General features: G+C 44.7%; 4 protein-coding genes and 1 pseudogene across 4 annotated transcripts; all 5 read right to left on the reverse strand.

The window, feature by feature from the left end:
• Positions 1–24333: 24333 nt before the first annotated feature.
• LOC127337002 (uncharacterized) lies at positions 24334–25325 on the reverse strand. Its single transcript, XM_051363866.2, has 3 exons — positions 25061–25325; positions 24889–24976; positions 24334–24785 (listed from the first exon to the last, which is right to left on the reverse strand). The coding sequence occupies exons 1-3, from the start codon at positions 25159–25161 to the stop codon at positions 24366–24368; spliced, it is 609 nt and encodes a 202-aa protein (XP_051219826.1). The 5' UTR covers positions 25162–25325; the 3' UTR covers positions 24334–24365.
• Positions 25326–30004: 4679 nt separating this feature from the next.
• Positions 30005–32900, reverse strand: LOC127337000 (very-long-chain 3-oxoacyl-CoA reductase 1). Its single transcript, XM_051363865.2, is given in 3 exon segments — positions 30005–30519; positions 32194–32384; positions 32386–32900. Coding segments are annotated over 3 exon segments (957 nt in total). The 5' UTR covers positions 32824–32900; the 3' UTR covers positions 30005–30191.
• A 20987-nt stretch (positions 32901–53887) lies between these two features.
• LOC139835864 (very-long-chain 3-oxoacyl-CoA reductase 1-like) lies at positions 53888–54665 on the reverse strand (annotated as a pseudogene).
• Positions 54666–62456: 7791 nt separating this feature from the next.
• On the reverse strand, positions 62457–63152 carry LOC139829992 (very-long-chain 3-oxoacyl-CoA reductase 1-like). The gene has a single exon (XM_071825749.1). It carries the CDS (start codon positions 63150–63152, stop codon positions 62457–62459), a length of 696 nt encoding a protein of 231 aa, XP_071681850.1.
• A 2131-nt stretch (positions 63153–65283) lies between these two features.
• LOC139835865 (very-long-chain 3-oxoacyl-CoA reductase 1-like) lies at positions 65284–65934 on the reverse strand. Its single transcript, XM_071825750.1, has one exon. It carries the CDS (start codon positions 65932–65934, stop codon positions 65284–65286), a length of 651 nt encoding a protein of 216 aa, XP_071681851.1.
• Positions 65935–72089: the final 6155 nt, after the last annotated feature.

Raw genomic sequence — 72089 nt, forward strand, 5'->3', positions numbered from 1 at the left:
TCAAGACCACGTCCCTGGACATGATCTCGGGATACTGGTGTAAACTTCGACAGGTGCCGCTTAAGGTCTTACCATTCTGTCGAGTCCCAGTCAAATTTATCGAGTACCTAACGCGTCCGTTAGGATTTTTCTTCGTATCTGTTGATACGGATAAAAGTAGCAGAGCGCAGTCTTCGGCGATGCCACGCCCGACGAAACGGATCTGGGGTCTTACCTTCGCATATTTGCGGCATTCAGAAATTGATCGCAACTTTGGCGTTCTGAGAATATATTGTCGAGTGCTTTTCCGGCTGTTGGAATGGCACATTTTATCGAGTCAAATATGACTTATATTGCTCTCCCGATGGGAGTATATGTAGAGTTAATTAAAACTCGAAATATACTCTCTTGCTTTTCTATCTTTTTTCTTTTTTAATTTCATCGGGCACGCGAACAGCGTTCCCGATGGGAGTAGCCCCCGAGGCTACAACCAAGAACTTGTGCTTGGTTGGAGGCTCAACATTTTAGTCCACCTTGTCGTTATATTGTCATTATTTCCCAATATGATCTTCTTTTCATCTCTCGGGTGCGCGAACAGCGCTCCCGATGGGAGTAGCCCCCGAGGCTACAGCCAAGGACTTGTGCTTGGTTGTAGGCTCCCGCAATTTCTATACTGCCATACTCGAAATTTTACTTTTTGTCGAAGTAGCCCCCGAGCATTTGGGCAAAAACTTGTATTTGATCAAAGGCTCCCGAAGTATTTGATAACCTCTCCTGTCGCCAATCTTCTTTTATTTTTCTTATCGGGATGCTTTACTTCATCTCTGTGAATAGTCGTGATTTTTCTGTCTTGTGGGTCCATTGCTTCCACCACGTTGACACGTCGTGCAAGTGGGGGACACACATCCTCCGCTTTTCCTGGCGCACGTACGGTAACGCCTATCTCAGTAAAAATACCTTTTTACCCTTTATCTAGAAGATCTTTTTTCACCACACGATGTCTTCATCCAACGGTGCATTGCTTCGCCCGATTCTTATATAAACCTTTCTTCCACCTTCGTTCACTCCTTCGCTTGCGCCGCTGTCCTATTCCTCTTTGCAAAAACTTCCCCTGCGCCCAACTCTCTTTGATCTTCCGCACGTACGAACATTGCTTTTCCAGTGCCGTTGATGCCACCGCGCACGCGACTCACTCGCCATAGCACGCCAGAATCCAAGATGGCCGCTGAAGACCTTGAGTGGGAGAGATCTAAAATCTCCAACCAAGATGTCAACACGCTGAAGAAACTTGGCCTGATGAAGAAAGAGGACGCCATCCGCTTTCCCAGCGAAGAGAGCTACCCAAACCCTCCAATGGAGTATCGGGTTAGTTTCGTTGATCACCTCATCCGCGGCCTTTCTGCCCCAATTCACGATTTCCTCCGCGGCCTTCTTTTTGTTTATGGGATTCAGCTGCACCAGTTGACCCCCAATTCCATCCTCCATGTCTCTATTTTTATCACTCTTTGCGAGTGCTTCCTTGGAGTCCCTCCTAACTGGGCTCTGTGGAAACGCATTTTCTGCCTCCGCCGCAATGGCTCCCACAACGCCTCCTATAACATAGGCGGCGTTGTTATCTGTGTTCGATCTGACGTTGATTACTTCGACGTCAAATTTCCTGATTCTGTCCAAGGGTGGCGCAAAAGGTGGCTCTATATACACGAAGAAAGTGCCAATTCCGTTGAGCACAACATAGCCCCTTTCGACGGAAACGCTAAAATTCAGCGCCGCCGCTCCTGGGATGCTGAAGCTTCCGAAAAAGAGAAAACATCGACAGAAGTACTTATGTCTCGTATTCATCAGCTTCAAAATACTCGAGGCAAAGAACTGTCCGGTGTTCAAATCACCGCCTACTTCCTTAGGATTAGAGTGCAGCCTCTTCAGGCCCGCAAAAATCCCCTTTGGACGTATGTTGGTGCAAATGACGCCAATAGGCTCTCCAATGATCTTTCTGTAAAGGACTTGGAGAAGCTGATTCGAAGAATATCCTCGCTGAACAAGAAGGATCCTATTCCCTCCTCTTGCCGCGTGGAACCATACAGCTCCGCCAATCCTCTCCCCGAGGTATTTTGTCTTCTCGAATTTTTGTCTTGTTCCGAACTTTCCCTGCATCTCATTGTATTGATATTTTTTTAATTTTTCTTTTGTCGCTATTTTCCTGCAGAACCATCCTACTATGGCTTCCCTTCCTCCTCTTCCTGAGGATGGAGAAGTCGAAGAAAGGGCCACTGTCACGGATGACAATCAGGAAGCTCCATCTTTTGTGAACGAACCCGTGGATTCTCGAAAATCTGCGGGTAATTCCGAAGATACTTCATCGGCACAATCTCCTCCTCCCGCTGTCTCCCCGAAAGGCAAAAGGAAAAGGAATAATGTCGAAGACTCCGGCACTTCCAAAGCCGAAGAAGTTGATCCTTCACACCAGAAGGCAACTTACGATCCTTATCTTGAATCCTTCGTCAGCTCGTAAGTCTATTTTATTTCTCCTTATCTCTCTACCCGCAATGTTTTGTCTTGTCCTGCTTTTTATGCTGTCTTCTTTTAATCGCAGAGATGACGAGGGAGAAGTACAAGCTGTCGACGCGGCTCCCCGTACGAGTACGTCACATACTTTGCTTGCTTCGGACACACTAGTTGAAGGAGAAGAATCTTCGCCTCCTCAACAGAACGTCGTCACCACTACTCCGCCATCAAGCCCCCTTGCGCCTTCACCAAAAAGGGCAAGGATTGAAACGATTGTTGAGCCTGCTCCTCAGTTAGGTGGCTCTTCTTCTTTGTTCTTGGACGATGTAAGTTTGTCGATATCTATATTTCCTCTATTTTGTTTTTTCATGTCTTCACCCGTTTTTCATACCGATATTTCTCTCTCTTTTTTTTCTTCTTTAACAGCCCATGGTCAAAGAACTTATTCGCATCGGATCCCAATTCGTTGGGTACCGTGAACATGCCAACAGAACTGAGGGTAATAACTTTTTTTGCTGTCGATTTTTTTTAACTTCTTGCTCCTGTCCTTTGTCGCAACCTTGTTAACCTTTCTTTTTTCTTTTTTACTTCGACAGAGAAACTTGCAGAGGCCAACAAACGTGCCGACGCACTTGCTCAAAAACTGGAGCAAAGCGAGGCGGCTCGCAAGAAGGCCGAACTTGTTGCTAGCGAAGCCAAAGCCAAGGCTGATGAAGCTAAAGCAAAAGCTGCTAGTGTCGAGGAACTGCAGAAGAGACTTGAGGATGCTGAATCTGCTTTAAACGAGCATAAGGCTGCACAAGCTGCTCGTGAACAGGGGATCCTCAAGCGCCTAAAATCACAAAGTAGACGTACTCAAAGTAATACTATTGGCATCTTCTATTTTTGTTGCTACCCGCTGTTTTCTTGCTTTTGACCAACATTTTGCTTCATGTGGCAGACCAAACAAACCAAGAGTTTGACCTGGAGAATCCTGACAATGATCCTCTCCTTGACGCACTTTCTTATCTGGAGCTTCATGGAGCCGAAATTCGTGAAGGTGTGGCGAATGCTAGTGCGGGACTGTCAGCGCTGTTCCCCTTCTTCTTCCCGAAGAAAGAGGAGCCCCCGACTTTCCTTACCCTGGCCAAGAGCTTCAATTCATCAGAGGACCTTGGGCTGAAGATGCGTCAGGAAAACATGAAGATTGTTGTCGAAAGCACTGTTGCCCTGGTTGCTGACAGCCAACAGATTATTGATTGGATGAAAGTTGGCGACACCAATCAGATAGAGCAATCAAGATGGAGGTCGCTGATTAAAGCGGCCAAGCCCAACACGAAGAAAATCTTGGCCTATCTCGGGATCAAACCAGCTTCGACTCCTAGCTCATCAAGGCCGGAGGTCTAGTTGCATGCCTCTTTCTTTTTCTGTTTCTTTTGCTCTTGTCGCCAAAGTAGTTATTTGGCGACATGCACTTCATTAGCTCCACTGTAAGGCCTTTGTAATTATTCCGAAAGATTAATGGGAACTCTGTCTTTGCTTGTTGACTGATGTTGTCTTGTTGTATTAAATTTCAGTTGGTATTTGATAACTATACTCCATCCTCCGCTCCTTCCAATGTTTCGCTTTCTTCCTCTCGCTCAAGAAAAACTCTTGCTGATGTCACACCTGTCAAAGATTCCTTGCCGCGAGAATTGGATGAACTTCGGCAGCAACTTTAGTATGCAAAGAAGCAAACACTTGTGATGATGGAGAAATCTCGTAAGTCATCCGAAGCCGAAAAAATTGCACTTCAACAAGCTTGCGAGGCCATGGCTGCTAAGGAAATCGCTGCTTCCGAGGCTGAAAAGGCGACTACTCGAGAAAATTTCATGCTCGAGTTAATGAGTGAAGCCAGTACAGATATGTCGGGTACGCTTGTTTCATCCTCCAATATTTTCCGTCTTCATGCTATGTTTCTTGAAGTTTTCTGCTTCGTTACTTGAATAGGTTCCTTTGCTGATGCTGTTGCCGAAGAAGAGAGGGTAAATACTAGGACGAACTTCCTTGTTAACCTTTCCCTTGACCATGGTTCTCTGTTTTGGGCTACCCCAGAGAGGACTCGCCAGATTGTCAGATTTCAGGATCGCGTCTCTCAAACTCGCGATTTCCTTAACTTTTGTACCAAGACCCTGTTTATGGTTTACAACTCCATGTTTCCTCGGAACGTTCAACCAAAAACTCTTCTCGAGTTAATGGAGAAATTCAAGGATGCCCACAGGATCCATGATTTTGTCAGAGCTCAACTTGTAGCTGGCGCCAGATTTGCCCTTATCATGCTTCAGATTTGCCACTCGAGGCTTGACCTGACCGAAGTTGTTGCGAAAGTTCATGAGAAGGTAAGGCGCCGAAGAATTGGTGTCGACCGAATTAACACGAAGGTTTCGCCTATAGCCGAAGAAATGATTGAAGACCTTCTTCGGATGGATGCTGACTTTTTTGCAGATGGTCATTATGCTGATTTTCTTGGCGCTGCTCCTGAAGAAAATAGAATTACCCTTGATGATATATTGAATCATGACTGATTATTTTCCTCGGGTAGATAACTTCTTCTTTGTAACCCACTATTGTGATTTGTATTGTGAAACAATCATCATATTTCTATATTTGTCTAGCCCCCGAGTGTTGTGGTGGCTATTTTTGTGTTTGTGTATTGCGAGGTTTTGAACCAAAGCATTTATTCAATACGCAGTGTTAGCAAAAATCAGCCCCCGAGTTTTTTTGTTAAGTACTATTTTGTATCTTTATTGACTCGAGAGGTATTTTAATACCAAGGCGAGGCGTTTCTTTTTTCGAGGAACTATATTGGAATTCGTCGTGTCGGAGACTTTGAGCGTGTCGATGAAGAAAAGTTAGATTGATACTATCTTTATTATATTGCAGCACCGCGAGCCCGCCTCATTAAAAATCTTTCCCGGCCCCACTCGGTGCCCCGAAAAAGGAAAAGAGTGCGTCTGAAAACTCGCGGGCTTTTCAGTACATTGAAGTTTTACAAGGACTATATTTCAATTCTAGGCGTAGAACCGCCTGAGTTGCGCCACATTCCAGGGGTTTTGCTCCTCCACCCCTGTCTTCTTGTCCTTTATCCTGTATGCTCCTCCTCCGATTACTTCTGTGACAATGTAAGGGCCAAGCCATGGTGACTCGAGTTTTTCATGACTTTTTTGCGTGAGCCGAAGAACCAGGTCTCCCACTTGAAAAGATCTTGGTCGCAAACGTCGACTGTGGTAATTCTTCAAGTCCTGTTGGTATTTGGTTACCCTTGATAATACTTCGTCTCGAGCTTCGTCGAGTGCGTCGATGTCGTCTTCCAATGCTATCTTGGAAGTTTCTTCATTATACTCTGTGACTCTGGGGGAATCGTGCTCTATTTCTATTGGCAGTACTGCCTCTGCTCCATGGACCAGGAAAAACGGGGTCTCCTGTGTCGCCGTATTTGGTGTTGTTCGGATGCTCCACAACACACTTGGTAGTTCTTCTGGCCAGGTATGTCGAGCTTTTTCTAGTGGCCCTAGCAGGCGTTTCTTGATGCCATTGCAAATGATGCCATTGGCTTTCTCGACTTGCCCATTGGTTTGAGGATGTGCAACTGACGCAAAGTGCAATTTGATACCCACTTCTTTGCAATAATCTTTGAATTCGTGGGATGTGAAGTTACTGCCATTGTCTGTGACGATGCTGTGGGGCACTCCGAATCTGAAGACGAGGCCTTTTATGAATTTTACTGCAGATGCTCCGTCTGGTGAATTTATCGGCTTCGCTTCTATCCACTTTGTAAATTTGTCGACAGCTACTAGCATATACTCCTTTCCTCCTGGCCAGGATTTGTGTAACTTGCCCACCATATCAAGTCCCCATTGAGCAAAGGGCCATGACAATGGTATTGGTGTTAGTTCTGCTGCTGGAGAGTGCGGTTTTGCGGCAAACCTTTGAAACGCGTCGCACGTTCTTACTATTTCCTTGGCGTCCTCGATTGCTGTCAACCAGTAGAATCCTGCCCGAAAAACCTTGGCTGCAATAGCTCGACTGCTTGCGTGGTGGCCACATATTCCTTCGTGAACATCCTTCAGAATTATTCTTCCTTCTTCGGGTGTGACACACCTTTGCAGGACGCCTGAAATACTTCGTTTGTACAATTCTCCTTTGATCACCGTGAACGCTTTGGAGCGTCGAATTACTCGCCTTGCCTCAACTGGATCATCAGGTATTTCCTTCCTGAGGATGTATGATATGTACGTCTGCATCCATGGTATTTGTATCACCATGACCAGGTCCTGATCTTCTTCTTCTTCTTGCTCTTCCTTGGTAGCCCCCGAGGATTTCTTCTCCTTCTTTTTTGATTTTATCGACTTGGTGGATCTCTCTGTTATCTCTTCCTAGAATACACCTGGCGGAACTGCAAGGCATTGCGACCCGATGTTTGCAAGAACGTCGGCTTCGTCGTTGCTCAATCTGCTAATATGATTTACTTCGCATCCATCGAATAACTTCTCGAGTTCGTTGTACACTTCCTTGTATGCCATCATGCTATCATTGACTGCATCCCATTGGTTCATAACTTGTTGAGCCACCAATTGCGAGTCGCCAAAGATTTTTAGTCGAGTTGCACCACAAGCTTTCGCCATCTTCATCCCGTGTATAAGAGCTTCATATTCTGCTTCGTTATTGGATGCGTTAAGGAACGTCATCCGAAGGACATATTTTAACTTGTCGCCTTCAGGTGATATAAGTACTACTCCTGCGCCAGCTCCTTCAAGTCTCTTGGACCCATCAAAGTTCATGGTCCATGTTATCGACAAGTCTGGGGGTCCTGTGTTTTGCAACTCCATCCACTCTGCGATGAAGTCTGGTAGAACTTGTGACTTGATTGCCTTTCTTTTTTCATACGTGATGTCCCGAGGGGAAAGTTCTATTCCCCAAAGGGAGACACGACCCGTAGCTTCTGGATTGTTTAGTATATTTGATAAAGGAGCTTCATTGACCACTACGATCGGATGTGCCGAAAAATAGTGGCGCAATTTTCGTGCTGTTGTGAACACTCCATATGCTAGCTTTTGGTACTGAGGGTACCTTTGTTTTGAGGGTGACAGAACTTCGCTCACGAAGTATACTGGCCTTTGCACTCCATGGATTTTTCCTTCTTCCTCTCTTTCGACAACTAGCACCGTGCTAACCACTTGAGGTGTGGCTGCAATATACAGCAGGAGAGGTTCCTTTTCCTTTGGCGCCACCAAAATTGGTGGTGTCGAAATTTTGCGCTTCAAATCCTCGAAAGCTCTATCGGCCTCTTCGTTCCATTGGAATTTTTCTCCTTGCTTTATCAAAGCGTAAAATGGTAACGCTTTTTCTCCCAGCCTGGCGACGAATCTGCTCAAAGCTGTGACTCGCCCAGTTAGCTGCTGTATCTCTTTCAACTTTGTTGGCTTCCTCATTGTTACTATAGCTTGTATTTTATCGGGATTTGCTTCAATCCCTCTTGCTGAGACTAGAAACCCCAGAAGTTCTCCTGCTGGGACGCCAAAAGAACACTTCGTCGGGTTTAGCTTGAGGCAAAATTTGTCGAGGTTGTCAAAAGTTTCCTTGAGATCCTCGATCAGTGTTGCCCCCTTTTTGACGTTATGACGACATCATCGATGTATACTTGCACGTTTTTCCCAATCTGTGTCGCCAAACACTTCGCATCATCCTACGATATGTTGCTCCCGCATTTTTTAGACCAAAGGGCATTGTTCTGTAGCAAAATACGCCGTACGGTGTAATAAACGCGGTCTTTACTTCATCTTCTTCTTTCAATCTGATTTGGTTATAACCAGAATATGCGTCCAGGAAGGAAAGACGTTCACATACAGCCGTGGAATCGATAATTTGATCGATCCTCGGGAGGGGAAAGTGATCCTTTGGACAATGTTTATTGAGACACGTAAAGTCGACGCACATGCGAAGGACTGTCGTGTGTTTCTTCGGCACCATCACTGGGTTAGCTACCCATGTGGCTTCTGTAGATATCTCTTTGATAAAACCAGCATCCTTGAGTCGATTTATTTCTGATAGCATAGATTTGCGGTTTGGTTCCGAAAAACGCCGCAAGGGTTGTTTGATTGGTCTCGCGAGAGGATCTAAGTTGAGGTGATGCTCGGCAAGTTCCCTGGGTACTCCTGGCATGTCAGCTGGACACCATGCGAAGATTTTCCAGTTCTCACGGAGGAACTTGACGAGCGCGCTTTCCTATGCGATATCCATATTTGTTGCAATGGACGTCGTCTTTTTCGGGTCTGTCGGGTGAATCTGCACCTCCTTAGAATTTTTCTCGGTATTGAAGGTTGAGTCTTTATTTGGCCTTCCAACATCTGGCAGCACGTCGTAGTCAGTCATACTTTTTGACGCCAAATACTCAGCTTGCATCCCGAAAGTTTCTGACAGCCGATGAAAATCCTTATCGCATTTATCAGCTAAAGCGAAGCTTCCTTTGACTGTGATTGGTCCCCTTGGTCCAGGCAATCTCCATAACAGGTATGTATAGTGTGGCACCGCCATGAATCTAGCATATGCTGGTCGTCCCAACAAAGCGTGGTACTGCGACGGAAAATCTACGACTTCAAATTCCAGCCTCTCGATTCTATAATTCTCTCGGGTTCCAAACTGAACGTCGAGATTAATTTTCCCCAATGGATAATTTGGCTTCTCTGGTGTGATACCGTGGAACCTTGTGTCTGTTGGCTTCAGGTTTGCTAAGGATATGTTCATCTTCCTCAGTGTGTCTGCATACATGAGGTTTAAGCTGCTGCCGCCGTCTATGAACACCCGAGAGACATCAAACCCCGCAATAACTGCTGGCAGAATAAGTGCTGACTGCCCTGGTCGAGGAACTTGTTGCGGATGATCTGCTATTGTGAAGCCAATATCTTGCCCTGACCAATTAAGATACTCGACAGTTGGTGGAGGCATTTTTCTGCCATAAACACTTGTCGTGAGATTACTTTCTGAGCTCTATTTGACGGCCTTGCCTTCTGAATCATCGACACCGCTCCGTGAGAGTTGGGATCAACATAAGGTGGTGGTGGGGGTGCTGCCGCTATTCTGAGCTGGTGTCGATTGTCGTCTGTAATCGCGGGAGGTGGTGGCAGGTTAATCTCGCTCCTGGGTTCTCGAAGATTTCTCTGTGTTGCCCGCGCATTAGCGTGCTCTGCATATCTTAACATTGCCTGAAAATTTCGACAGTCTTTGCAGGTGCCACGACTGTCTTTTACCGTTGTTGTCGAGGAAAAAGTACATCTGACACGGCCCGTTCATCATCTCTTCAGGGGACACGAAAGGCCTTGGGAACCTAGGCCCGCTATTTTGCCTGTTGTTGCGAGAATCATCCCTATTATCACCTCGCTGTTCGCTGCTTCTCTGATAATCATCTCTGTTGTTTCCTCCTGTGTTTGCTCGAAAACCTGCTGAAATTTGTCCTGGAGCGTCATAATTCGGGTACTGTCGAGGAAATCGTCGCCTCGGTTGATAATTTCGACCACGGTCCTCCTACGGCGACTGTGCCGTTTGTTGTAGACAGCATCTTCTCCATCTGCCCATTTGTTTGCTATCTCCATTAACGCGAATCTTTGTCTTTGGATTGGTCCTTCCCAAATCCTCGACAAAATCTCCACGCCTGATTCCTGCGACAAACGCATCTATTGCTCTCTCGTCAGATATATTTTCTGCCGAGTTTTTGATGATATTCCACCTTTGGATATACTTTCTCATTGACTCATCTGGCTTTTGTCGACATGCTCTCAATTCCTCTAACGACGCAGGTTTTTTGCACGTGGATCTGAAGTTCTTGACGAATACGTCCTCGAAACTTTCCCAGCTGTCGATGGATCCTGGAGTGAGTTTCTTTATCCACGATCGTGCGGCTCCACTTAAATGCACCTGAATGCTTTGCATAGCTGTTGCTCTGGTTCCTCCTGTGAGCTTCACTGTCTCGAGATAATCAACTAGCCAATCCTCTGGATCTTGAAGGCCGTCGAACTTCTTGAAGTTATCGGGTAACTTGAATCCTGAGGGGACTCGAGTTTTTCGGACTCTCCTCGTGAAGCATGGCAAGCCGCACATATCTTCATCGTTAAGCTCCGGAGATTGCCGATGATCCCTTCTGCTTTGTCGCGCTCTGTCGACCCTTGTTTGTGCTGCTATGTCTCTTGCTCCACTTGGTCCTTCAGGTCTTTGCCGCCGTTGCTGCTGCAGGTCGTGGACTATTTTGTCTTGCCGCTCCTTCGGGAGGCGTTGATACAAACGCTGTTCCCATAGCTCCAACCCCTGCTATCGCCATATTGTATAGTGTTTCCCTTGGATCACCTGGAGGTGGTTTAGATGCAAGGATAAAGGCTTGTGTCGCCATATACCCAGCTTCTGGTGTCTTCGGGATAATGTTCCCTCTTGTGTCTATCGACATAAAGGACATGTCGAGATTTTGAACCAAGTGCTCTCTTTCAGCTTCGGGTATGTGTTGTAACCTTGATCTTCCTCTGTTCCGAGCCTCCCTGTGGCTATCACCCGAAGTTCTAGATTGTCGACTTAGATCTGCCCTTCTCCTGCTGGATGCAGAAGCTGCCTCCTTTCTTCTGTTTAACTCGACTGTCTGTTTTTCCAACTCTCTGGCAGCTCGTGCGAGCTTATATTGATATGCTTGTAATTCCTCTGGTGTGGCCGTGGTAGCCATTGGTTCTGTACCGTTCATAGCTCTCGCGGCTCTGTCCCATGCTGCTTGTGAAAGTTGAACTCTGTCTCGTGGCTCTGGTCCGACGTATTTGTTGCCCAGGCCTTGTCGCAGATTGGAAGGATCGACGTATGGATTTCCCAAATCGTCGAAAGCCTCAGATGTTTCCTCTTGATCTTCAATGGCATAAATCTGATGATGCTTTGTACTCAGATCTATGTTGGGTTTGGTGACATCATTGTTGAGATTGATGAAAACCTTGCCCACTGTGATAGATTTGTCGATGAAGTCGTAACTATCGACATCACTTGAGCCATCGCTTATATATGAGTCCGCAGATGACTCAAACGACATGTCGTTGAAGATCTTGGCGAGTTTCTCTCTTGTCCTGGTGCCGACGTAGCGTGTCGATGGAGTTTCTTCTTCTCCTGACTCGGTTGACGATGTATAGCTTGAAAAATCGGAATCGACCGCCGACGATCCCGACGAGATCGGAATTTCGACACGATACGATCCTTCTTTCTCGACGCGAAAACGAAACCTTCCGAACGTCATCTCCATAGGCTCCGCCAGGTACGCATATGCATCCAAACGGGAGGGTGGGTGAGGAATAAAATCGACAAGACCAGCAGCGATCTGTTTACCTCGATCCATTATGTTGCTTGCGGTTGATGATGTCGAAGATCTTGAACGTGCCATCGAGATCAGATCCTTACGCCTCTAGTCCCCACAGACGGCGCCAATTGACAAGGTATCAACTTGTCAATGCCTAAGGGTTATAGGCTAGGGTTTAGTTGGAAGTAGAGGGCAAGTAGATCTCGAAGGTTTCAGCCAAAAAGTACTCAACGATTATGTGAACTAGGGTTTGTAACAATGATTCGATTGCCTCTTCGTCCCTCGACTCCCCCTTTATATAGGAGGCGGAGCCGAGGGTTTCGTTTTGTACAAGTTACAGAGTCCGGGACGATTTCTAACTCATCCCACCAGATTACAAATAATACTTCCTACTACAACTCTAACTTTCCTTAATATATCTTGGGCTCTCGCATCTTCTTATTCTTCGGGTATTGGGCCTTCAGTAAACCCCAGGCACTATCTTCGGCAGGCCCATTTGGGATGCCTATGTCATTCATACCACCTGTATTTCACTATCTCTTCGCCGAACTAGTGCACCTATTAGGTGTGTTGGGGACACAAGAGACTTCTTGCTTTGTGGTTGCAGGGTTGCTTGAGAGGGATATCTTTGACCTCTTCATCCCTGAGTTCGATAAACCTTGGGTGATCCACTTAAGGGAAAACTTGCTGCTGTTCTACAAACCTCTGCTCTTGGAGGCCCAACACTGTCTACAGGAAAAGGAGTGTGCGTAGACATCAAGCTATTTTCTGGCGCCGTTGCCGGGGAACGAAGGAAAGCTACACCATTTCCTCCCTCGTCGACAGTGCGCCAGTCCTGGACAGTATCAAGTATTTTCTGGCGCCGTTGCCGGGGAGGAAAGGTAAAAGGTACTCACACTCCGGATCTCGGCTACTAAGCTATCTTCCGGCACCGTTGTAAGTACTCGAAGCTATTTCCTTTAGATCCTGCAATTGCATCTTTTTGTTTCTTGTTTTACACTAGTTTGGCATAATGGAAAGCAACATGGAGCTTTTTATTCTTTTTCCTGAGTTAAGACATGGATGGTTTGATGCGAAAATTAAAAAACCCATGGAACATATTAGTATGAATACTTTGAACACCATTGTTGCTAATGATATGGAAAATTCTAAGTTTGGGGAAGCTGGTTTTGATGAGCATGATATTTTTAGTCCCCCAAGCATTGAGGAGAAAATTTACTTCGATGATACTTTGCCTCCTATTTATGATGATTATAATGATAGTAGTCTTTTGGTGCCGCCTACTATGGAGGATAAATTTGATTATGATTACAATATGCCTCCTATATTTGATGATAGCTACCTTGTTGAATTTGATCCCACTACAACTAATAAAATTGATTATGCTTATGTGGGTAGTAATAATTTTATGCATGAGACTCATGATAAGAATGCTTTATGTGATAGTTATATTGTTGAGTTTGCTCATGATGCTACTGGATATTATTATGAGAGAGTAAAATATGGTTATATAAATTTTCATGTTACTAAAACACCTCTCTATATGCTTAAAATTTTGAAGTTGAGCTTGTCTAGTTTTCCTATGCTTATTGCATTATGCCTACATAACTTGTTTATTTACAAGATTCCTTTTCATAGGAAGCATGTTAGGCTTAAATTTGTTTTGAATTTGCTTTTTGATGCTCTCTTTTGCTTCAACTCTTATTTCTTGCGAGTGCATCATTAAAACTGCTGAGCCCATCTTAATGGCTATAAAGAAAGAACTTCTTGGGAGATAACCCATGTGTTTATTTTACTACAGTACTTTGTTTTATATTTGAGTCTTGGAAGTTGTTACTACTGTAGCAACCTCTCCTTATCTTTATTTTATTGCATTGTTGTGCCAAGTAAAGTCTTTGATAGCAAGGTTGATACTAGATTTGGATTCTTTGCAGAAACAGATTTCTGTCTGTCACGAATTTGGGCAGGGTTCTCTGTAGGTAACTCAGAAAAATCTGCCAATTTTTGTGAGTGATCCTCAGATATGTACGCAACTTTCATTCAATTTGAGCATTTTCATTTGAGCAAGTCTGGTGCCTCTTTAAAATTCTTCTTTAAGGAATGTTCTGTTTTGACAGATTCTGCCTTTTATTTCGCATTGCCTCTTTTGCTATGTGGGATGGATTTCTTTGTTCCATTAACTTCAAGTAGCTTTGAGCAATGTCCAGAAGTGTTAAAAATGATTGTGTCATCTCTGAACATGTGAATTTTTGATTATGCACTAACTCTCTAATGAGTTTGTTTTGAGTTTGGTGTGGAGGAAGTTTTCAAGGGTCAAGAGAGGAGGATGATACAATGTGATCAAGAAGAGTGAAAAGTATAAGCTTGGGGATGCCCCGGTGGTTCATCCCTAAATATTTCAAGAAGACTCAAGCATCTAAGCTTGGGGATGCCCAAGGCATCCCCTTCTTCATCGACAAATTATCAGGTTCCTTCTCTTGAAACTATATTTTTATTCGGTCACATCTTATGTACTTTACTTGGAGCGTCTGTTTGTTTTTGTTTTTGTTTGAATAAATGCTTGTGTGGGAGAGAGACACGCTCCGCTGGTTCATATGAACACATGTGTTCTTAGCTTTTAATTTTCATGGCGAAGGTTGAAACTGCTTCGTTAATTGTTATATGGTTGGAAACGGGAAATGCTACATGTAGTAATTGGTATGATGTATTGAATAATGTGGTACTTGGCAATTGTTGTGCTCATGTTTAAGATCTTGCATCATATACTTTGCACCTATTAGTGAAGAAATACATAGAGCTTGCTAAAATTTGGTTTGCATGATTGGTCTCTCTAAGGTCTAGATATTTTCTAGTAAGGGTTTGAACAACAAGGAAGCCAATGTAGAGTCTTATAATGCTTGCAATATGTTCTTATGTAAGTTTTGCTGTACCGGTTCATACTTGTGTTTGCTTCAAACAACCTTGCTAGCCTAAGCCTTGTACTGAGAGGGAATACTTCTCATGCATCCAAAATCCTTGAGCCAAAAGCTATGCCATTTGTGTCCACCATACCTACCTACTACATGGTATTTCTCCGCCATTCCAAAGTAAATTGCTTGAGTGCTACCTTTAAATTTCCATTCTTTGTCTTTGCAATATATAGCTCATGGGACAAATAGCCTAAAAACTATTGTGGTATTGAATATGTACTTATGCATCTTATCTCTTATAAGTTGCTTGTTGAGCGATAACCATGTTCCTGGGGACGCCATCAACACTTTGTTGAATATCATGTGAGTTGCTATGAATGTTCGTCTTGTCTGAAGTAAGGGCGATTTACCATGAGTTGAATGGTTTGAGCATGCATATTGTTAGAGAAGAACATTGGGCCGCTAACTAAAGCCATGATTCATGGTGGAAGTTTCAGTTTTGGACAAATATCCTCAATCTCATATGAGAACATTAATTGTTGCTAAATGCTTATGCATTAAAGAGGAGTCCATTATCTGTTGTCTATGTTGTCCCGGTATGGATGTCTAAGTTGAGAATAATCAAAAGCGAGAAATCCAATGCGAGCTTTCTCCTTAGACTTTTGTACAGGCGGCATAGAGGTACCCCTTTGTGACACTTGGTTAAAACATATGTATTGCGATGATAATCCAGGTAATCCGAGCTAATTAGGACAAGGTGCGGGCATTATTGGTATGCTATGCATGAGACTTGCAACTTGTAGGATATAATTTACATAATACATATGCTTTATTACTACCGCTGACAAAATTGTTTCTTGTTTTCAAAATGAAAGCTCTAGCACAAACATAGCAATCAATGCTTCCCTCTGCGAAGGGCCATTCTTCTACTTTTATGTTGAGTCAGTTCACCTATTTCTCTCCATCTCAAGAAGCAAACACTTGTGTTAACTGTGCATTGATTCTTACATACTTGCTTATTGCACTTGTTATATTACTTTGCATTAACAACTATCCATGAGATATACATGTTACAAGTTGAAAGCAACCGCTTAAACTTAATCTTCCTTTGTGTTGCTTCAATGCCTTTACTATGAATTTACTGCTTTATGAGTTAACTCTTATGCAAGACTTATTGATGCTTGTCTTGAAAGTACTATTCATGAAAAGTCTGTTATATGATTCAATTGTTTACTCATTGCATTTACATTGTCTTGAATCGCTGCATTCATCTCATATGCTTTACAATAGTATGATTAAGATCATGTTGGTAGCATGTCACTTCAGAAATTATCTTTGTTATCATTTACCTACTCGGGGACGAGTAGGAACTAAGCTTGGGGATGCTGATACGTCTCCAACGTATCTATAATTTCTGATGTTCCATGCTTGTTTTATGACAATACCTACATGTTTTGTTCACACTTTATATCGTTTTGATGCGTTTTCCGGAACTAACCTATTGACGAGATGCCGAAGTGCCAGTTCCTGTTTTCTGCTGTTTTTGGTTTCAGAAATCCTAGTAAGGAAATATTTTCGGAATTGGACGAAATCAACGCCCAAGATCTTAAAATCCCACGAAGCTTCCAGAACACCCGAGAGCCACCAGAGGAGGGCCCTGTGGGCCCCAGATGACAGGGCGGCGCGGCCCAGGCCTTGGCCGCGCCCCCCTGTTGTGTCGCCGCCTCGTCGACCTTCCGACTCCGCCTCTTTGCCTATTTAAAGGTCCCTGACCTAAATCTTCGATACGGAAAAGCCACGGTACGAGAAACCTTCCAGAGCCGCCGCCATCGCGAAGCCAAGATCTGGGGGACAGGAGTCTCTGTTCCGGCACGCCACCGGGACGGGGAAGTGCCCCCGGAAGGCTCCTCCATCAACACCACCGCCATCTTCATCACCGCTGCTGTCTCCCATGAGGAGGGAGTAGTTCTCCATCGAGGATAAAGGGCTGTACCGGTAGCTATGTGGTTAATCTCTCTCCTATGTACTTCAATACAATGATCTCATGAGCTGCCTTACATGATTGAGATTCATATGAGATTTGTATCACTATTAATCTATGTGTTACTCTAGTGATGTTATTAAAGTAGTCTATTCCTCCTCCACGGTGTAATGGTGACAGTGTGTGCATCGTGTAGTACTTGGCGTAGGTTATGATTGTAATCTCTTGTAGATTATGAAGTTAATTATTGCTATGATAGTATTGATGTGATCTATTCCTCCTTTCATAGTGTGAAGGTGACAGTGTGCATGCTATGTTAGTACTTGGTTTATTTGTGTTGATCTATCATGCACTCTAAGGTTATTTAAACATGAATATCGAATATTGTGGAGCTTGTTAACTCCGGCATTGAGGGTTCGTGTAATCCTACACAATTAGTGGTGTTCATCATCCAACAAGAGAGTGTAGAGTATAGCATTTATCTATTTATTCTGTTATGTGATCAATGTTGAGAGTGTCCACTAGTGAAAGTATGATCCCTAGGCCTTGTTTCCCAATACTGCTATCACCGCTTGTTTACTGTTTTACTGTATCTGTACTGCCTGCAATATTACCACCATCAACCACACGCCAGTTGTAGCATCAAGTATTTTCTGGCGCCGTTACTACCGCTCATATTTATTCATACCACCTGTATTTCACTATCTCTTCGCCGAACTAGTGCACCTATTAGGTGTGTTGGGGACACAAGAGACTTCTTGCTTTGTGGTTGCAGGGTTGCTTGAGAGGGATATCTTTGACCTCTTCCTCCCTGAGTTCGATAAACCTTGGGTGATCCACTTAAGGGAAAACTTGCTGCTGTTCTACAAACCTCTGCTCTTGGAGGCCCAACACTGTCTACAGGAAACGGAGTGTGCGTAGACATCAAGCTATTTTCTGGCGCCGTTGCCGGGGAACGAAGGAAAGCTACACCATTTCCTCCCTCGTCAACAGTGCGCCAGTCCTGGATAGTATCAAGTATTTTCTGGCGCCGTTGCCGGGGAGGAAAGGTAAAAGGTACTCACACTCTGGATCTCGGCTACTAAGCTATCTTCCGGCGCCGTTGTAAGTACTCGAAGCTATTTCCTTTAGATCCTGCAATTGCATCTTTTTGTTTCTTGTTTTACACTAGTTTGGCATAATGGAAAGCAACATGGAGCTTTTTATTCTTTTTCCTGAGTTAAGACATGGATGGTTTGATGCGAAAATTAAAAAACCCATGGAACATATTAGTATGAATACTTTGAACACCATTGTTGCTAATGATATGGAAAATTCTAAGCTTGGGGAAGCTGGTTTTGATGAGCATGATATTTTTAGTCCCCCAAGCATTGAGGAGAAAATTTACTTCGATGATACTTTGCCTCCTATTTATGATGATTATAATGATAGTAGTCTTTTGGTGCCGCCTACTATGGAGGATAAATTTGATTATGATTACAATATGCCTCCTATATTTGATGATAACTACCTTGTTGAATTTGATCCCACTACAACTAATAAAATTGATTATGCTTATGTGGGTAGTAATAATTTTATGCATGAGACTCATGATAAGAATGCTTTATGTGATAGTTATATTGTTGAGTTTGCTCATGATGCTACTGGATATTATTATGAGAGAGTAAAATATGGTTGTAGGAATTTTCATGTTACTAAAACACCTCTCTATATGCTTAAAATTTTGAAGTTGAGCTTGTCTAGTTTTCCTATGCTTATTGCATTATGCCTACATAACTTGTTTATTTACAAGATTCCTTTTCATAGGAAGCATGTTAGGCTTAAATTTGTTTTGAATTTGCTTTTTGATGCTCTCTTTTGCTTCAACTCTTATTTCTTGCGAGTGCATCATTAAAACTGCTGAGCCCATCTTAATGGCTATAAAGAAAGAACTTCTTGGGAGATAACCCATGTGTTTATTTTACTACAGTACTTTGTTTTATATTTGAGTCTTGGAAGTTGTTACTACTGTAGCAACCTCTCCTTATCTTTATTTTATTGCATTGTTGTGCCAAGTAAAGTCTTTGATAGCAAGGTTGATACTAGATTTGGATTACTGCGCAGAAACAGATTTCTGTCTGTCACGAATTTGGGCAGGGTTCTCTGTAGGTAACTCAGAAAAATCTGCCAATTTTTGTGAGTGATCCTCAGATATGTACGCAACTTTCATTCAATTTGAGCATTTTCATTTGAGCAAGTCTGGTGCCTCTTTAAAATTCTTCTTTAAGGAATGTTCTGTTTTGACAGATTCTGCCTTTTATTTCGCATTGCCTCTTTTGCTATGTGGGATGGATTTCTTTGTTCCATTAACTTCAAGTAGCTTTGAGCAATGTCCAGAAGTGTTAAGAATGATTGTGTCATCTCTGAACATGTGAATTTTTGATTATGCACTAACCCTCTAATGAGTTTGTTTTGAGTTTGGTGTGGAGGAAGTTTTCAAGGGTCAAGAGAGGAGGATGATACAATGTGATCAAGAAGAGTGAAAAGTATAAGCTTGGGGATGCCCCGGTGGTTCATCCATGCATATTTCAAGAAGACTCAAGCATCTAAGCTTGGGGATGCCCAAGGCATCCCCTTCTTCATCGACAAATTATCAGGTTCCTTCTCTTGAAACTATATTTTTATTCGGTCACATCTTATGTACTTTACTTGGAGCGTCTGTTTGTTTTTGTTTTTGTTTTTGTTTGAATAAATGCTTGTGTGGGAGAGAGACACGCTCCGCTGGTTCATATGAACACATGTGTTCTTAGCTTTTAATTTTCATGGCGAAGGTTGAAACTGCTTCGTTAATTGTTATATGGTTGGAAACGGGAAATGATACATGTTCTTCCTGAGTTCGATAAACCTTGGGTGATCCACTTAAGGGAAAACTTGCTGCTGTTCTACAAACCTCTGCTCTTGGAGGCCCAACACTGTCTACAGGAAAAGGAGTGTGCGTAGACATCAACCATCATAGAGATCGGCGAAGACCTCCCCACTGTCAGTGGAGTCGAAAGTGCTGGTGAATTCGACGTTGGTGAAGCCCTCGAAGTCGCTATCTTGATATAGATCGTTTTCGACCGACCCAAAAGTTATCCCGTCGAACAGATCGGCGAGTTACCCGCTGTTAGCGGACTTGGTGAAGCATGATGCGAAGTCTCCTCGTTGCCTTAACGGGTGACGCTGAAGATCCCGAGTGATCAAGATCGGTCGCCAACGGTCCCGAAAAAATCGGTGCCGAAAAACGGTGCGATCCTTCTCTCCCAACGATCCTTCGGTCCCGAACGTCATCTCCATTGCTTTCTCCAGATTGGCATATGCATGCAAATGTGCGGGAATGTGAGGAACAAAATCGACAAGACCAGATTGGAACTGTTTACCTCCATCCATCGCGTTGCTTGCTGCTGATGATGATGATGTTGACGATGCCATCGAGATCAGGACCTTGCAACCTCCAATCCCCACGGTCGGCGCCATTTGACGAGGGATTAACTAGTCAATGCCTACAAGTTGTAGGCTTGGGTTTTCGTCGAGAGTAGAGGAGCAAGTAGATCTAGAAGGTTCAGACGAACAAAGGCGTTCAACAAAACAAATTACGGTGCCTATGTTACAATATGATTCGATCCCCTTTTCTGCCCTCGACTTCCCCTTTATATAGGAGGTGAAGCCGATGACTTTCCCGTGTCGTACAAGTACAAGCTTATCGGGCCGCGTTGGGCATTTCCTATATTGATACAAGTTTCCTACAATAAATCTATTTCCCTAATTCGAGCTTCTGTAACTTCGTGGGTCTTCAAACCTTCGAGTCCATGGGCTTCATATTCCACGACTAAACCAGCGGTATATATGCGATATGCCCCTTAGGTATGCCTATGTCAGGTAGTGCGCCTTGCCAATAGTCAGCCAGCAACACCTTCAGAAGTCATGCCTTTCTCCTACTGGTCGATTAAACATTAATTTCTTATTGAGGGAAAACTTACTGCCGTGCTCATCATACCTTTCTCTTCGGGTTTCCCAACTGCTTGTGTTGAGCATCATCATCGCTCCCCAGCCGCATCCGCCAAACGCCGCCCCAAATTTTTTAAAATATTAAAATACTCTTTTTTTTGTTTTTTTGCATTTTTATTTAAATAGAGAGAAGAAACATTCCACAAACTTATACATAATTGGGAACATGGTTTACACAAAATAACACATATTTAGGCACATGGTTTTACATAAACTAATACATAGTTTGGAATATGGTTTACACAAATTAATACATAGTTTGAACCATGGTTGACACAAATTAAAACATTACAAACTAACGAAACCTAACTAGTGTTGGCATCGCAGATTTCGTGTGTTCGCTGCCAAGAAAGAACACTCTCGGACACACACAATCACCCATACTGGAAAATCCAGCTGATAATTGTACCCCTGTTGGTCCTTTCGAGGAAGAATATCCAGAAACCTCCGTGCCTATTTTCGCTGCGAAGAGACAACACTCAGTCGTCGTCCTCCTCGGCGCTGTCGTCGTGGTAGTGCCGGCGGCAGCGCGTCTCGTCGAACACCTTGACGCTCATGTCGCACTGGTGGGCCTATGTGTATTCATGAGTATTCAGCTGAATACCCAATAATTTTGACCGGAAAAAATCATGCAGTGTTAAGCCCAATGAATCTAGCTACCTCTTGGCTCAAACAGCAGCCCAATAGCATCACTAACTTGGCTTCCGTCGGAGTTCGAGAGTTCATTTCCCCCCTCCTTCTCTCTCAACCGTGAACAGTAGTTGAGAGTCTCCCTCTTCTCTCCGGGCCGATCCCGACCCCTCTCCGGCGGCTCTGCCGGCCGGAGATGGCGACGGAAAGGCGCCGGCGTAGGTGTAGATAGTTGTAGTGGTCCCGTAGTGGCGTCTGCGAGTAGGTCACCAGTTCTCTCTCACCAGATCTGGTGCGTCCTGTTGTTGGGCGGTGCGGCGGCGTGGCTCCGGTGGCGAGGGCGACGGCTGCGGCGCGGCTTCGGCGCGGGCATCTCGGTGAATAAGGTGGGTTGGAGCTCGTGCTTCTCGAGGTGCTGGCGCGGCATCGGAGAGCAGATCTGGGTGGCTTGCCGCTCGCGTCCATGGTGGGCGTCCAGCGGAGCTGCTGCGGCGAGCTCGGTCAATAAGCGCTGCTTCCAGCAGCTGCAACTTCTTCTTCTTCTTGGTGTCCTCCTGGCCGGCCATGGTGGCGAGGGGAAGGGCACCGAAGGCGACGACGAGGTTGTGGCGGCTGGCAGCCCCCCTGCTGCTACTTCGAGCTTTCACACGGTGGCCAAAAGCTGGCCATCGATCTTGTTTGACCAAGATCCTGGAGTTCTTCAGCGGAGGACTGATGCCGGTGGCAGTCGCCGCCTTGCCTCTGCATCTTATGGTCGAAGGGCGACCCTCCTCAGCCTCTCCTTCCCAGAGACCAAGCAGTCCGAGGGGAAGGCCTTCAGCTCCAGCCACGACGCCGTACCAAGTGGTTCGTCCCCGGCGCCGGTGTCTCTTTTGTGGTGGAGCGACGCATCGACGAAGTTCAGTCGCGGAGCGGAGGCAGAAGGACCTGATTGCTTTTTTACAATCTTTCTAGGTTCCTTTCTGTAATTTTCCTGTCCTTATCCAGAATTCCCCTATCTTGTAGGGGTTTTTCTGTAAATTGTACTCTCCGCCTTGATAATACTAGCAGCTACTAGGGTCTTCTGACCCTTTCCTTGTTCAAAAAAAAAACTTGGCTTCCGTCTCCCGTCCCGAGAGCGTCAGCCGTGAGGCCTCAGTCCATCTCAGGCTGGCTCGATACGAAGCGTTCTCCACTTCTACAGGCTACGTACAACGACGGTTCGTTGTAGGCGAGGCGGCTGCCGCAAGGGCGCAGCGACGCCGTCGGGCGACTGATGTTGGTCTGCAGCGAACAACATCTATTCGCGAAATCCTATCACGGTAGGGTTCTAAATCTAAATCCCCACTGATTTTACTTTTCCTATTTCCAATCAGCAATTGCTCTCCAAGTTCCAATTAGATTATTGGTTGCTTGATTAGTGACTCAATCGATCACATGATGATCTAGGTAAACTTTGTACTAAATTTGTGGTGATAAACTAAGAACACACTGACAAAGAGATGAAGGGGCTGGGTGGGGTGTGGAGAACAGTGGTGATTTGAAGTTATTGAACAATTTATCATATAATTTCTCTAGTATTAATATTGAACAGTTTGTCAATCTTTTTGTTTGTACCGTTGTATTTTACAATTTTTTACCCTTCAATTTTTTAATTGGTTTTTTTATAGCTTGAATACCCATTGCAAATTATCTGTGCCCGCCCATGTCATGTCGCGCTCGCCAAGGTAGGAGAACGTGAGCACGCAGCCGGCTTTGAGATCGTGGTAGCGCGTGAACTTCTCCCAACCGGTGTAGAGGTACATCTTGCCGCACACGTCGGAGATCACGTCCACAATCCACCGGCAGCGGTCGCAAACAGCCTCCCGCAGATGCATCGAGGCCGACTCGTTGCCCGCGACGAAGTCGGCGAACTTGTCTGGCAGCCTCTAGATGCCGAGTGGGTTGCCCTTGAGGACGATGACAAACTCGAACATCACTTCCCGCTCCTCCTCCTGCAGGTCCGACGATGAAGATGACGGTGTCGCAGGCGACGGCGAGCGTGCAGCTCTGCCGCAGCCACGACTGCGACCACGACCGCAACCTCGGCCTCCGCCTCTACCATCCATGGTGTCGACTCTTGAGATGGTGGTGGCTAGGGTTGGGGAGAGAGGCGCTAGGGTTTGTGTGTGAGTGACGATGAGAGAGCGACCCTTTTTATAGGCCGGAGGGAGGCGGGGGAGCGGTGGTGCTCATTAGCGCCGGCACGCAAAGCTAGGCGCGACGAGACGCTCCGCTGCGCCTCTGCGGGAACTGCATCGTCGCTGCGCGCCAATAACTTCCGTCGCGAGGTAGGTGACGGTTAGGTTAAACTTCAATGTGCCGCTGCCGCGTCGGTCCCACCACTTCTCGTCTCGCTTTTTGTTGTGTCCAGCGTGTCCGAAGCGTCCCCTACGTAGCGGAGACGACGCCGGACACCGTATTGGGCCGCGCCGGATAAAAATTAGGCTTTGAAGCACGCAGCTGAGAATGTTTATTTTATCCGACGCGCCACAAATCCCTTTAGAAGAGGTTTTGGGTAACTCTAAACCCCCTGAAAATCACGGCAGTGTCCAGCGATCCGCATTGTCCTGCTCCGTCATGTCCCCAACAGGGAATCTTGCAGCGCGAGTTAGAGGAGGGAGACATGCCGCCCTTTGACTGTGGCGGCAGGTGGCACATTGGCGTGCTGCCACGACACATAGCCGTCTCTGCCCCGGCCAACGTGTCGGTAGGACTTGTACCTCAGTCAGCATTTGCTAGTAGCCTTATAGCAACTTGATCCTGTCTTTTGATTCATTACTCAACGTTTAGAAGTGAAGAACTGCCTACTGATTCATCAACCATTATCTATGCCATGTCAAAATATGATTCCGTGGAAGCCACCTTCTGATGCTCATATACAAGAGAAATAATCAACAAGTATCGTAATATTAAAGGTCGCCAGAAGGCAAGCAATTAGTGTCAAAAACCAAGTTAGAGAAGGATTAAGGATTTGATGATACATAAATCATGGTGAATCGTCGGGCAGTCTATATCGAGGCGCTGGTGCTCCTATCAGGAACGGCGTGCGTAGCATAGCTCTCTGGCTGAAGAATTCCCTTGTGTGCCCGTCCCAGGACGTCTCGCAGAAGAAGTCCCTCTGGTGCCCCTCTTTTCCACACACGAATTCGGAATCATCAGGGTGTAGAATCTTGGATTCTTCCGGACACATTGCGCAGCTGCTACTTGAGGGCTTCTCCAAGATATCGCATGTTTGGACGATTAGGCGGTGGGAGCTGTTGTCGTAGCATAGCTCGGCGAAGAAGGTGCGCTCGTCATCCCCGTGGCGAGCCAAGAAGTTGAGGTGGTACCAGAGATCTCTCCTAAAGCCAACGCACGCAGCCTTCATGTCCGCGGTGGGCTGAAAAGGAATTCGGAACTCGGCACCCTGCACATAATATCGGTCGATCGATGGCAAACATGGATTACTAGGCGGGCGGCAACACATGGATGCTAAGAGGAGGAGTTGTGGATGGATCAGTAGTTGGTACCGGGTGGTCGGAGTTGTAGTGTTTGAGGGCCTCGTAGGCGAGATCACGGATCCAGTGAGCGCCGCCAGATACTATGTCATCTAAGGAACTAACGAACAAACAAATTACACAAAACAAGGGATTACTAGTAGATTCAGCACAAAAGATTCCAAGGATGGAGGTGGTTACGTACTCTATATTGTAGGCTGTACTACGTAATTCGTCCATGAGTTGTCCAACGCGATGAATACGCTGTCGTGGGCTGCAGGCAGGGGAAGAGAACCAGGATCCCATCGAGACAGATCGCTCAAGCGATGCGATACGATCCTCTCCCAATCGATGAGATCGGATCTATATAGGCCAGACGAGAGCTAGAGAGGAGAGGCCGGAATCCTAGCCCTCTTCGGTTACACAGTACAGCCGCCGCGCCCGAAGAGGAGACTGTCAGCTGAATCTAGGAGATTTCAAGACCCTACGGAATTTGAGGCAGAGGATAGGGAGAAATCGCCCGGATGTGTAGGGCGGGGCGCGCCTAGGATTATCTGACGAAGGGTGCGTGCTCAATTTTTTTTCTAAAGGTACTAGCATAAGTGCCCGTACGTTGCAACGGGTGAAAGAAAAACATGACACACTAACCGCATGAGTAGGACTAAGAACCGTGCACCACTCAGATCTATTTCCTCTATTTACTTTTTGCGTGTGTTCTTTTTATTTCAATAAAGAACAACACATTACAAGCTAAAATGATAATTATAAATCGTCACAGTATTCTCACGATTTGCATAATGCAAAAAGGCTATGGAAGCAAATAATACCTGGCAAATTTGACCTAATTTATGGCAAATTTAACACGAGTCAATGCAACCACAATGGAGAAAACCAAATAACTATGGAATAAGGCTAGCTATGCAACCACAATAAAAAAAAACTATGCCTATAGAAAATCGATTTCGTACATAAAGCATGAAAACATTCTCTTTAGTAAACATATAGATAGAATAGATAGATTAGGCCAGAAAATGTGAGGCAACCGGCCCTATTCTTGGACAACAATTCTGGTGTTTTTTTGCTTACTGGTTTTTTCCTAGCATCCAAACCTGATATTTTTCCATGTTCTTAACGCAAAAACACTTGCAAAATGATTAATTCCACATGCACGTAGGTAGGTGCATATTTTAGACCATAAGTAGGGCAGCACCTAAACTGTTATTGGAATTAGATACCAGAGAATTACCTGACCATGGTGCGTGTTGTGGTCGTGTTCCCAAAAAAAACGTACGCATCTACCTGCAGTTCCTCCACCAAATGCAAGAAGGCCATTCAGATGAACTCACAATCCTGCCTGTACTAAAATAGCTCACAATCCAATCTGTAAAAAAATAGTTGGCATATCCACACAAAAAAATTGAACTTGCATCTGCACTACAACTTTCAATACCGTATTAAAAATGAACTGTCTCTAAATCTTGTCCAATGACAGGGAAATTAAAGACTCTGTTTTCCCATTTTTTTTCTCAGCCAAAAACATGCGTCGAGTCACTCAGGAGAGAATTGTCAATTTCCTCTCATAAATTCAGATAAGTTTACAGTACCATATATGCTACTGTCGATTTCTTTCACTGGGCCAGGCGTCCTTGTTCCCTCGCGGTAACCTGGCCATGGAGGAGAGGATCTGGTTCATACACTCTTCCAAGGACGGCGAGCATGCGGAGGATGCTCATTGAATCGAATAGAGCGGCGACGACGGCCAAAACCCTCGCGACGGGGGCGAAGGAGGCTATGTGAATGCTCTTGCTGATGTACTCCTCCGCATCCTCCCTGGTCATGGCGGTAGGGGCGCTCCCTCTCCTCTCTCTCCCAGCGCTACATGCTCCGCCGCCGGCAGCCCCTATATTCAGCTTCCTCTGCCCCTGCTCGCCACCGGCGCAGTCTCAACAAGCCACCGGCCGGAACTGCCATCAGATCGCGCGTGACGATACGAGGAGGTTGAGTAGGCGCGCCGCGCGCCCCTGTGCAGCTCGAGGCCTCCAGCAGCGGCGTGGTTGCTGACTCGCCACGGACATGGATCATAGCAGGCAAACACTTAACCTCAACTCAAAGTTCTGAAATCAAAACATCAAAGAAGCACTCCCATCAGACAGGGAACTTTGGGCGCTCGGTGGCAGCACACAGTCTGGCTGAGTCGTTTGTGTCTCTCCTCTCCGCGTGGGGGTCACCATCGCCAAGGTTGGCCATCCAACACGTTCCGTCGATAACACGCGCCTTCTGCTGCCAGAAGCGGAGCGCCGTCGAAGGAGGCATCGAGCATGATGGAGAAGGCTCTGAGGCCAGGCCGGCGAGGGTGATGATCTCGGTGTTGCGGTCGCCGCTCGATTGGATCTTCTCCGTTCAGGTACATGGACAGCGTTTACTCGATCGATCGGCTCCGAGTGAGAGAACTCTCCTTACGTACGGATACTCGGATAGTGGAGGCTTCATAGTCATCAAGAGGCTAAACATGTTACCGTCCTTCTCTTCCTCCGTCTTGTCCTTCTCTTCCTCTGCTTGGCACTTGTCCCGCTCTGGGGTTATGATAGGGGCAGGTGCCGAGTCGGCACCAGCACCGACGCCGGAAGCTACATAAGCGAACAACTTGGCAGCGGCTAGAGGCTCGGCTACGTCCTCCCCGTACACATCCTTGAACATCATCTGCAGCCTGACCTCCTGCACCTCGGTGCCAATGAGTCAAGGTCTCGTAGACGTCGTCCTTGACTCCTTCTTTGGGCTCGAGATCCTGGCTACTCGGCTAGGTTGGTTATCCAGTATTCCGGTACACCGCCACGAACTTTGTTTCAATCCTATCCCGACGAAAAAAAACCCTAATAGAAGTCGATCGATTCGCTACTCGCCAGCAATCTGTTATAGTTGGAGCGTATATAATGACACGACCTGCACGGGCTGCCATGGGCTACGAGACTCTTTTTTGGAAAAGAGATCGGCTACGCGAGCGGACAAAACACCAACGGATGGACAGGGAAGAAGGCGTAAACAATATTGGACGAAAGCGCAAATTGGCGGACCAAACAACGGAAACGTTAGCTCCTTTATTATTAGGTATAGATTACTTATGAAAGCATTTACACTCGATCTCTGCATAGTTAAGATGCACACAGTCGTTTAAAGATTCTAAAAATTTTAAAGTACTAAAAAAGACACATATCAGATTTGAGCAAATGTAAAACGCGTAAGGTGAAAGCGGAGACCCGATCGTAGATTATACTACCACCCATGTAAGAAAAAAGTATCCATCGCCGTATCCTCCAACCGTGTACAGACCTCCGTAAACAGGTCGCGGTTCTCCACCTTCTGCAGTGCAGACCATGAACGGAGAGTAGCGGTGTCTCTGTAGATAACCTGCAAGCGAGAATAATTCTTGTCATTAAAAAATTTGTCAGTTCTACACAACCATAGCGACCATATAATGGCAAGCGCCCCCACCATAATAAACGTTCTAAATCTGTGATCGATACCATAAAGCCAATTAACAAAGATATTGGCAACACTAGTCGGAGGATACAGATCAGAAGTTACTTGCATGCATGACCATATAGACCTGGCAAAGCGGCATTGGAAGAACAACGTTGTGTTGAAAAAAAAACACACTGCGTACTCCCATGCCAATTGTGTTCCATAAGATTATCTTTGGTTAGGATTACTCCTCGATGCAAATACCACGCAAAAATCTTAATTTTGAGTGGTATTTTCATCTTCCAAATCTTCTTGTTTTTATCAACTGGTATTTTCGGTTGGATAATGGCATTGTACAAAGAACTTACAGAGAATTTCCCATTGGGATGTAAGCTCCAACGAAATTCATCATGACCCTCAGACAACTGAATGGATTCCAAACGTAATAGTAAGGCATTCCATGCGCGAAGTCTCGGACCGATTAAATCCCGTCTAAACGTCACAGTCGGGGATGAGGTTGCCATTACTAATGCAATGGTATCACTTTTGTGACGAACAATGCTATATAACGCGTGATATTGTTCAGAGAGAGGCCTATTACCTAGCCAAGTATCCTTCCAGAACCTTATCTGCGATCCACCTTAATATTAAAAATACCATATCTGAAGAAGAATTTCTTCGTTGCCATTAGACCAGCCAAAAAATGCGAGTCTTTCGGTTTCCAAAGGATCTGGGATAACGCTTTGGTGCCTATGTACTTTCTTCTAACCATGGTCTGCCATACGTCATCTTCGGTTAGTAGCTTATAAAGTCACTTACCTAGTAAGGCTGAGTTCTTGACTTCGAGATCGTAAACTCCTAGCCCACCCATATCCTTGGGTCGGCATACGACAGACCACTTGACCAGTCGATATTTCTTTTTCTCACTATCCCTTTGCCAAAAGAATCTCGATCTATAATAATCGAGTTTGTGTAATGCACCTTTTTCTAGAATGAAGAAGGATATCATATACAACACCATATTGGTGAGAACTGCATTAATGAGAACTAATCTTCCTCCTAGGGATAGCATTTTACCTTTGCAACTACTAAGTCTTTTCTGAAGTCTTTCCTCGATTAATTTCCACTCAGCCATCGTTAATCTCAGATAATAAATCGGGATACCCAAATAGTTGATAGGAAACTGGCCTTGCCCACAACCAAACAGTTCCGAATACTCGGCAACTGATTCATGAGCGTCGTCAAAACAAAACAATTCACTTTTATAAAAGTTTATTTTGAGTCCCGATAAATGCTCAAAAGCTACCAAGATTAGCTTTAGATTTCGATCTTTATCGAGACCATGTTCCATAAATAAAATTGTATCATCAGCGTATTGAAGAATCGATAAACCCCATCAACTAGATATGAGATCACTCCTTCAATTTGACCATCAGATTTAGCACGTTCAATCAAGATAGCAAGCATATCCGCCACAATGTTGAATAAAAGTGGCGATAGAGGATCGCCTTGGCGTAAACATTTTCGTGTCTGCAAAAAATGTCTCGTATCATCATTGACACGAATCACTACACTTCCTCCATACACAAAATTATTAATCAACGCTCTCCACTCTAATAAAAAATCTTTCATTCTAATTGTTTAATTGAGAAAAGATCAATTAACTTTATCATAAACTTTCTCGAAATCAAGCTCTATGTTATCATTTGTTACACAACCAAGCTGTCCATGGCGCGCGATCTCCTTCCCATTGCCTTATGCATCTACAATTCAATCTTTGTTGCTCGATGCCACACTTATACATATCGATATATGCAGATTCGACCAATCCCCAGGCCACTCGATCCACCCTCCAAAGCACGCATGCCGGTCAGCTCTCACGTGAGCTTCCGGATGATGGCCCTGTGCTTAAGATGCTGCCGGAGCCTGTACCAGTCGTGTACGGCGTCTGGCACCATGCCGGCGAGGAACCACTGCAGCTGCTGGGACGCGTCGGGCACGCAGATCGCGCCGCCGTGGCCGATCCACCTGGCCGCATCACGGGCGTACGCCTCGGCTGTCGCCACGAACGCCGGGAAGGTCAGCGTCGCCTTCACCGCCGGCGACAGCATGCCGGTGTGCACGTAGAACGGGACCTGGCACTGCACGTCGATCCCTTTGCTCTTGTACTCCACGTCCAGGCATCGGGACAGGTGAGCCACGTACCTGCATTCGCATAGCGAGCTCGGTCTATGAATATTAGAGATTATTTTGTTTTGGAGTAGAAATGCTGAGCATAAAACGAGTGGACAATGTGCACGCATCACGTGCTACATTACTAAAATAATTAGGGACTGTCAAACTACTAGGTAATTAACATCTACTAGTGTTGACACACTTTTGGGAAGAGTTCAGTCAGGTTTGTTGCATGCCACCGCCTTCGTCGACGTATCTCTCGTTCACCATTTCCATTTGAGACCAACTGCAAATAATAATTGTTTGATGTTTTTGGGGAAAATTAACATTTGAATAAGCTATGAATGAATTATTATTAGCTTATATAACCCCAAATTAATCATGATGTATGCTTCAAAATATATAGCCCATCAATTATTAAAAAATTATGTTGTATTAACTACTCCCTCCATACATGTTTACTGGAGTAATATGCATTTCAAGAAAAAACTTTAACCCTTATGGTCAACAAAATATGAGATACACGCCACAAAAATTATACCATTAAAGACTCTTGAATATGAATCCAATAGTTTTTTTTTGGCATATATCTCATATTTTGTTGACAAGTCAATGGCCAAAGCTTTTCTCGAAGTACGAAATACCCTAATAAACATGTACGAAGTTAGAACATGAAATTGTTTCGACCGAGAAAAAATACTTAAGCTAAATAAGGTCATTCAAGACATCATTAATAATTATATATAGTATAGTATTAGAAAAAGAAGAGGTCTAGTTTAATTTTAGATAGAGCTTGGTGGATTCCATGACCATTAGATTTGCATCTATATTTGTGCTCATGTGGGTTACAACTAAGTTTTTTCCGGATTCAAAAGGGTTACATATGAGGAAAAGTGTCTATGACCGTTTAATTTACCTCGTGAGTTGTGTTGATATTGAGTTGCAAGTGGGTTACAACTGGTTGAGAACAACTACTCGCTCCGATCAATAATAAGCGTCGGGATCAACTCCGACACTTATTATGGATCAGAGGGAGCAAGTTTTTTTTTTTTGAAATAAGGATCAGAGGGAGCAAGTTTTTCTTTCTTGAAATAAGGATCGGAGGGAGCAAGTTAATTCTTAGTCGTTGGTCAGAAACTAGTTAATATAGTTACTGTGATCAGGTCAATTATTGGACTATATATATGCTCTGTCCGCTCCATGTTTTGGTCGTCTAAAGTACCCAAAAACACGAATTTGGTAGACACTACTCCCTCCGTCCACAAATAAGTGTACGTGCGGGGTTTTCAAGATACATTATGAAGTGAAGTAAAAAATGCATTGGGAAGATGCATCTCCTCTCTTTAATTAGTTCACCTCCAATGAGTTAAGTGTTTGTAAAAAAACAAGGAGAACATATGCTCAATATTATTGGGTTTGATTTCCGTGCGATGAGAGAGAAGCAATTAAAATGCATTAAAAATATAGAAGTACACTCTTTTATGGACAAAGTTTAGGGGCTAGATGTCCACTTATTTGTGGACGGAGGGAGTATATCTTTAAGCGATTATGCTCTGCTTTTCCCAACACCTCCTGCACCACAGGTGTCACAGCAACATAATGGACGCCATGGCGCGGTTGTCAAGTATTTTATAGCTAGACCAAAATCAATAAAAGGTGAGTGGATCCAGAAATGAATTTTCACGTATGCATATAGGCACCCACCGTTTCGTGGCGCTGTAGACGGTGTAGAGCAGGAACGACGGGACGGCGACGGTAGACCCGGACCCGACGTTGACGATGGCGCCCCTCCCTCGCTGCAGCATCCCGGGAAGCACGGCGGCGGTCACCTCCGTGAGCCCCGTCACGTTCACCCGTATCATCCTCGCCAGCCGCTCCATGTCCGCCTCGTGCACCGTACATCGCTCCCGGCCTCGCCACGGCGGCGTTGTTCACCAGTACGCCGACGTCCAGCCCCTCCACGGCCTCCCTGAGCTCCTGTATCGACTGGTCGCCGGCGGCCGTGCCCACGAGGGAGAGGTCGAACACAACGGTCTTGGTCTGGATGCTGGGGTGGGTTCGGGCGATGCTTTCGGAGACGGATTGTAAGTTGGCGGCGTCGAGGTCAAGGAGGACGAGGCTGATGCCCCGGCTCGCGAGCTCCATGGCCGTGGCTTTCCCGAACCCCGTGGTTGGGCCGGTGATCACCGCCCATGTGCCGTAGCGGCGGCGGAGGTCGATGGGTCGGCGGAGGCAGAGGGCGAGGTGAGCGAGGAGGGGGATGCAGGCGGCCGATAAGTACAGCGCGCCGAGAGCGGCCAGGGAGATGAACCAGACCGGAACTGCCGCAGGCATGTTGCAGCTAGGTCCGGAATCCTGAGTTGATTTGTTGCTGTACTGTGTGTACGTTTGCACTGCTTGTTCCTGGCTATATATACATGCAGAAATATAGGCCGGGCCAGCCGTTGAGGCCAGAATTGAGAAGTAGCGTGTATTGGTAGGGCATCTGAGGATTGGTACATCTAAGAGCATATCTAACAGGATCCTTAAAACTCGCTTACCTCGTAAAATTTCGGCGGGATAGGGGGTGAGCGCAGTTTGAGCCGTCTAGCAGGCCCCGTAGTCGGGCCGGCCCGTATTGGCGCAATACGGGGTCCAGCAAAACCACACCGCCGCCCCCTACAAATACAGGGCGAAGGTGCGAGTGGGGGTCAAACCCCTCACTCGCAACCCTAGCTTCGCCGTGCACCGCCGCCTCCCCGCTATGCTCCGGCGAGCAATTCGCACGCGCAGGCCGCCGCATTACCCCCGCCGCTCGCCATGTCCGCGCGCCGCAGCAGTTCCGCGTCGCCCGCGAGCGGATCGAAGCGATCCCGCTCGCCGGACACGCTCGAGGAGGCGTGGCGGCACCAGTGCAAGCTGTCCGCCGCCGGGAGTCGGCGCGCGGCGTGCAGGTACGGTGGCGCCCTGTACGTGCCGCCGAAGCTCCGCGAGTTCGCGCCGGGAGGGCTCTGGTATAGGGCGGATCCGCCGCTCAAGCCGATGAGCGGCCCCATCTTCAAGAAATGGTGCGCCGATTGGGAGATGAACCGCCGGTCGAAGGCGGCGTGGGAGGCGAGCACCAACGGCGGAGGAGCGCCGCCAGCCGGCGAGGAGGCGGAGGAGGGGGAAAACCCCCTCTTCTTGCAGGCGCTGGAAGCGTCCCTCAAGGACGATGCCGACAAAAAGAGGGCGGAGGAAGAAGAGAAGGCGGTGTCCATCGCCGCCGTGAAGGAGATGGAGGCGCGGGAGGTGGAGGAGAAGGCGACCATCGTCATCCTCGACGACCAGATAGGTTCGTAGAAGTCGCGATCCATTAGGATCGCGCAATTCTGTATGATCCGTATGTATGATCAACTATGAACTATGATGAACTATTGAACAAATTTCCCGGGGTTTTCAAATTTCAAATATACGGGGTGAAAATACGGGGTCTGCTAGACGGAAGGGTGCTTGCGTGACCATTTTTTGATACAGGACCCTCTACTCGCGTTTTACGGGGCAGAAAAGTAGGGAGCCTGTTAGACATGCTCTAACGATATGCCGCCCCCTCGGTGTATACTAATGTGGTCGAGTTACAATCGTATAAGGCGATATGTCTGCCTAAGTAACCTTCCAAACATAAAACAACCTAAATTAGCGGAAATTCAATTCGGCTCCCGGGTGCGTATGCTCCCTCTACCAACAAAACATATTTCGAAGTGTGGAAAAAATTTTGACAAAAATTTCTACATGTACATCTCTATAATGTATGTGTATGCGTCATGTTTTATGAAAAAATAATATTTTTTGTGTCCTATGTAAAAAAGAGAAAACTTATCCTGCGAAAAACATTGTTTTCAGCACTGAATTTTGTCTTTTTTACACACGTCACATGATAAGTTCATTTTTTATGAAACGACTTTGTGAGCGCGTAGCACGTGAAGATGAACGTGCGAATTTTTTGTTTCAATTTTTTTGAAATGCTCCCATGTTCCAAAACACCACTCTACTAAATTAGAGGGATTAGACTAGATACTACACAAGTTTTTTTTTGTGACGTGAGATACTATACAATTAAGTTGGTTAACCAAGAATATGTACAACACGTTGCATCGACATGCCTCAAACACCGGCAATGGAAGATGTTTTGTGAATATATCAACCACTTGATCTTTGGAGGAGATAATAAACTTGATTTGTAGTTGTTTCTGACCCATTATTTCTCTAATAAAATGGAAATCAACCTCAATATGTTTGGTACTAGGCTGAAACACCGGATTGGATGATCAGTACGTAGATCAAATATTATCACACCATAATATGGGTATCTGGCAGTGGCAGTGAGAGAGCCCTAGTATGTTGACCACTGTTTTTATTCAAACTCACTACTAGACCGTGACATAATGGCTTGCTTTTGAGCAGTCCATGCGATCAATTTAGCATCATAAAAGATGGCATAGCTACCCCCAATTGATCACCGGTTATCAAATATTTCAGCCCAATCAGCATTAGAGAAGGTGGAAATAAGTGTAATAGGTGTGAGATGTAAAGTCAAACAATGAGAGGCCGTAAAGTTGACAAACCAAAGAATACACTTAAAAACTGTCCAATGAGGATCTCCGGGGCCATGTGTGAGAGTAAGATACTGAAAGCCTCCAACTATAAAACGGTAACACATGGAATCATTAGCAGAGAGTAGTGCTTCTCTCCGTAGTAGAACACTTGTCAACAACAATCATAGGAGTGGAAGGAGTACATTTTGCATGGGAGCACTCTGAAAAAGATCAATGACATACTTTTTCTGGGTAACAATAAGGCTAGAAGACTAATGTGACAAGATCCTTGACAGCAGCAACTCCAGAGTGCATCTCTCGAAACAATATAACAGTACGTGAAGCGAAGGAGCTGATAACTATGATATCATCAATATAAATCAGAAGGAACATGGTAAGATCATACATATAGAAAATGAGTAGTGGTGTAGCTAGTAGATGTTTGAAAACCAAGTGAATCAAGAACATAATTGAGTTGCCACGCTCGAGGAGCATGTTTAAGACGATAAATAGCCTTCGGAAGGTGACGCGGGTGTAGCGGACGAGTAGGATCCTCAAAACCTTGACATATCATCCAGGTGACTGTGCCATCTAATCGTTGTTTCAACGGTCGTATGCCACTGATACGTCTCAAACGTATCTATAATTTTTTATGTTCCATGCTAGTTATATGACAATACTCACATGTTTTATATATACTTTACATCATTTTGATGCATTTTCCGGCGCTAACCTATTAACAAGATGCTGAAGCGCCAGTTCCTGTTTTCTGCTGTTTTTGGTTTTAGAAATCCTACACAGGAAATATTCTTGGAATTGGACGAAACAAAAGCCCACGGTCTTATTTTCCACGGAGCCTTCCAGAACACCGAAGAGGAGACGAAGAGGGGCCACGAGGCGGCCACCCCACAAGGCGGCCCGGTGGGGCCCCTGTCCGCGCCGGCCTATGGGGTGGGCCCCTCGGGCGCCCCCCGACTCTGCCCCTTCGCCTATTTATTCCCTCCGTCGCGAAAACCCTATCACCGAGAGCCACGATACGAGAAAAGTTACTGAGACGCCGCCGCCGACAATCCCATCTCGGGGGATTCTGAAGATCGCCTCCGGCACCCTGCCGGAGAGGGGAATCATCATCGGAGGGCTCTACATCACCATGCCCGCCTCCGGACTGATGCGTGAGTAGTTCATCCTTGGACTATGGGTCCATAGAAGTAGCTAGATGGTTGTCTTCTCCTCTTGTGCTATCATGTTTAGATCTTGTGAGCTGCCTATCATGATCAAGATCATCTATTTGTAATTCTATGATGTCTACGCCCCCCTCCTTTCCTGTAGACAGTGTTGGACCTCCAAGAGCAGAGGTTTGTAGGACAGCAGCAAGTTTTCCCTTAAGTGGATCACCCAAGGTTTATCGAACTCAGGGAGGAAGAGGTCAAAGATATCCCTCTCATGCAACCCTGCTACCACAAAGCAAGAAGTCTCTTGTGTCCCCAACACACCTAATAGGTGCACTAGTTCGGCGAAGAGATAGTGAAATACAGGTGGTATGAATAAGTATGAGCAGTAGCAACGGTGCCAGAAAATAGCTTGCTGGCGTGTAGTTGATGGTGGTAGTATTGCAGCAGTAGTAACGCAGTAAAACAGTAAACAAGCAGCGATAGCAGTATTTAGGAACAAGGCCTAGGGATTACACTTTCACTAGTGGACACTCTCAACATTGATCACATAACAGAATAGATAAATGCATACTCTACACTCTTGTTGGATGATGAACACATTGCGTAGGATTACACGAACCCTCAATGCCGGAGTTAACAAGCTCCACAATTCAATGTTCATATTTAAGTAACCTTATAGTGTAAGATAGATCAATACAACTAAACCAAGTACTAACATAGCATGCACACTGTCACCTTCATGCATATGTAGGAGGAATAGATCACATCAATACTATCATAGCAATAGTTAACTTCACAATCTACAAGAGATCATGATCATAGCATAAACCAAGTACTAACACGGATGCACACACTGTCACCATTACATCGTGCTGGAGGAATAAAACTACTTTAATAACATCACTAGAGTAGCACATAGAATAGTAGTGATACAAAACTCATATGAATCTCAATCATGTAAAGCAGCTCATGAGATTATTGTATTGAGGTACATGGGAGAGAGATTAACCACATAGCTACAGCGGAGCCCTCAGCCTCGGGGGTGGATTACTCCCTCCTCATCATGGAGGCAGCGATGGCGGTGAAGATGGCGGTGGAGATGGCTCTGGGGGCAATTCCCCGTCCCGGCAGGGTGCCGAAACAGAGTTCTGTCCCCCGAATTGGAGTTTCGCGATGGCGGCGGCGCCCCTGGAGTCTTTCTGGAGTTTCGTCAATTGGTACTGCGTTTTTAGGTCGAAAGGGGTTTTATAGGCGAAGAGGCGGCGCAGGAGGGCTGACAGGGTGGCCTCACCCTAGGCCGGCGCGGCCAGACCCTGGCCCGCGTGGCCCTATGGTGTGGGGCCCCCTGGCTCCTCTCCGACTCTTCTTCGGTGTTCTGGAGCCTTCCGGGAAAAATAGGAGGTTTGGCGTTGATTTCGTCCAATTCTGAGAATATTGCCCGAACAGCCTTTCTGGAACCAAAAACAGCAGAAAACAGCAACTGGCCTTTCGGCATCTCGTCAATAGGTTAGTTCCGGAAAACGCATAATAATGACATAAAGTGTGAACAAAACATGTCGGTATTGTCATAAAACAAGCATGGAACATCAGAAATTATAGATACGTTGGAGACGTATCAGCATCCCCAAGCTTAGTTCTGCTCGTCCCGAGCAGGTAAAACGATAATACAGATAATTTCTGGAGTGACATGCCATCATAAACTTGATCATATTGTAAACATATGTAATGAATGCAGCAATCCAAGACAATGGTAATGACATGAGTAAACAACTGAATCATAAAGCAAAGACTTTTCATGAATAGTACTTCGAGACAAGCATCAATAAGTCTTGCATAAAAGTTAACTCATAAAGCAATAATTCAAAGTAAAGGCATTGAAGCAACACAATGGAAGATTAAGTTTCAGCGGTTGCTTTCAACTTGTAACATGTATATCTCATGGATAGTTGTCAATGCAAAGCAATATAACAAATGCAATAAGCAAGTATGTAAGAATCAATGCACAGTTCACACAAGTGTTTGCTTCTTGAGGTGGAGAGAAATAGGTGAACTGACTCAACAATGAAAGTAAAAGAATGGTCCTCCATAGAGGAAAAGCATCGATTGCTATATTTGTGCTAGAGCTTTGATTTTGAAAACATGAAACAATTTTGTCAACGGTAGTAATAAAGCATATGTATCATGTAAATTATATCTTACAAGTTGCAAGCCTCATGCATAGTATACTAATAGTGCCCGCACCTTGTCCTAATTAGCTTGGACTACCGGATCATCACAATGCACATGTTTTAACCAAGTGTCACAAAGGGGTACCTCTATGCCGCCTGTACAAAGGTCTAAGGAGAAAGCTCGCATTGGATTTCTCGCTATTGATTATTCTCAACTTAGACATCCATACCGGGACAACATAGACAACAGATAATGGACTCCTCTTTTATGCATAAGCATGTAACAACAATTAATAATTTTCTCATATGAGATTGAGGATATATGTCCAAAACTGAAACTTCCACCATGGATCATGGCTTTAGTTAGCGGCCCAATGTTCTTCTCTAACAATATGCATGCTTAACCATAAGGTGGTAGATCTCTCTTACTTCAGACAAGACGAACATGCATAGCAACTCACATGAAATTCAGCAAAGAATAATTGATGGCGTCCCCAGTGAACATGGTTATCGCACAACAAGCAACTTAATAAGAGATAAAGTGCATAAGTACATATTCAATACCACAATAGTTTTTAAGGCTATTTTGTCCCATGAGCTATATATTGCAAAGGTGAATGATGGAATTTTAAAGGTAGCACTCAAGCAATTTACTTTGGAATGGCGGAGAAATACCATGTAGTAGGTAGGTATGGTGGACACAAATGGCATAGTGGTTGGCTCAAGTATTTTGGATGCATGAGAAGTAATCCCTCTCGATACAAGGTTTAGGCTAGCAAGGCTATTTGAAACAAACACAAGGATGAACGGTGCAGCAAAACTCACATAAAAGACATATTGTAAACATTATAAGACTCTACACCGTCTTCCTTGTTGTTCAAAACTCAATACTAGATATTATCTAGACCTTAGAGAAACCAAATATGCAAACCAAATTTTAGCATGCTCTATGTATTTCTTCATTAATGGGTGCAAAGTATATGATGCAAGAACTTAAACATGAGCACAACAATTGCCAAGTATCACATTACCCAAGACATTTTAGCAATTACTACATGTAGCATTTTCCAATTCCAACCATATAACAATTTAACGAAGAAGAAACTTCGCCATGAATACTATGAATAGAAACTAAGGACATACTTGTCCATATGCAACAGCGGAGCGTGTCTCTCTCCCACACAAGTATTTATTCAAACAAAAACAAAAACAAGAAACATACAGACGCTCCAAGAAAAGCACATAAGATGTGATGGAATAAAAATATAGTTTCAAGAGAAGGAACCTGATAATTTGTCGATGAAGAAGGGGATGCCTTGGGCATCCCCAAGCTTAGACGCTTGAGTCTTCTTGATATATGCAGGGGTGAACCACCGGGGCATCCCCAAGCTTAGAGCTTTCACTCTTCTTGATCATAGTATATCATCCTCCTCTCTTGACCCTTGAAAACTTCCTTCACACCAAACTTCTCATAAACTTCATTAGAGGGGTTAGTACATAATCAAAAACTCACATGTTCAGAGGTGACACAATCATTCTTAACGCTTCTGGACATTGCTCAAAGCTACTGGAAGGTAATGGAACAAAGAAATCCACCCAACACAGCGAAAGAAGCAATGCGAAATAAAAGGCAGAATCTGTCAAAACAGAACAGTCCGTAAAGACGAATTTTTAATAAATACTTCCGTTGCTCAGATCAGAAAACTCAAAACTAATGAAAGTTGCGTACATATCTGAGGAACACGCATGTAAATTGGCATATTTTTCTGATTTTTCTACAGAGAAAACAGCCCAGATTCGTGACAAATAGAAATCTGTTTCTGCGCAGAAATCCAAATCTAGTATCAACCTTCGATTAGAGGCTTCACTTGGCACAACAAAACACAAAACTAAGATAAGGAGAGGTTGCTACAGTAGTAAACAACTTCCAAGACACAAATATAAAACAAGGTACTGTAGCAAAATAACACATGGGTTATCTCCCAAGAAGTTCTTTCTTTATAGCCATTAAGATGGGCTCAGCAGTTTTGGTGATGCACCCGCAAGAAATAGTATTTGAAGCAAAAGAGAGCTTCAAGAGGCAAATTCAAAACACATTTAAGCCTAACATGCTTCCTATGCAGAGGAATCTTGTACACAAATGAATTCATGAAGAACAAAGTGACAAGCATAAGAGGATAAAACACGAGTAACTTCAAGATTCTCAACATAAAGAGGGGAAACTTAATATTATTAAGATGCATACAACCATATTTCCCTCTCTCATAATAACTTTCAGTAGCATCATTGATGAAATCCACAATATACCCATCACTTAAAACATTCTTATCATGGTTCATATGCATAGAAGTATCATTAATTTTGGCATAAGAAGAGTTCTTCTCATTAATAGTAATTGGAGCAGGATTATTATCAAGAATTTGAACATGGTAAACAAGTTGCATATTAAGGGAATCGTTTTTGGTAACCCAATCATGACTATGACAAGTTTCATAAGGGTAGTTATAACCTATATCATAGCATTCTTTATAATAATCATCAAAGATAGGAGGCACAGTGTCATCATAAGAAATAGAATAGTTATCTTTCACAGTCGGTTTATCTATGACCATACCATCGTTATTATTAGAAAGAGATGTATCAAACACATAATGATCAGTAGCAAAAGGATTTTCAAACACCTCTTCCCCAAGCTTAGAGCTTTCTATATCATTATGGGAGGAAGCATAGATAGCACTGACACTATGGCAATTATTATCATCATCATTTTCAGAATTAGTTTCCCAGAGATTTGCAATATCAAAAGTAGTGTGCTCATTCAAATCATGATCTCTAGTGTATGTAAAGGGCATAGGAAGATCATCATATTTAGATTCATTATCACAATAATCATTAGGAGCAACATACTTACGGTTACTTAGCGTTATCTCATTCACGCGGGGATACGCCGTTACCTCTTTCTTTTTATTCTCCTTCTTCTTCCTCTTCTTTTTCTTCGTTCCCTTCTTCTTTTTCTTCTTCTTCTCTTCCTTCTCCTCATTTCCTTCTTTAGGAGGAAGAGGCTTGAAGGGTGGCTTGTCCGCATAACCTGATTTACTTTTAGGAACAATAGAAGAAACTTGGGAGGATTCCTCCTTTTCATTAATTAGTTCAAAACACATGGCGGTCCTATCATATTTTGGCGAGGTGTCGTCTTCTAAAATATTTTGTATGTAAGTATTTGTATGGCTATTATCAATGCAATAAGAAAAACACCCATGCAGGACATCATCAATATCAAGATCACTCATATGTAACAAAGAGATTTTTCTCGACAGTTCTTCACACCCCAAGAATAGAGTAAGTTCATCATGCTGATTAGGAGTAATTTCATCATCACAATACAAATTTGCAGCACTCATTGGGTTCAAATTATCATTGGAGGAGCATTGAAAATTAAAATGACCCACTTCATGGCAAACTTCACAAATAAAAGGATAGAGGGCACAAACTTTTTTACCAAGATCATCTAGAGCCCTAAACCACTTTCTAGTTTTTTCATTCTTAGGAGTTTGAGCATGCTTATTGCAATAATTAACAACAATTTCATTCTTCATGCGAGCCTCTTTAAAAGGTTCATGATACTTATCAAAATTCTTTTTAGGCAATTCAAAATGAGAAGTAAAGGCTTTATAAAGATTTGCAGCAATTTGAGAGTCAAGACCATAAGTAGCACTCATATCTCGAAATTTATCGGTATCCATAAAATCTTCAATGCATTCATAATCATAATTTATACCTGACTCTTTACCTTTATCGTTCTCCCATCCTTCAGCGTTGTCCTCAATCCGATCAAGAAGATCCCACCTAGCTTCAACCTCCTTGCTTGTGAAAGATCCCTCTGAACACGCGTCCAGATAGTCCTTGTGTTGTCCTGAAAGCCTCGCATAAAAATTATTAACAATAACATTATGGGGAGCTCATGAATGGGACATTTGAGCATTAGTGATTTCAATCTCCCCCACGCTTGAGAAATACTCTCTCCATCACGAGGATAAAAGTTATAAATATAATTCCTATCAATATGCACTTCATGAGGAGGATAAAATTTAGAATAAAAGAGAGATGCAATTTCCTCCCAACCAAGAGAATGACTATTCTCCAACAATTTATACCAATGCGCCGCTTTACCAGACAGCGAAACAGAGAATAGCTTCTTCCTCACTTCATCCATAGAGATACCTGCACACTTGAATAACCCGCATAATTCATGCAAAAACAGTAAATGATCTCTAGGATGGACAGTTCCATCCCCTTTATAGTGGTTATCCATAACACGTTCAATAATTTTAATAGGTATTTTATACGGAATACTTTCAGTAGGTGCATTTAAAATATCACAAGCATCATTAGAGTTATTGCATATGGGAGATAAAGTATTATCAGAGCAAATTTTCTCCCCTAAAGATGGGAAGCTAAAAATGATCACAAAAACTAGCTTCCCCAAGCTTAGACTTCTCCATAGCATTAGCAGTAATTGCATTCATACTAATAACATCGCTACTAGCATGCAAATAAGGTTCCATAGGTTTTTTAATTTTTGCATCAAACAATTCTAAATCAGGAAAAAGATTAAAAAGCTCTCCAATTTTTTTGTTGTTTTCCATTATGCCTAACTAGTGTAAACAAGAAACAAAAAGTTGCAATTGCAGGATCTAAAGGAAATAGCTTCGAGTACTTACGACGCCGGAAAATAGCTTAGTAGCCGAGATCCGGAGTGTGAGTACCTTTTACCTTTCCTCCCCGGCAACGGCGCCAGAAAATAGCTTGATGTCTACGGCCCCCTCCTTTCCTGTAGACAGTGTTGGGCCTCCAAGAGCAGAGGTTTGTAGGACAGCAGCAAGTTTTCCCTTAAGTGGATCACCCAAGGTTTATCGAACTCAGGGAGGAAGAGGTCAAAGATATCCCTCTCATGCAACCCTGCAACCACAAAGCAAGAAGTCTCTTGTGTCCCCAACACACCTAATAGGTGCACTAGTTCGGCGAAGAGATAGTGAAATACAGGTGGTATGAATAAGTATGAGCAGTAGCAACGGTGCCAGAAAATAGCTTGCTGGCGTGTAGTTGATGGTGGTAGTATTGCAGCAGTAGTAACGCAGTAAAACAGTAAACAAGCAGCGATAGCAGTATTTAGGAACAAGGCCTAGGGATTACACTTTCACTAGTGGACACTCTCAACATTGATCACATAACAGAATAGATAAATGCATACTCTACACTCTTGTTGGATGATGAACACATTGCGTAGGATTACACGAACCCTCAATGCCGGAGTTAACAAGCTCCACAATTCAATGTTCATATTTAAGTAACCTTATAGTGTAAGATAGATCAATACAACTAAACCAAGTACTAACATAGCATGCACACTGTCACCTTCATGCATATGTAGGAGGAATAGATCACATCAATACTATCATAGCAATAGTTAACTTCACAATCTACAAGAGATCATGATCATAGCATAAACCAAGTACTAACACGGATGCACACACTGTCACCATTACATCGTGCAGGAGGAATAAAACTACTTTAATAACATCACTAGAGTAGCACATAGAATAGTAGTGATACAAAACTCATATGAATCTCAATCATGTAAAGCAGCTCATGAGATTATTGTATTGAGGTACATGGGAGAGAGATTAACCACATAGCTACAGCGGAGCCCTCAGCCTCGGGGGTGGATTACTCCCTCCTCATCATGGAGGCAGCGATGGCGGTGAAGATGGCGGTGGAGATGGCTCCGGGGGCAATTCCCCGTCCCGGCAGGGTGCCGAAACAGAGTTCTGTCCCCCGAATTGGAGTTTCGCGATGGCGGCGGCGCCCCTGGAGTCTTTCTGGAGTTTCGTCAATTGGTACTGCGTTTTTAGGTCGAAAGGGGTTTTATAGGCGAAGAGGCGGCGCAGGAGGGCTGACAGGGTGGCCTCACCCTAGGCCGGCGCGGCCAGACCCTGGCCCGCGCGGCCCTATGGTGTGGGGCCCCCCTGGCTCCTCTCCGACTCTTCTTCGGTGTTCTGGAGCCTTCCGGGAAAAATAGGAGGTTTGGCGTTGATTTCGTCCAATTCCGAGAATATTGCCCGAACAGCCTTTCTGGAACCAAAAACAGCAGAAAACAGCAACTGGCCTTTCGGCATCTCGTCAATAGGTTAGTTCCGGAAAACGCATAATAATGACATAAAGTGTGAACAAAACATGTCGGTATTGTCATAAAACAAGCATGGAACATCAGAAATTATAGATACGTTGGAGACGTATCATTCTACATGTTGTGTTTGTTGGGATCCGATGAATATGGAATACTATGTCAAGTTTATTATCGATCTATCATATATGTGTTGTTTATGTTCTTGCATGCTCTCCGTTGCTAGTAGAGACTCTAGCCAAGTTGATACTTGTGACTCCAATAGGGAGTATTTATGCTCGATAGTGGGTTCATGCCTCCATTGAATCTGGGACAGTGACAGAAAGTTCTAAGATTATGAACGTGTTGTTGCCACTAGGGATAAAACATCAATGCTTTGTCTAAGGATATTTGTATTGATTACATTACGCACGGTACTTAATGCAATTGTCTGTTGTTTGCAACTTAATACTGGAAGGGGTGCGGATGCTAACCCGAAGGTGGACTTTTTAGGCATAGATGCATGCTGGATAGCGGTCTATGTTCTTTGTCGTAATGCCCTAAGTAAATCTCATAGTAGTCATCATGATATGTATGTGCATTGTTATGCCCTCTCTATTTGTCAATTACCAAACTGTAATTTGTTCACCCAACATGCTACTTATCTTATTGGAGAGACACCACTAGTGAACTGTGGACCCCGGTCCATTCTTTTACATCTGAAATACAACCTACTGCAATCATTGTTCTCTGCAAACAAACATCATTCTCCACACTATACGTTTAATCCTTTGTTTACAGCAAGCCGGTGAGATTGACAACCTGACTGTTAAGTTGGGGCAAAGTATTTTGATTGTATTGTGCAGGTTCCACGTTGGCGCCGGAATCCCTGGTGTTGCGCCGCACTACACTCCTTCACCAACAACCTTCACGTGGCCTTCATCTCCTACTGGTTCGATAACCTTGGTTTCTTACTGAGAGAAAACTTGCTGCTGTACGCATCACACCTTCCTGTTGGGGTTCCCAACGGACGTGTGTTTTACCGTCACAAGCAGCCACACTGAAGACATGTCACGACACGGTTGGGATGCGCTGGAGGTGTAGCCTAGGTAGGGTAGGCCAGTGGCACATCTGAAGATGGCAGCGTATGCAGGCAACAAAAAAAGGTCGAGGCGGCGAGATGAGATGGGTTTCCCTATGATGGGCCAAAGATACCACCAGGTTGAAACCAATGTGGTCATCGCAGTGTCAAATGCCGTGGTGAAGGCGGCTCGAGGAAGGAGGCAGGCGCTAAGTTGACCGAATCTAACTTAGCATTGTTCAGCATGTCAGGCGAGGCATGTAGAGGAGCGGCATGATCATGATCGACGTCATGCTCGGGCGAGTAGTTCCAGATGAGCATCTCTTCCTTTTCGTGCACCTTGTTTAGGAAAAAGCAAGGGGGTATTCTCCTATCATCAAATTGGCAAAAATGAGGCGTGAAATGATTAGTATGATCAGATGATGTCTTACGTAATTGAGAGAGGAATCCGCCTTCACAAAAAATGACACCCCCAAAAATATATAATTTATTAGTGGGAACATGTAATTATTTGTAGCAGCCATGGAGGAAACTATATTGGAGGAACATACATTTTGGAACGAAAATCCAGCTATTTGTTATTATAGGTTCACAAATGAGGCCAACACCCACAACCAAGGACACGGAAAATGTGTAATCTAGAGATTCACCAAGAACACGTTCCAAAACATATTAAGGAGTCTATTAATAAGAAAGCATGCCGTGAAAAAAAAGAATCATTACCTTAAAAATTAAACAGAAACGAGGCATGTGCTAAAAGACTGAGTCTGATTTCAAGAATATGTCTATGTTCTGGTTCGGCAGTGCCATTCTGTTGGTTTTTATGAGGACATGAAACTAGATGAGAGACACCTAGACTACTATTTGTTTTCGTTAATTTTGATATACTTGGCTCCCCAATTGGTCCGCACAAGGATGATTTTGTGACCACGAAGACACTCAACCTGACGTTTGTTTTAAAATACATCCAACATCTCGATTTTGAGCTTAAGAAGATATAACCATGTAAATTGACTATAACATCAATAAAACTGACATAGTAAGTGTGTTCACTAACGGAGGTTTGGGCATGACTCCATACATCCGAATAAATTATTTCAAGAGGCTATAAAGTCACACGACTAGAAAGGGAAAACATGCAACTGGTGACTTTTTCTTGTTGGAAAGCATCACAAATTACATATTTGATACATTGGACGAATGAAGGTGGCGATGATGCAATATATGCCGAACTATTTGTCTAGATGGGTGCCCTAGGTGACAATACCACTTATCACGCGACACTTCTATTTCCCTTAAGATATGTTTGAAGGGAGACTCATCAAGCCGGAAGCAACCAGCATGATACCTCCTACTAAGCAGAATTTCCATCATTTCCTAGTCCTTAACAAGGTATATTTTGGTGAAAGTCAATATAACCTACGAAAAGATAGGAGACTACGAGTGACAGAATGAGCATGTAAAGAATCCTAAGATGCAATGATTTTGATGGAGTAGGAAGGGTGGAATGGCTAATGTAATAATGAATATGCATACCATTCCCATTGGTCGCATGAACTTGATCATTGTCGTTGTACGTGAGCTTGTCGAGGTCGTTAGTGAGGTGGTCGGTGGCGTCAGTTTCCATGTACCATCCGAAGTCAATGTTGTAGTAGCTCGTTTGGACGTGTGTAGTAACTGCGACCTGGCGATCGATGCAATGACCGTCATTGTTGACATCAAGGTAGTCGGTATTGAACCGCTTGAAGCACCCTAACGCAATATGATCGACCTTGTCACATATTTGACATATGGGCTAGTTTCCTCCATCAGCAGGGTGTCCTATGTTTGCCACGATCATCAAGGTCATCGCCCTAGAGAGGCCTTTTGCTGTAAGGATTCCTTCAGAATCATCATGGCACTAGTTGCACATTTTGATTTAGAGTTGCATCAAATGGATGTAAAGATGGTATTTCTAAACGGGGATTTAGAAGAAAATGTCGTCACCGTCGGATTTGATCCGACGGCCACGGTTGAGCGGCGCAAGGCGGTAGCAGGCTACGGGCCTCTGGCGGGTCGTGGGCCGTCAGCCAGCAGGCCAAGAGCTGACGCGCCGAGCGGCGCGCAAGGTTTTCTCGCTCGCGTGGGCTGTGGGCCGCGCAGTGAGTTTTGGCCCTAAACAGTCTGCACAGTTTTTACAGTTTTTTGTGTTTATTATTATTTACAGAGGCATTTAGGCAGTTTTGGGTCATTTGTTTGGCCAAATTTTGTCTAGTTTTTTCTGAATAAATAGGACCAACAAAATATTTGTTCAGAAATTAAAAAGTAAAGCATATGCCTCTGAAAAGTTCAAAGTTTAAAGTTTAAATTCACAGTTTCCGCTGCATATAGTAAAAGAAGCATTTTTTGTCTAGTTTCTTTTTCCTGAGCAAATTAAACCAATGAGATATTTGTTTTTGGAAATTAAAAAGTAACAGAGATGCTTCTGAAAAATTTAAAGTTTAAAGTATGACTTCAAAGTTTCTACTGCAAATAGTTAAAGATGCATTTTAATGCAAAAGTGATAATCAAAATTTTAAAGAGATGATTAAAGTGATTATTGTGACAATTATGGTTGTGTTATTTTTTGACCAACGTTATTAATGACATGATCATGATTTTTTGCAATAAGAGGTGCATCTATCTCTATTTCTGCCCAACGGTGATATAGATATAATTGCACAAACAGTTGTATGATCTAATTTTGACCAACGTTGGATTATTGCATGCAATTGTTGTTATGATCTCATTTCATTGTGGTTTAAAGGAGGGTACTGCTTGATGAGCTGCATCAAGGATGTTCCAACCCTCAGAGGTGACAACTACACTGAATGGAAAAAAGAAGGTCGATTTGTGCTAAGGTGGACTGGGTTCCCACAGCCGGTCAGACCAAAAGATCTAGTCAGAAATGACAAGAAAGATGATGCTGCATGGCAGTATAAAAATTGGCTAAGTGCCATTTATAAAGAATACAATTGAGAACGCTATTGTGGGCTCAATTGCAGAGTGTGCTTCCGTAGGGGAGTATCTTGAAAGAATAAAGAGCCAGTTCACTGGTTCTTCAAAGATATGTGCGACCCAGCTGCTGAAGCAACTGGTGACAGAAAAGTACACATGGATAGAGAGGACATGGCAAGTGTGCCATATGGTGTAATAGTGTAATAATGCTTATGTGGGGTTGTTTTACTCCATGATGAGTTTTATTTGTTGTCCTTGCGTGAAAAAATATTGTCTGTGTGTAAAGTGAATAAGAAAATATCCGCGTCGAAAAAAAAAGAACAAAAGAAAAGAAAAAGAACTGATGAATCATCGAAATTATGGCACTGTCGCTTAGGCCATATTTCGAGGGGGAGAATAGAAAGACTCGTTAAAAATGATATTCTTCCTCCATTAGAATTCTCAGACATAGAACAGTGCATCGATTGCATTAAAGGAAAAATTGTAAAGCAAATTAAAAAGGGTGCAAATCGATGCACATCAACACTAGAAATAATTCGCACCGAGATATGTGGATCATTTCCCGTGAAAAGTGTGGATGGCTATGATTCGTTCATAACATTCACGAATGATTACTCCCGATATGGTTATATTTATCCAATAAAAGAAAGAACAGTAGCGTTGGATAAATTCAAAATATTCAAAGCTGAAGTTGAAAATCAGCATGATAAAAGCATAAAGATAGTCAGGTCTGATCGTGGAGGGGAGTACTACGGTCGACATACTCCATATGGCCAAGTCCCTGGACCTTTTGCAAAGTTTCTACAGGAGACTGGAATAGTCGCCCAGTACTCGATGCCGGGCGAACCTCAGCAGAATGGGGTAGCTGAAAGGCGCAACCGTACCCTTATGGATATGGTGCGCAGTATGATGAGCTATTCCACCCTACCATTGAGATTGTGGATTGAGGCGTTAAAAACCGCTATTCACATTCTAAACAGAGTACCAAGCAAATCGGTGCCCAAAACGCCGTATGAGCTATGGACAGGGAGATTGCCTTCTCTAAACCACCTGAAAGTGTGGGGGAGCCCTGCTGAGGCCAAAGTATTCAATCCAAATATCGCAAAGTTAGATACCAAAACAGTCAGTTGCCATTTTATTGGCTATCCTGAAAAGTCATAAGGTTATCGTTTCTACTGTCCAGACAAATATACAAAGTTTGTGGAAACGAGACATGCTGTCTTCTTAGAAGACGAAATGATGAGGGGGAGCATGGTAGCTCGGAAAATTGACCTTGAGGAGAAGAGGGTGCATGCACCTAATCCGATGACTCAGGAGCCATTTTTTGCGCTACCATGTGCACCTGCACCGACGGTCCCTGCGATTGTGGTGCAAGCGCCTGTTGTGACTCCACCCATGACAACGATGAGTGAAAATTCGGAACCTGTCCGTCAGGAGCCGAATGAACCATTTGTTGAGCATGAAAGGGAGCAACAACAGCCACCTCCAGAAGCTGAGCCACAAGTTGAGGAACAGAATGCTCAAGAGAATGTGGCCCCTAGAAGGTCTACAAGAGCTAGAAAATCAGCCATTTCGACAGATTACAAAGTTTACAACACAGAAAGAGTTCATATGGAAGGTGATCCCACTTCATATGAAGAAGCCATGAGAAGCCCAGATTCATCAAAGTGGGTAGAGGCCATGGAAGACGAAATGAGATCGATGAGTGCCAACCATGTTTGGGACTTAGAGAATATTCCTAAAGGAGCCAAAACAGTAGGCTGCAAATGGGTCTACAAAATAAAATATGACTCCAATGGGAATGTTGAAAAGTATAAAGCACGACTTGTGGCAAAAGGATTTACACAAAGAGAAGGGATAGATTACAATGAGACTTTTTCTCCGGTCTCATGTAAGGATTCCTTCAGAATCATCATGGCACTAGTTGCACATTTTGATTTAGAGTTGCATCAAATGGATGTAAAGATGGTATTTCTAAACGGGGATTTAGAAGAAAATGTCTACATGAAACAACCCAAGGGTTTTATCATGGAAGGCAAGGAAGAAATGGGATGCCGCCTAAAGAAATCCATTTATGGATTAAAGCAAGCCTCCAGACAGTGGTATCTAAAGTTTAATGAAACAATTAAGAGATTTGGATTTAAAGAAAATATTGAGGAAAATTGCGTTTATGCAAAGTTTAAAAGTGGGAAATATATTTTCCTAATCTTGTATGTGGATGATATTCTGCTTGCCAGCAGTGATGTTAGTCTACTGTAAGAGACAAAGAAGTTCTTGTCCTCAAATTTTGATATGAAAGATCTTGGTGAAGCGTCATATGTTTTGGGCATAGAAATTCACCGAGATAGAAACAATGAAGTATTAGGACTATCGCAAAAGGCTTATTTAGAAAAGATTCTAAGTAAGTATAATATGCATAAGTGCAGTGCCACACCTGCCCCTATAGTCAAGGGCGACAGTTTTGGGAAACATCAAAGTCCCCAAAATCAATACGAGCTCGATCAAATGAAAGCGGTTCCATATGCTTCGGCCATTGGAAGCCTACAGTATGCACAAGTGTGCACTCGCCCCGACTTAGCATTTATCACCGGAGTACTCGGTAGATATCAAGAAAATCCAGGTTTTGAACACTGGAAAATGGCAAATAAGGCATTGCGTTATGTGAAAGGCACAAAGAGTTACATGCTAACATACAGAAGATCTGATTCCCTAGAAATAAGAGGGTATTCAGATGCAGATTTTGCGGGGGATAAAGATGATAGAAAATCCACATCTGGATAGGTATTCACCCTCGCAGGGGGAGCTATTTCGTGGAGAAGCTCCAAACAGACCATAGTTGCATCATCCACGATGTATGCAGAATTTATAGCATGTTATGAAGCCACGGGGCAGGCATTATGGTTAAAGAAATTTATACCCGACTTGAAAGTGGTAGATTGTATTGACAAACCACAAAAGATGTACTGCGACAATGAGCCTGCAGTATTTTATGCTCACAACAACAAGTCGAGTAATGCTACTAAACCGATTGAGGTTAAGTATTATGTTGTGAAACACAAGGTCCAGGATCAAACTATAAGTCTCGAGCATATAAGGACAAAAGATATGCTTGCGGATCCGCTAACGAAAGGCTTACCACCCAGCGTGTTCAAGGAGCACGTAGCCGGCAGGGGTTTAAGGGAAAGTCTTACCTATCCTGGATCATAAGAGGCCCAAAAGTAAAAGAATTTGTTTCAAAACAGAGAAGTGTATTGTGGCTGTCTGATTCTATCGGCAATAGAGCTGTGACGATGAAACATGCCCTATGGACTGATCCAAAATGAAACGAATAAAGTGAAAGTATAAAGATAAAAGAAAAGTTGAGATCAAGGGGGAGAATGTTAGGATTGATCTCCACCGCACCAAGCCCAACGGCTCTGGCACGACCCCTTGACCTCGTCCGCGCCCTGATCGGGGGCGCCCAACCGTTCGCTGGTTGGTGGGCCCCTGTCGCCTGCACTATATAAAGTGGTGGGGGCCAGTGGCACAGGTTACGAGGTTGCCCTGAGCTGCCACTCGCCCCACCAGACGACCCACCGATTAGGGTTAGTGCAGTGCCGACGGGAAGCTCCGCCGCCACCTCTCTCCCTCAACCTCACGCCGTCATCGTCGCCATCGCCACAATGTCGACTCCGACGGGTTCGTCGTCCTCCAATGGAAAAGGTAAACCCACAGTACATCTATCTCCCGGCTAAGATCTACACCTAGACGATCTAGTAAAGCAAACATTTGCTACTTGAATTGTAGCCGCCACCACAATTAGTAGGGCCTCCCCACCACCAGGATTGTAGCCTGGGCTGTCCGGCTTGGTGAAGTAGCCCGACCTGGCCTAGTTGCACAGATCGGGGCGGTAATCTTCATGGTAGTTTTTTGCTGCATTCTGTGTAATAGGGATACTTGCCGCCTCCCTTGGAAGAACCAAGTATATCTCAGCGGGGGCATGCTCCCCACTTAAAATTTGAAATTTCCATAATATTAGTGAACTGAAATTTCTTCAGATTTTGCAAGTTAATACAAGGAGTGCCCCCGCTCACTTGATTTTTCCCCACTCTTTTGTTGGGTCCGCCATTGGAAGAAGTGTTAGCTGCGTAGAAGCTGTGACCACCGTACATCGCGGCCTTGCAAGCCTCCAACAATTGCTCTGTGCTCAAAGGCTGCGCAAATAAATCACGAGTAAGCATCGGTGTAGTCCGATTGAAGATTAGCTCAACAAGAGCATCGGAGTCATCTCGAGGTTCACCAAGAGGTAGGAAATGAACCCCTCCAGGCGCAAGTGAGTAGTCAATGTAAGTGTGTCAACCACGCCTTTCACTTTGTTTTAGTAGGCCTTCACGGTAGACTTAAGTTTCTTCACCTCCTGCAGTTGGCGACGGATGTGCATGTACCTCGCCGTCTACTGCCACTAGTAGAAAAGGGGGCTTCCGTCCAACCCTTTAGTACCGGTTTCCTTACGAACCGGTACTAAAGGGTGCATTAGTACCGGTTGCACTGCCCAGGCCGCCTGCAACCTTTAATACCGGTTTGTGAAGGATCTTTAGTACCGGTTCGTGTCACGAACCGATATTAAAGGGACGAACCGGTACTAAAGGTTTTCCTGCTCCCCACGCACCTCCAACCCCCCCCCCCCCCCCCCCGTGGATCGTCTTTTTTTGATTTGTAAAATAGAAATGAAAATGATAGAAAATTCAAAAAATAAAATGTTTTCAGATTCTTGTATGTTATGCAATCTACTATTCGGTGAAATTAAGAAATTCGAATTTTGACTTTTTTTGTAAAAAAGTTTGAAAAATGGTAAAACCGCATTAACTTTTGCATACGGAAAAAACGTATAATATATCAAAATCATCGTGGGAAAAAGTTACATCTGATCAATAATAAGCGTCGGGATCAACTCAGACACTTACTATGGATCAGAGGGAGCAATTTTTTCTTTTTTGAAATAAGGATCGGAGGGAGCAAGTTTTTCTTTTTTGAAATAAGGATCGGAGGGAGCAAGTTAATTTTTAGTCTTTGGTCAGAAACTAGTTAATATAGTTACTGTGATCAGGTCAATTATTGGACTATATATATGCTCTGTCCGCTCCATGTTTTGCTCGTCTAAAGTACCCAAAAACACGAATTTGGTAGGCACTATATCTTTAAGCGATTATGCTCTGCTTTTCCCAACACCTCCTGCACCACAGGTGTCACAGCAACATAATGGACGCCATGGCGCGGTTGTCAAGTATTTTATAGCTAGACCAAAATCAATAAAAGGTGAGTGGATCCAGAAATGAATTTTCACGTATGCATATAGGCATCCACCGTTTCGTGGCGCTGTAGACGGCGTAGAGCGGGAACGACGGGACATGGCGACGGTAGACCCGGACCCGACGTTGACGATGGCGCCCCTCCCTCGCTGCAGCATCCCGGGAAGCACGGCGGCGGTCACCTCCGTGAGCCCCATCACGTTCACCCGTATCATCCTCGCCAGCCGCTCCATGTCCGCCTCGTGCACCGTACATCGCTCCCGGCCTCGCCACGGCGGCGTTGTTGACCAGTACGCCGACGTCCAGCCCCTCCACGGCCTCCCTGAGCTCCCGTATCGACTGGTCGCCGGCGGCCGTGCCCACGAGGGAGAGGTCGAACACCACGGTCTTGGTCTGGATGCTGGGGTGGGTTCGGGCGATGCTTTCGGAGACGGATTGTAAGTTGGCGTCGTCGAGGTCAAGGAGGACGAGGCTGATGCCCCGGCTCGCGAGCTCCATGGCCGTGGCTTTCCCGAGCCCCGTGGTTGGGCCGGTGATCACCGCCCATGTGCCGTAGCGGCGGCGGAGGTCGATGGGTCGGCGGAGGCAGAGGGCGAGGTGAGCGAGGAGGGGGATGCAGGCGGCCGATAAGTACAGCGCGCCGAGAGCGGCCAGGGAGATGAACCAGACCGGAACTGCCGCAGGCATGTTGCAGCTAGGTCCGGAATCCTGAGTTGATTTGTTGCTGTACTGTGTGTACGTTTGCACTGCTTGTTCCTGGCTATATATACATGCAGAAATATAGGCCGGGCCAGCCCGTTGAGGCCAGAATTGAAAAGTAGCGTGTATTGGTAGGGCATCTGAGGACCCTTAAAACTCGCTTCCCCCGTAAAATTCCGGCGGGATAGGGGGTGAGCGCAGTTTGAGCCGTCTAGCAGGCCCCGTAGTCGGGCCGGCCCGTATTTGCGCAATACGGGGTCCAGCAAAACCACACCGCCGCCCCCTACAAATACAGGGCGAAGGTGCGAGTGGGGGTCAAACCCCTCACTCGCAACCCTAGCTCCGCCGTGCACCGCCGCCTCCCCGCTATGCTCCGGCGAGCAATTCGCACGCGCATGCCGCTGCATTACCCCCGCCGCTCGCCATGTCCGCGCGCCGCAGCAGTTCCGCTTTGCCCGCGAGCGGATCGAAGCGATCCCGCTCGCCGGACACGCTCGAGGAGGCGTGGCGGCACCAGTGAAAGCTGTCCGCCGCCAGGAGTCGGCGCGCGGCGTGCAGGTACGGTGGCGCCCTGTACGTGCCGCCGAAGCTCCGCGAGTTCGCGCCGGGAGGGCTCTGGTATAGGGCGGATCCGCCGCTCAAGCCGATGAGCGGCCCCATCTTCAAGAAATGGTGCGCCGATTGGGAGATGAACCGCCGGTCGAAGGCGGCGTGGGAGGCGAGCACCAACGGCGCAGGAGCGCCGCCAACCGGCGAGGAGGCGGAGGAGGCGGAGGAGGGGGAAAACCCCCTATTCTTGCAGGCGCTGGAAGCGTCCCTCAAGGACGATGCCGACAAGAAGAGGGCGGAGGAAGAAGAGAAGGCGGTGTCCATCGCCGCCGTGAAGGAGATGGAGGTGCGGGAGGTGGAGGAGAAGGCGACCATCGTCATCCTCGACGACTAGATAGGTTCGTAGAAGTCGCGATCCATTAGGATCGCGCAATTCTGTATGATCCGTATGTATGATCAACTATGAACTATGATGAACTATCGAACAAATTTCCCGGGGTTTGCAAATTTCAAATATACGGGGTGAAAATACGGGGTCTGCTAGACGGAAGGGTGCTTGCGTGACCATTTTTTGATACAGGGCTCTCTACTCGCGTTTTACGGGGCAGAAAAGTAGGGAGCATGTTAGACATGCTCTAACGATATGCCGCCCCCTCGGTGTATACTAATGTGGTCGAGTTACAATCGTATAAGGCGATATGTCTGCCTAAGTAACCTTCCAAACATAAAACAACCTAAATTAGCGGAAATTCAATTCGGCTCCCGGGTGCGTATGCTCCCTCTACCAACAAAACATATTTCGAAGTGTGGAAAAAATTTTGACAAAAAATTCTACATGTACATCTCTATAATGTATGTGTATGCGTCATGTTTTATGAAAAAATAATATTTTTTGTGTCCTATGTAAAAAAGAGAAAACTTATCCTGCGAAAAACATTGTTTTCAGCACTGAATTTTGTCTTTTTTACACACGTCACATGATAAGTTCATTTTTTATGAAAAGACCTTGTGAGCGCGTAGCACGTGAAGATGGATGTGCGAATTTTTTGTTTCAATTTTTTTGAAATGCTGTCATGTTCCAAAACACCACTCTACTAAATTAGAGGGATTAGACTAGATACTACACAAGTTTTTTTTTGTGACGTGAGATACTATACAATTAAGTTGGTTAACCAAGAATATGTACAACACGTTGCATCGACATGCCTCAAACACCGGCAATGGAAGATGTTTTGTGAATGTATCAACCACTTGATCTTTGGAGGAGATAATAAACTTGATTTGTAGTTGTTTCTGACCCATTATTTCTCTAATAAAATGGAAATCAACCTCAATATGTTTGGTACTAGGCTGAAACACCGGATTGGATGATCAGTATGTAGATCGAATATTATCACGCCATAATATGGGTATCTGGCAGAGTGGCAGTGAGAGAGCCCTAGTTATGTTGACCACTGTTTTTATTCAAACTCACTACTAGACCGTGACATAATGGCTTGCTTTTGAGCAGTCCATGCGATCAATTTAGCACCATAAATGATGGCATAGCTACCCCCAATTGATCACCGGTTATCAAATATTTCAGCCCAATCAGCATTAGAGAAGGTGGAAATAAGTGTAATAGGTGTGAGATGTAGAGTCAAACAATGAGAGGTCGTAAAGTTGACAAACCAAAGAATACACTTAAAAACTGTCCAATGAGGATCTCCGGGGCCATGTGTGAGAGTAAGATACTGAAGGCCTCCAACTATAAAACGGTAACACATGGAATCATTAGCAGAGAGTTCTCTCCGTAGTAGAACACTTGTCAACAAGAATCATAGGAGTAGAAGGAGTACATTTTGCATGGGAGCACTCTGAAAAAGATCAATGACATACTTTTTCTGGGTAACAATAAGGCTAGAAGACTAATGTGACAAGATCCTTGACAGCAGCAACTCCAGAGTGCATCTCTCGAAACAATATAACAGTAGATGAAGCGAAGGAGCTGATAACTATGATATCATCAATATAAATCAGAAGGAACATGGTAAGATCATACATATAGAAAATGAGTAGTGGTGTAGCTACAGTAGATGTTTGAAAACCAAGTGAATCAAGAACATAATTGAGTTGCCACGCTCGAGGAGCATGTTTAAGACGATAAATAGCCTTCGGAAGGTGACGCGGGTGTAGCGGACGAGTAGGATCCTCAAAACCTTGACATATCATCCAGGTGACTGTGCCATCTAATCGTTGTTTCAACGGTCGTATGCCACTGATACGTCTCAAACGTATATATAATTTCTTATGTTCCATGCTAGTTATATGACAATACTCACATGTTTTATATACACTTTACATCATTTTGATGCATTTTCCGGCACTAACCTATTAACAAGATGCCGAAACGTCAGTTCCTGTTTTCTGCTGTTTTTGGTTTCAGAAATCCTACACAGGAAATATTCTCGGAATTGGACGAAACAAAAGCCCACGGTCTTATTTTCCACGGAGCCTTCTAGAACACCGAAGAGGAGACGAAGAGGGGCCACGAGGTGGCCACCCCACAAGGCGGCGCGGTGGGGCCCCTGGCCGCGCCGGCCTATGGGGTGGGCCCCTCGGGCGCCCCCCGACTCTGCCCCTTCGCCTATTTATTTCCTTCGTCGCGAAAACCCTATCACCGAGAGCCACGATACGAGAAAAGTTACTGAGACGCCACCGCCGACAATCCCATCTCGGGGGATTCTGAAGATCGCCTCCGGCACCCTGCCGGAGAGGGGAATCATCACCGGAGGGCTCTACATCACCATGCCCGCCTCCGGACTGATGCGTGAGTAGTTCATCCTTGGACTATGGGTCCATAGAAGTAGCTAGATGGTTGTCTTCTCCTCTTGTGCTATCATGTTTAGATCTTGTGAGCTGCCTATCATGATCAAGATCATCTATTTGTAATTCTACATGTTGTGTTTGTTTGGATCCAATGAATATGGAATATTATGTCAAGTTTATTATCGATCTATCATATATGTGTTGTTTATGTTCTTGCATACTCTCCGTTGCTAGTAGAGACTCTGGCCAAGTTGATACTTGTGACTCCAACAGGGAGTATTTATGCTCGATAGTGGGTTCATGACTCTATTGAATCTGGGACAGTGACAGAAAGTTCTAAGGTTATGGATGTGCTGTTGCCACTAGGGATAAAACATCAATGCTTTGTCTAAGGATATTTGTATTGATTACATTACGCACAGTACTTAATGCAATTATCTGTTGTTTGCAACTTAATACTGGAAGGGGTGCGGATGCTAACCCGAAGGTGGACTTTTTAGGCATAGATGCATGCTGGATAGCGGTCTATGTTCTTTGTCGTAATGCCCTAAGTAAATCTCATAGTAGTCATCATGATATGTATGTGCATTGTTATGTTCTCTCTATTTGTCAATTGCCAAACTGTAATTTGTTCACCCAACATGCTACTTATCTTATTGGAGAGACACCACTAGTGAACTGTGGACCCCGGTCCATTCTTTTACATCTGAAATACCACCTACTGCAATCATTGTTCTCTGCAAACAAACATCATTCTCCACACTATACGTTTAATCCTTTGTTTACAGCAAGTCGGTGAGATTGACAACCTGACTGTTAAGTTGGGGCAAAGTATTTTGATTGTGTTGTGCAGGTTCCACGTTGGCGCCGGAATCCCTGGTGTTGCGTCGCACTACACTCCTTCACCAACAACCTTCACGTGGCCTTCATCTCCTACTGGTTCGATAACCTTGGTTTCTTACTGAGGGAAAACTTGCTGCTATACGCATCACACCTTCCTCTTGGGGTTCCCAACGGACGTGTGCTTTACCGTCACAAGCAGCCACACTGAAGACATGTCATGACACGGTTGGGATGCGCTGGAGGTGTAGCCTAGGTAGGGTAGGCCAGTGGCACATCTGAAGATGGCAGCGTATGCAAGCAACAAAAAAAGGTCGAGGCGGCGAGATGAGATGGGTTTCCCTATGATGGGCCAAAGATACCACCAGGTTGAAACCAATGTGGTCATCGCAGTGTCAAATTCCGTGGTGAAGGCGGCTCGAGGAAGGAGGCAGGCGCTAAGTTGACCGAATCTAACTTAGCATTGTTCAGCATGTCAGGCGAGGCATGTAGAGGAGCGGCATGATCATGATCGACGTCATGCTCGGGCGAGTAGTTCCAGATGAGCATCTCTTCCTTTTCGTGCACCTTGTTTAGGAAAAAGCAAGGGGGTATTCTCCTATCATCAAATTGGCAAAAATGAGGCGTGAAATGATTAGTATGATCAGATGATGTCTTACGTAATTGAGAGAGGAATCCGCCTTCACAAAAAATGACACCCCCAAAAATATATAATTTATTAGTGGGAACATGTAATTATTTGTAGCAGCCATGGAGGAAACTATATTGGAGGAACATACATTTTGGAACGAAAATCCAGCTATTTGTTATTATAGGTTCACAAATGAGGCCAACACCCACAACCAAGGACACGAAAAATGTGTAATCTAGAGATTCACCAAGAACACGTTCCAAAAAAATATTAAGGAGTCTATTAATAAGAAAGCATGCCGTGAAAAAAAGATTCATTACCTTAAAAATTAAACAGAAATGAGGCATGTGCTAAAAGGCTGAGTCTGATTTCAAGAATATGTCTATGTTCTGGTTCGGCAGTGCCATTCTGTTGGTTTTTATGAGGACATGAAACTAGATGAGAGACACCTAGACTACTATTTGTTTTCGTTAATTTTGATATACTTGGCTCCCCAATTGGTCCGCACAAGGATGATTTTGTGACCACGAAGACACTCAACCTGACGTTTGTTTTAAAATACATCCAACATCTCGATTTTGAGCTTAAGAAGATATAACCATGTAAATTGACTATAACATCAATAAAACTGACATAGTAAGTGTGTTCACTAACGGAGGTTTGGGCATGACTCCAAACATCCGAATAACTTATTTCAAGAGGCTATAAAGTCACACGACTAGAAAGGGAAAACATGCAACTGATGACTTTTTCTTGTTGGAAAGCATCACAAATTACATATTTGATACATTGGACGAATGAAGGTGGCGATGATGCAATATATGCCGAACTATTTGTGTAGATGGGTGCCCTAGGTGACAATACCACTTATCACGCGACACTTCTATTTCCCTTAAGATATGTTTGAAGGGAGACTCATCAAGCCGGAAGCAACCAGCATGATACCTCCTACTAAGCAGAATTTCCATCATTTCCTAGTCCTTAACAAGGTATATTTTGGTGAAAGTCAATATAACCTACGAAAAGATAGGAGACTACGAGTGACAGAATGAGCATGTAAAGAATCCTAAGATGCAATGATTTTGATGGAGTAGGAAGGGTGGAATGGCTAATGTAATAATGAATATGCATACCATTCCCATTGGTCGCATGAACTTGATCATTGTCGTTGTACGTGAGCTTGTCGAGGTCGTTAGTGAGGTGGTCGGTGGCGTCAGTTTCCATGTACCATCCGAAGTCAATGTTGTAGTAGCTCGTTTGGACATGTGTAGTAACTGCGACTTGGCGATCGATGCAATGACCGTCATTGTCGACATCAAGGTAGTCGGTATTAAACCGCTTGAAGCACCCTAACGCAATATGATCGACCTTGTCACATATTTGACATATGGGCTGATTTCCTCCATCAGCAGGGTGTCCTATGTTTGCCACGATCATCACGGTCATCGCCCTAGAGCGGCCTTTTGCTACTTGAATTGTAGCCGCCACCACAATTAGTAGGGCCTCCCCACCACCAGGATTGTAGCCTGGGCTGGCCGGCTTGGTGAAGTAGCCCGACCTGGCCTAGTTGCACGGATCGGGGCGGTAATCTTCATGGTAGTTTTTTGCTGCATTCTGTGTAATAGGGAGACTTGCCACCTCCCTTGGAAGAACCAAGTATATGTATATCTCAGTGGGGGCATGCTCCCCACTTAAAATTTGAAATTTCCATAATATTAGTGAACTGAAATTTCTTCAGATTTTGCAAGTTAATACAAGGAGTGCCCCCACTCACTTGATTTTTCCCCACTCATATATTTTGTTGGGTCCGCCATTGGAAGAAGTGTTAGCTGCGTAGAAGCTGTGACCACCGTACATCGCGGCCTTGCAAGCCTCCAACCATTGCTCTGTGCTCAAAGGCTGCGCAAATAAATCACGAGTAAGCATCGGTGTAGTCCGATTGAAGATTAGCTCAACAAGAGCATCGGAGTCATCTCGAGGTTCACCAAGAGGTAGGAGATGAACCCCTCCAGGCGCAAGTGAGTAGTCAACGTAAGTGTGTCAACCACGCCTTTCACTTTGTTTTAGTAGGCCTTCACGGTAGACTTAAGTTTCTTCACCTCCTGCAGTTGGCGACGGATGTGCATGTACCTCGCCGTCTACTGCCACTAGTAGAAAAGGGGGCTTCCGTCCAACCCTTTAGTACCGGTTTCCTTACGAACCGGTACTAAAGGGTGTATTAGTACCGGTTACACTGCCCAGGCCGCCTGCAACCTTTAATACCGGTTTGTGAAGGATCTTTAGTACCGGTTCGTGTCACGAACCGATATTAAAGGGTTGACGTCAACCGGAAAACCTTTAGTACCGGTTCGTGACACGAACCGGTACTAAAGGGTAGACCATTCGTACCGGTTCGTGTCACGAACCGGTACTAATTGTTTTCCGGCTCCCCCAACACCCCCAAACCCCCCCCCCCCCCCCCCCCCGGATCGTCTTTTTTTGCTTTGTAAAATAGAAATGAAAATGATAGAAAATTCAAAAAATAAAATGTTTTCAGATTCTTGTATGTTATGCAATCTACTATTCGGTGAAATTAAGAAATTCGAATTTTGACTTTTTTTGTAAAAAAAGTTTGAAAAATGGTAAAACCGCATTAACTTTTGCATACGAAAAAACGTATAATATATCAAAATCATCGTGGGAAAAAGTTACATCTGATCAATAATAAGCGTCGGGATCAACTCCGACACTTATTATGGATCAGAGGGAGCAATTTTTTCTTTTTTGAAATAAGGATCGAAGGGAGCAAGTTAATTTTTAGTCTTTGGTCAGAAACTAGTTAATATAGTTACTGTGATCAGGTCAATTATTGGACTATATATATGCTCTGTCCGCTCCATGTTTTGCTCGTCTAAAGTACCCAAAAACACGAATTTGGTAGACACTGTATCTTTAAGCGATTATGCTCTGCTTTTCCCAACACCTCCTGCACCACAGGTGTCACAGCAACATAATGGACGCCATGGCGCGGTTGTCAAGTATTTTATAGCTAGACCAAAATCAATAAAAGGTGAGTGGATCCAGAAATGAATTTTCACGTATGCATATAGGCACCCACCGTTTCGTGGCGCTGTAGACGGTGTAGAGCGGGAACGACGGGACGGCGACGGTAGACCCGGACCCGACGTTCACGATGGCGCCCCTCCCTCGCTGCAGTATCCCGGGAAGCACGGCGGCGGTCACCTCCGTGAGCCCCGTCACGTTCACCCGTATCATCCTCGCCAGCCGCTCCATGTCCGCCTCGTGCACGTACAGCACTCCCGGCCTCGCCACGGCGGCGTTGTTGACCAGTACGCCGACGTCCAGCCCCTCCACGGCCTCCCTGAGCTCCTGTATCGACTGGTCGCCGGCGGCCGTGCCCACGAGGGAGAGGTCGAACACCACGGTCTTGGTCTGGATGCTGGGGTGGGTTCGGGCGATGCTTTCGGAGACGGATTGTAAGTTGGCGGCGTCGAGGTCAAGGAGGACGAGGCTGATGCCCCGGCTCGCGAGCTCCATGGCCGTGGCTTTCCCGAGCCCCGTGGTTGGGCCGGTGATCACCGCCCATGTGCCGTAGCGGCGGCGGAGGTCGATGGGTCGGCGGAGGCAGAGGGCGAGGTGAGCGAGGTGAGCGAGGAGGGGGATGCAGGCGGCCGATAAGTACAGCGCGCCGAGAGCGGCCAGGGAGATGAACCAGACCGGAACTGCCGCAGGCATGTTGCAGCTAGGTCCGGAATCCTGAGTTGATTTGTTGCTGTACTGTGTGTACGTTTGCACTGCTTGTTCCTGGCTATATATACATGCAGAAATATAGGCCGGGCCAGCCCGTTGAGGCCAGAATTGAAAAGTAGCGTGTATTGGTAGGGCATCTGAGGACCCTTAAAACTCGCTTCCCCCGTAAAATTCCGGCGGGATAGGGGGTGAGCGCAGTTTGAGCCGTCTAGCAGGCCTCGTAGTCGGGCCGGCCCGTATTGGCGCAATACGGGGTCCAGCAAAACCACACCGCCGCCCCCTACAAATACAGGGCGAAGGTGCGAGTGGGGGTCAAACCCCTCACTCGCAACCCTAGCTCCGCCGTGCACCGCCGCCTCCCCGCTATGCTTCGGCGAGCAATTCGCACGCTCACGCCGCCGCATTACCCCCGCCGCTCGCCATGTCCGCGCGCCGCAGCAATTCCGCGTCGCTCGCGAGCGGATCGAAGCGATCCCGCTCGCCGGACACGCTCGAGGAGGCGTGGCGGCACCAGTGCAAGCTATCCGCCGCCGGGAGTTAATTCAAGGAGTGCCCCCACTCACTTGATTTTTCCCCACTCATATATTTTGAACTGAAATTTCTTCAGATTTTGCAAGTTAATACAAGGAGTGCCCCCACTCACTTGATTTTTCCCCACTCATATATTTTGTTGGGTCCACCATTGGAAGAAGTGTTAGCTGCGTAGAAGCTGTGACCACCGTACATCGCGGCCTTGCAAGCCTCCAACCATTGCTCTGTGCTCAAAGGCTGCGCAAATAAATCACGAGTAAGCATCGGTGTAGTCCGATTGAAGATTAGCTCAACAAGAGCACCGGAGTCATCTCGAGGTTCACCAAGAGGTAGGAGATGAACCCCTCCAGGCGCAAGTGAGTAGTCAACGTAAGTGTGTCAACCACGCCTTTCACTTTGTTTTAGTAGGCCTTCACGGTAGACTTAAGTTTCTTCACCTCCTCCAGTTGGCGACGGATGTGCATGTACCTCGCCGTCTACTGCCACTAGTAGAAAAGGGGGCTTCCGTCCAACCCTTTAGTACCGGTTTCCTTACGAATCGGTACTAAAGGGTGCATTAGTACCTGTTGCACTGCCCAGGCCGCCTGCAACCTTTAATACCGGTTTGTGAAGGACCTTTAGTACCGGTTCGTGTCACGAACCGGTATTAAAGGGTTTGACGTCAGCCGGAAAACCTTTAGTACCGGTTCGTGACATGAACCGGTACTAAAGGGTAGACCTTTCGTACTGGTTCGTGTCACGAACCGGTACTAAAGGTTTTCCTGCTCCCCACGCACCTCCAACCCCACCCCACCCCCCCCCCCCCCCCCCCCCGTCCCGTGGATCGCCTTTTTTTGCTTTGTAAAATAGAAATGAAAATGATAGAAAATTCAGAAAATAAAATGTTTTCAGATTCTTGTATGTTATGCAATCTACTATTCGGTGAAATTAAGAAATTCGAATTTTGACTTTTTTTTGTAAAAAAGTTTGAAAAATGGTAAAACCGCATTAACTTTTGCATACGAGGTCGGAAAAAAACGTATAATATATCAAAATCATCGTGGGAAAAAGTTACATCCGATCAATAATAAGCGTCGGGATCAACTCCGACACTTATTATGGATCAGAGGGAGCAAGTTTTTCTTTTTTGAAATAAGGATCGGATGGAGCAAGTTTTTCTTTTTTGAAATAAGGATCGGAGGGAGCAAGTTAATTCTTAGTCGTTGGTCAGAAACTAGTTAATATAGTTACTGTGATCAGGTCAATTATTGGACTATATATATGCTCTGTCCGCTCCATGTTTTGCTCGTCTAAAGTACCCAAAAACACGAATTTGGTAGACACTATATCTTTAAGCGATTATGCTCTGCTTTTCCCAACACCTCCTGCACCACAGGTGTCACAGCAACATAATGGACGCCATGGCGCGGTTGTCAAGTATTTTATAGCTAGACCAAAATCAATAAAAGGTGAGTGGATCCAGAAATGAATTTTCACGTATGCATATAGGCACCCACCGTTTCGTGGCGCTGTAGACGGTGTAGAGCGGGAACGACGGGACGGCGACGGTAGACCCGGACCCGACGTTGACGATGGCGCCCCTCCCTCACTGCAGCATCCCGGGAAGCACGGCGGCGGTCACCTCCGTGAGCCCCGTCACGTTCACCCGTATCATCCTCGCCAGCCGCTCCATGTCCGCCTCGTGCACGTACAGCGCTCCCGGCCTCGCCACGGCGGCGTTGTTGACCAGTACGCCGACGTCCAGCCCCTCCACGGCCTCCCTGAGCTCCTGTATCGACTGGTCGCCGGCGGCCGTGCCCACGAGGGAGAGGTCGAACACCACGGTCTTGGTCTGGATGCTGGGGTGGGTTCGGGCGATGCTTTCGGAAACGGATTGTAAGTTGGCGGCGTCGAGGTCAAGGAGGACGAGGCTGATGCCCCGGCTCGCGAGCTCCATGGCCGTGGCTTTCCCGAGCCCCGTGGTTGGGCCGGTGATCACCGCCCATGTGCCGTAGCGGCGGCGAAGGTCGATGGGTCGGCGGAGGCAGAGGGCGAGGTGAGCGAGGAGAGGGATGCAGGCGGCCGATAAGTACAGCGCGCCGAGAGCGGCCAGGGAGATGAACCAGACCGGAACTGCCGCAGGCATGTTGCAGCAAGGTCCGGAATCCTGAGTTGATTTGTTGCTGTACTGTGTGTACGTTTGCACTGCTTGTTCCTGGCTATATATACATGCAGAAATATAGGCCGGGCCAGCCATTGAGGCCAGAATTGAAAACTAGCGTGTATTGGTAGGGCATCTGAGCCTTTTTTTCTTTGTAAAATAGAAATGAAAATGATAGAAAATTCAAAAAAATAAAATGTTTTCAGATTCTTGTATGTTATGCAATCTACTATTCGGTGAATTTAAGAAATTCGAATTTTGATTTTTTTTGTAAAAAAAGTTTGAAAAATGGTAAAACCGCATTAACTTTTGCATACGAGGTCGGAAAAAAACGTATAATATATCAAAATCATCGTGGGAAAAAGTTACATCCGAATTCACCTGGGTTTACCGGTTAGCCAATTTTTTAGATTCTCAAAATTCCAAATGAAAATATGAAAGCAGGAACATTTTAGGTTTTTTCCAAAAAATTAGAATTTTATATATTTTTAATTTTTAAAAATTAAAATTAATAATTATAAGATTTTTTGAATCCTAGAACATTACTATTACTTTTAGCAAATTATAAGATTTTCAAATTTTCAGGTTTTACGTTTGCAAAAAAATATTAAAAATTCAAAAATAATTAAAAATAATTTAAATTAAAAATTTAATTTTATTTATTTATTCAACATTATTATTAGATCATTACTTTTTTATTAAAACAATTATTTGCAATACAAATAATAAAGAAGTGTGACATCGACCAACATGTTAATAGGATTGATATGATACTAGTATCAACAATATGCGCGCGAAGCACTTGGAAGTGGGACGGAAAGGAACTCGGAAGTTAAGTGTGCTAGTGTTGGAGTAGTGTGAGGATGGGTGACCGACCGGGAAGTTTGACCACGGGTAAGTAATTTGACTAGATATTAAGTGTAGTTAGAGACTAATGAAAATATTAGAAATTCTGAAAAAAAATAAAAAAAAGAGGGAGTGAAAAATAATTATAAAAAAATGGATAAAAAAAATTAAACGAAATAGCCTTTAGTACCGATTCGTAACACGAACCGGTACCAAAGGTCTCCAGCCCCGCGGGCTCCTCCGTGCCCACGTGGAGGCACCTTTAGTACCGGTTCGTAAGGAACCGGTACTAAAGGTGGGAGGCTTTTAGTACCGGATCTTTAGTACCGGTTCCAAAACCGGTACTAAAGGCCCTTTGGAACCGGTACTAAAGGGGGGTTTCTCTACTAGTGTGCGAGTAAAAGTTGGAGGTGAGGGAAGCCCACGTGTCTCGCGAGGTAGTAGCAAGATGTTCATCTCTTGCATGACTTGTCAAGGAAGACATGGGGCGCGTTTAGTTACCTGGGATGGATTTTGCATCACTGGCGTAGTGGAAATAAATTTACATCTCATCTCAGACGGGCCACGGTGCAAGTTTGGGTTGTTGTTTGGTGGCCTGGACCGAAGTTTTAGGGCCATCAGAAACGTAAGGCTCAGTGTGTTTGGTTTTATACGAGCCTAGCTTTAGCCTCACCACTTATCCACATGGTGACCTTACCTATCACCTCCTTGATGACCCACAAGTATAGGGGGTGTATCGTAGTATCTTCGATAAGTAAGAATGTCGATCCCAACGAGGAGCAGAAGGTGTTGACAAGCAGTTTCGATGAAGGATTCACTGTAAATGCTCACAGACAAGTATTCAGGGGGTTTTGATGTAACAGATGAATAAAGTACAAGTAAGTAAAATGCGAGAGAAATAATTGCAGCGAGTGGCCCAATCCTTTTTAGCACAAAGGACAAGCCGGTTTGTTTACTTATAATGACCAAACGTTCTCGAGGATACACGGGATTTTAGTCTAGTGCTTTCGCTACATACAGCCGATTAATCTTCATTGTTTTGATAAGTGTTGTGTGGGTGAACCTATGCTAATGTACCGCCCTTCCTAGGACTAATACATACTTGTGATTATACCCCTTGCAAGCATCTGCAACTACAAGAAAGTAATTAAGATAAATCTAACCACAGCCTTAAACTCTGAGATCCTGCGATCCCTCCTGCATCGATATACCAACGGGGGCTCAGGTTTCTGTCACTCCGGCAACCCCGCAATTGGCAAACGAGTACAAGATGTATTCCCCTAGGCCCATAAATGGTGAAGTATCGTGTAGTCGACGTTCACACGACACCACTAGAAGAATGACACCACAACTTAAATATCATAACATTGAATATTACTCAACCATAATTCACTACTAACATTTAGACTTCACCCATGTCCTCAAGAACTAAACGAACTACTCACGAGACATCATATAGAACATGATCAGAGGTGATATGATGATGAATAACAATCTGAACATAAACCTTGGTTCAACGGTTTCACTCAATAGCATCAATAACAAGTAGAAATCAACACTGGGAGAGTTTCCCCTATCAAACAATCAAGATCAAACCCAAATTGCTACAGCGGTGACGAGGTGCTGCGGTGGAGATGGCGGTGATGATGATGAAGATGATGGTGATGGCGATGGAGATGATGTCCAGCTCGATGGCGGTGACGATGGCGTCGATTTCCCCCTCCGGGAGGGAATTTCCCCGGCGGATTCCTGCCCGCCGGAGAGCTCTTTTCTCTCTGGTGTTCTCCGCCCCGCAGAGGCGGCTGTGGCTCTTCGCGACGTACCCTCTGGAGCTTAGGTTTTCGGGACGAAGGGTTTCGCGAAGAAAAGGAGGCGAAAGGGGCTGTGGGGCCCCCACACCACAAGGTGGCGCGGCCAGGCCATGGGCCGCGCCGCCCTATGGTCTAGGCCCACCTTGGGTCCAGCTGGCTCCCCCTTCTGGCTTCCTTCGTCATCTGGAAAAATAGGATTTTTGGTATAATTTCCTTCCGCAGTTGATCTTCCGAAATATTGCGTTCTGGCGGTGCTTTTTCTAGCAGAATCCTGGCTCCGATGCTCGATCCTCCAATAATCATGAAATATGCAAAATAGATGAAATAACATAAGTATTGTGTCCCAATATGAAATATATCAATGAATAACAGCAAATTATGATATAAAATAGTGATGCGAATTGGACGTATCAACTCCCCCCAAGCTTAGACTTCGCTTGTCCCCAAGCGAAACTGAACTCGGTAAACAGGACCACATGTTTATGGAGTGAAGAGTCGATAAATAAAATACGGATAAGAAGCATCATATTAATTCACACAAGGCATTCTAGTGAACAACTTCCTCATATAACTCAATCTTGAAACAAGTATAAGGTAATCACAAATAAAGGTGCATAAGAAATCATAATTGGTGATGGCAAACTTTGTTCTTGGTCAGAGAACAGTTAACAGATTATACTTATCTATTGAGCAGCGCTCTCATATTAAAGCTTATGGTAAACTTGCATACTCAATCATATTAATCATTGATGACTTTCAAAGCTATATTCATTCAGGTAAAACTTGTACTAAACAAGGAAGAGTAAAGACATGATGAAGCAAATCACAATATAATAGTTTGATCACAACAACTAAAATGCTTGCTTGAGATGGAGGGAAATAGGTTTACTGACTCAACATAAAGTAAAAGACAGGCCCTTCGCAGAGGGAAGCAGGGATTAAATCATGTGCTAGAGCTTTTTCAGTTTTGAAATCATATAAAGAGAATAAAAGTAAAGTTTTGAGAGGTGTTTGTCGTTGTCAACGACTGGTAGCGGGTACTCTAACCCCCTTGCCAAACAGACCTCCAAAGAGCGGCTCCCATGAAGGACGTTATCTCCACCAGCAAGGTAGATCATCCCTCTTCTCTTTTGTTTACACATGTATTTTAGTTTATTTAAGGATGACACTCCCCCCAACCTTTGCTTACACAAGCCATGGCTAACCGAATCCTCGGGTGCCTTCCAACAATCTCATACCATGGAGGAGTGTCTATTGCAAAATTAAGTTGCTTACTGATGAATCAGGGCAAAACATGTCAAGAGAATTATTAATGAAAGTTGATTAATTGGGGCTGGGAACCCCATTGCCAGCTCTTATTGCAAAATTATAGGATAAGTGGATGAAGCCACTAGTCCATTAGTGGAGGCTGCCTAACAAGACTGAAAGATAAAACACCACATACTTCCTCATGAGCTATAAAACATTGACACAAATAAGAAGTAATAAATTTTGAATTGTTTAAAGGTAGCACATGAAGTATTTACTTGGAATGGCAGAAAATACCATGCAGTAGGTAGATATGGTGGACACAAATGGCATAGGTTTGGGTTCAGGTTTGGATGCACGAGAAGTATTCCCTCTAAGTACAGGTCTTTGGCTAGCAAGGTTAAATAGCAAGCATAAGAGTTGAGGGAAACAAACAAATATACATGTGATAGAAACAATCATGCATCTTACTTGTAAGTACAAACAGTTTTAGCTTCAGAATACTAAGCTAAGAACTGATAAGAAAGATAATAACATCTTCTACATGTATTTCCTCTATTCTTCTTAAACTCAAAGTGTTATTGCTATTGACCATTGCTAAGTTTGCCAAAACCAAATAGATTTACTCAATGCTCCCAAAGTGGTACCAATACTAAAATCAAGATCAATCATATAGTAGAAATTGCAAACTAAAATAAGGTGTGCAATATGTAAATGATAAGACTTCTCATTAATATTTCATAACGATAACTCACACCAAGGGATACATAGACAAACTAAAGGAGAGATACTTCCACACTGCATCCCATCTTATACGATAACCTCCCTACTCATGATATGACACTACTTGACAGTAAAAAGTAAAAGGTAGTGATGATGTGATACCGCGGCACTCCCCCAAGCTTGGAACAAACCAAGGGGATGCCAATGCCGATGATGAATCAATCCTTTGGCGATGGTGGTGATGAATTCCTCACAAGCTTCTCCACAAGCTCCTGAAGCTCGTCAATCTTGTACATGAGGTTGCGGATCATCTCCGAATTGTGCTCGACGCGATTAAGAAGTATGTCCGATGGCGAGTCCCAATTCTTGGAGTTATTTCCCCACCCTTCAGCTTCAGGCTTCGTCCTTCCTGCAGTGTTAGAACGATCTATATCCCAATTGCTAGGCAATGCTGCCTTGGGAGTCCTTTCAATTTGATTATTGTAGATTAGATTGCGGAAGGGATGGTAAGTGCCTGAAGAAGATGTCTTTGGAGCTAGGTAATGGCGTAGAACTCCTCCTCCGGTGCTAATCCGTGCGCTCTTCTTGGCGTTGAACGGGTTTGACACCACTCCGATGCTTGCAATGGTGGTGCGCGGGCGTACTTGCGGAACTTCTTCGACTTCCTCTTCATCCTCCTTCACTTCTTCCTTCAACTCGGGGTCTTGAATACCTTCCTCCGAAGGCTCCTTGTCCTTGTTGTGGGAGACCATGGTGCTTCTAGATCAAAGACAAATCCTGGCAGAGACAGCTCGAAACAAAACACGTCGAGAAAACGATATACGGACCTCCAGGGGTCCGGGGGATTATATAGTAAATTTTTTTAGAACAAACGGAAAGTACCAGGTCGAACCAGAGTCGGAAAGGGGCGACGAGGAGGCCAGACCACAGGGCGGCGCGGGCCCAGGCCAGGCCGCGCCGGCCTATGGTGGCACACCCTCGTGCGTCTTTTCCACTCCGTTTCGATCTCGTAATTTTTCTTATTTTCCAAAAACAGCAAAAATATTGTTCGGAAAGTAAATTGCGAACTTTTCATTACCAGTACTGTTACCTATTCAAAGTCGAGTTCTCGGATTTGTCAATTTGTCCTTTGATGAAAGCCTCCGGTGTTTCCACTTGAATAATATCAACATCAACGTTATAAGAATCACCCGAGATATAATGCTTGAGTCTTTGTCCATTCACCACTTGCGTAGCATTGCCTTGGAGAGAGCTAATTTTAATTGCTCCTGAACGATACACCTCCTCAACAACATATGGTCCTTCCCATTTCGAGAGTAATTTCCCTGCAAAGAATCTGAGACGAGACCGTTACAATAGGACTTTATCCCCAACATTAAACTCTCTTTTGATGATCCTTCTATCATGCCATTTCTTAACTTTCTCTTTAAAGAGTTTAGCATTTTCATAAGCTTCACTTCTCCATTCATCTAGAGAACTTAATTGCAGCAACCTCTTATTACCAGCTAGTTTAGGATCTTTATTTAGTTCTCTAACAGCCCAATAAGCTTTGTGCTCTAGTTCTAAAGGTAAATGGCAAGCTTTTCTGTAAACCATTTTATAAGGTGACATTCCCATGGGGTT

The sequence above is a fragment of the Lolium perenne genome, chromosome 2, assembly GCF_019359855.2.
Source record: "Lolium perenne isolate Kyuss_39 chromosome 2, Kyuss_2.0, whole genome shotgun sequence".
In the NCBI taxonomy this organism is placed as follows: domain Eukaryota; kingdom Viridiplantae; phylum Streptophyta; class Magnoliopsida; order Poales; family Poaceae; genus Lolium; species Lolium perenne.

What these genes read in the sequence shown, in the direction of transcription:
- LOC127337002 (XM_051363866.2), bottom strand. Translation starts at nt 25,161, where the DNA reads ATGGGATCCTGGTTCTCTTCCCCTGCCTGCAGCCCACGACAGCGTATT. An exon ending in AGTACAGCCTACAATATAGA is followed by an intron (nt 24,977 to 25,060) that starts GTACGTAACCAC and finishes TTTGTTCGTTAG; the next exon opens with TTCCTTAGATGACATAGTAT. An exon ending in ACTACAACTCCGACCACCCG is followed by an intron (nt 24,786 to 24,888) that starts GTACCAACTACT and finishes TATTATGTGCAG; the next exon opens with GGTGCCGAGTTCCGAATTCC.
- LOC139829992 (XM_071825749.1), bottom strand. Translation starts at nt 63,152, where the DNA reads ATGCCTGCGGCAGTTCCGGTCTGGTTCATCTCCCTGGCCGCTCTCGGC.
- LOC139835865 (XM_071825750.1), bottom strand. Translation starts at nt 65,934, where the DNA reads ATGGCTGGCCCGGCCTATATTTCTGCATGTATATATAGCCAGGAACAA.